Source organism: Mytilus californianus, unplaced genomic scaffold (genome assembly GCF_021869535.1).
Source record: "Mytilus californianus isolate M0D057914Y unplaced genomic scaffold, xbMytCali1.0.p SCAF_11, whole genome shotgun sequence".
Lineage (NCBI taxonomy): Eukaryota > Metazoa > Mollusca > Bivalvia > Mytilida > Mytilidae > Mytilus > Mytilus californianus.
Window position 1 is genome coordinate 33520821 of NW_026262593.1, and position 72089 is coordinate 33592909.

Sequence of the window (72089 nt, forward strand, 5' to 3'; positions counted from 1 at the left end):
ATTCATTCATTTTATGAGAATTGCATATTTTAAAATGAGGCTCAGAAAGAATATTACAGTGTTGCGTTTTTAATGTCGTCATTATATTCAAATGACCTTCCTATCAATGTATCACTCAAATACAAAAGACTTCCAGATAATTCTGTTTAATAATAGCTATTGTTTTGTATTTGATGGAGACATTGTCACTGATGATTGAGCGCTCTCACACATGTGTTAACCATGTTACTTTCTATGTGTACCTAGCCAAGTCAGTATCCTGTAATTCAGTGGTTTCGTTGGTCGGTGTCTTTACATTTTCTTTTAGAGTATGTTTTGTACACAGATCACGTAGATTTCTTGTTTGAATAGTTTCAAATTTTGATATGTCAGGGCCTTTTATAGCTTAGTCTACGTTATGAGTTTAGCTAATGGTTGAACGCAATACGGGGATCTATAGCTGCTGACATCTACTTTATTTGGTCTTTGGTGAATTGAGATACAGGGAATGGGGTCACTATTATTTTGCTAATTACAAAAGCGACACATGATAATGGTACACATTTTGTGATCAATAGAAAAAGCATGCAAGTATGTTGACATAATTATACACTTACGAGAGTGAAACAATAAAAAAAACCATTATTTTCGTGTAATCTAATAGAAAAACTACAGGTATGTCTAACAATTAATGTAACAATGAAAACAACCGGGTTTTTAACTATAAAAATAATAAAACCAATATCAAGCACTGGCACAAACTATTTCCTAACTTCACATGCACATGCTACTTAAACCTTTTCCCACAGCCCTCACAAAACTTTGAACTTGAAAAAATGCGCATGCCACAATCACAGAAACAAGGATAATCAGTTAAAACTTGAGTCGTTGATTGTGTCCTTCTCAAGGACCCTCTGAAAATAAATAAATACATTACAAAGTTATCGTCGTGGTAGAGTGTTATCAGAAACCTTAAACATTTTAAAATATCAGTTTTATTTGACTGGGAAATTAAGGTTTCAGCTGCAACCAAATTGATGACTGTTCTGAATTACCTTTTTTTTTTTAAATCTTTCCTGCGTTATATTACATTTAATTAAATCCACAACGTATATTTCTAATACAAAAGCGGCCTATAAGTAGACATTTTTTTACAAGAACATGATTTTATAACTTGAATTTCTTTTTTATAACATGTTTTCGACATTGCTAAATAAAGAAATTTTTCTGATTTCTTTTTATGTTCTCAAATATTATAATAATAACTGTCATAATATGTACAATTCTTTCAATTTAATCTTAATACAAATGTAATTTAAACTCATGTAGAATCGCACTTGCCACATGTATTTAAGAGCGCCATGGATGCGTCATATTCATTCGAAACTTTCATAAACCTGGTTAATTTGATGGCTTGTTATCTTAATATTTTCAATATCAACATGGGATTAATTCATTGGAAATCTTTAAAACATTTTCATTTCGTAAAAACTAAACATCGCTTTAAACATGTGAGGCTTGTGCAAATATTTATTTTTATTGAAAGTACGTCGCATGTGGAGCAGGATCTGCTCACTCTTCAAAAGCACTTGAGATCGCCTCCGGTTTTTGGCAGGGTTGGTGTTGCTCAGTCTTTAGTTTTCAATGTCGTGAACTATGTTTTTCTTTTCATCGTTTTTCATTTTTTGACATGGCATTGTCAGTTTGTTTTATGAGTTTGCATATCCTTTTGGTATTTTTTTCATCCCTTTTCCAGTTGAAGTTATAATGAAATGTTCTTTTATGTGTATTTTTGTTTAATGTCATTGGTTTGATTTATCAACATTAAAATCAAAACAAGCGTTGGACAACCAAGGACGTATACATGCATAGGAATGTTTATACCAAGAGATACTATAAAGAAAGTCTAAACCTTTCAATTGCATTCACACATTTTGTGAAATTTACGAAATAAATAGTTTTACAGATAAAATCAATGTTTGAAAGTTCTAAATAAGATTGAGAAGGGAAACCGGGAATGTGTTAAAGAGATAACAACCAAACCAAAGACCAGAAAACTTTTGAAGTCCACCAATGGGTCTGCAACACAGCGAGAAAATCCCGCACCCGGAGGCGGGCTTCAGTTGGCCCCTTCAAAATAATGTATACTGTATTCCTGACTTGGGACAGGTGCAAAAATGCAGCGGGGTTAAACATGTTTTGTGAGATCTCAACCTTCCCCCTATACCTCAACATACAATGTAGAATCTACTCAATTGTGTCTTAAATAAAGGCAACAGTAGTATACCGCTATTCGAAATTCATAAATCGATTGAGAAAAAAAAAACAAATTCGGGTTACAAACTAAAACTGAGGGAAACACATCAAATATAAGAGGAGAACAACGACACAACAGAAATAGTTAAATAGAATATTTTGTTTAGATTGTAGTAATAACGTAAATTTTCAAATAAATATCACTGTTTCAGCTTTTCATTGCCAAATTTAAAAAAAAAATAAACGTTAATCGACCGTTGACAATATTTAAGACTATACGTAGATCAAAGTACGATTTGCACATAAATTAGTGCAATTATGACGATAATTTAAATTTTATCTCAAAGGGGCCTGTATCACTCAACTTGTAATGGTGTCCCCTCCCCTCCGAAACACTTTATGATGGAATTCAATTAGACTATCTGTGTTGTCAGCAAAGTGAGTGAGCAAAATATATCTTGTTATTAATTTGTATTACACCAAGTTACTGTACATTCATCAATGTTTAAAAGATGATTAGCAGAAATGAAAATAATGGGAAGCAAATAATGTAAGTAGTCAATTGACAATTTCATTCCCATTGATCAATTGTGAAAGGGGTAGTATATCTATCATGACTTTCTAGACGATATGGTAAAACACTTAAATTGATAGAAAACAAATCATAATCTTTGTTCAGTAACCAATGAAACGTGTCGACTGACAATTTTGGTCACTGTACCTATTTGTCTTATTATTTAGTAGTTTACGGGGGAAAAATAATAATTGCAATACAATGGGTAAATATCGACATCCAAGGATAATAAATATCACAATTACTTATTTATAGATCTAGATCTTGTCTAGCTGATCAATACTTGCAATTTTAAAAAGTTGATATTACATATAGTTTATTATCTTACGTCCTATACATTTCCTGAACGATTGAAATAAATGTAGAAAACTCATTCAAAGCGAACAAGTTGTTATTGTTGGCATTTGGTTTTTTTTATAAGACCAATGGAAGTAAGTTTTTTATATTGGAGACTTGATCACTTTGATAGGCCACTAGTCTAAATGCCACATGTTAAGATAGTCGGTAATATAAATTCGTTACACAGTGTGCTAGTGACCTAATACGACATATATTGGGTCAATAAATTCCATATGGGGTTCGAGCTTCGCTCTATACATATCGTATTAGGTCACTACCACACTATTTAACTAATATTACGCAACGTTAACACTATCGAAGTTTCTGAATTGGGAAAGGAAGATGAATATAAAACAAGGTTGAAATAACTTTAATTGAAATCTCAACTTTCCCCATTAATACTTTTGATCAGTGGTATAAGAAAAGATAATACAAAAATACAAAAACACATAACCCTTTAAAAATGGTACATATCAGTTATGAAAAAAACACAAGCGCAAACAAAACCAATTCTGATAATTATCATATCAAAGATCAGTCGCATTTACTTAACAAGTCCGATTTACTGTTAACATGAAAAAAAGTATTACAAAAATACCAAACTGCACCGCAAATTTTAAAAGTGAAGTCCATAAAACCTGACAAAATCAAACGCTAAGAATCAAACGGAACCAGTGAAAAACAACTGCATATTTTTGACTTGGTACAGGCATTTTCAGAAGAAAAAATTGGGTAAACCTAGGTTTTATAGCTAGCTTAACTTCGCACTTGTGTAACAGTTGTATATAGCCCTGTGTTTTAATTAAGGTAACAGTAGCCGCACTTAACGGTAAATCGTATACAGCAGCGTCGCATATAGTACAGAAAGACATAGAAAAATTCGTGAAAGTAAATATTTGTTAGATAATTAAAACGTAAAATTAATCTGATTTAATAAATATACTGATTATATTGATCAGTATTTTAAAGTGAGTAAAAAAGACACAATACACATTTAAACAAACAATACTTAATTCTCTTATTGTAAACATTTGCTTTTGAATAAAATATTAACAGACTGTTATTATAAAAATAATAAGATGTGGTACGATTGCCAATGAGACATCAACAATGAGTAGAACCCATACCACATAGTCAGCTATCAAAGGCCCCGAAAAGACAAATGGTAAACAATTCAAACGAGAAACGAACGGTCTGATTTATTTACAAAATAATTAACGAAAAACAAACATGATATACAGTAACAAACGACATCCACTGAATTACAGGCTCCTGACTTGGGACAGGCACATACAGAATGTGGCGGGGTCAAGTCTTCATTTTAAAATAGTATTCACGGTTGAAAAAATGCTGCAAATATTTAAGAACAATTAACATTTAATGACAAGGTTATTTTGTGCAAATCAAAGTGTTAGATTTAATCGAATATATAGTTTAAAACATCATGTATTGTATCTTAATTGTAACTTTATCTATCAATGATTTAAGAATTTGTATGAACAGAACGTCCAGATATTGAAACATGTTTATGAATTTATTAAACGGTCTGAGAGATTTCTTGTCATATCATACCGAATAGCGTATTTACAGTATATATATATTTCTTTTCGTTGTTAGACTTTAGGGAATTCCTCTGCGTAAATTTTAGTTAAATATATTCAAAACTGGTTAGAGAAGATGTAAAACGGATTATTGTTATTTTGGATTAAATATATTGGTTGTTTATGCACGTGAATTCCTTGGCGGTTTAATGGGTGGGGTTCCGTTATATTATATAAAGAAATTGTTGAGTTGTCAGTTCATCGAAGAAGGTGCTCACAGTAACTACAACGTACAGTTTACCGTTAATTTATGAATATGGATCATATAAAGTTTAAGTTCATTTACATTATAAGGATTTGTTGGACAATTTTGTTGTGTGCAAATGTCAGTTTGAAGATTGTTATTAAATTACATTAGAGTATAATGTAATTAAACAATGTTTGCAAGAGAAAAGAACAAGTTACTGCGAGCAACCACACCTAGATAAGAGTTTTGTCTTATCTATACGAGGGAATTTAGTAACGAAATGCTTTAAATTTGGACGAGCAGGCGAGGGAGAATTTAAATTCATATAATCATCATTCCCATTGTTCCTGAAAATATTTTTTTGCCATCCTTTGTCACTTAGCTCGAACTAGACTGGTAAAGTATTACATATTTTTGAATACATGCTAATATTAACATTGTATTGTCACATTCTGTAAATCAGAGTGGAATTCATAATCATAATTTATTGGTGTCCTGTCAATTTTACTTTGAGTAAATAAAATACGTTTAATAAGTCGTCTGATGTGTAATTTTACCGATTTTGTCCTATTCGCGATTGTGAAATTGTGACTTATTGTGGACATGCACGGCAAATAATGCATGCATACGCGTACCCTGTCGACGCATCTGGTCTCTCTCCTTTTGAATATCATGCGGTTTATTCAATTTTTATGCGTTAAGTTATTTTTGATCTTCTTAAGCGGTTGATGAGATTTGAATATCGGTTATCAAATACTTATAAAACTTTGATGAAGCAAGATACACACCTATATCAGTCGTCCTTTTATTTATGTGATATTTGCCACTGGGTGTTAAACAACTGGGCATTTAAAGACAAATCTGTACATCCAGTTCTATCATACTCACTAATTTGATCATCGATAAACTACTGTTATCTTAGTCCAGATGGACACAAAACGTTCACATTCCACGTTCCCGGGATTTATGAAACAAAGTAAGACTAAACGTAAAATTAAACTAATGAGATACTTTTACTGACATTACCGATACTGACCTATTTCCTGATTATTACTGGCTTAAACAACAAGATGGTGATAAATTGGGAGCAGCAACTTCATTACCTTCCGGAGCACTAAAAGGTCACCTCCAGGTTTTTATTGGATTCTGTGTTTTTTTCTTAAGCATATAATGTTGCTCGTCTTTTCGTCGTTCTTTGTTTGTTAGTGTTGTTTTTTTTTGCCCCCTTGCTACCTTGCTCTCCTTTTTAAAGACTTTTATACATAATAACAACTTGTCGAATAAAATGTTATACATGTAAAAGTTATAAAAAGAGTTTGAATTTTTAAACATAGAGTTTTATATTTCCTATTGAAATATGAAAACTACTAAAAGAGTTTTACAATTTGAATAAACAGTTAATTATGCTTCTAATGGACATTTCTTGATTAACTTTTACCAGGACCTCTAAGATTGAAAAGTTGGGACAACCAAAAATGAAATATTGAATAATTGGTTATATAACAACTTCTCATGTACTCACGTTCCAGGGATATCATCAGAATAACTAGTTTGTTTTGCCTTTGATTTTTGCACTGAGTCTTTGTTGAAATACTACAATGAAATATTTGTATTGATTATTTTTATGGTATAATTAAGTCAGATATTATAAGAAATACACAAACAAAAAACAACTTTTATAACAATCTTTTTTCCGGCGATCTCCCTGCAATGACAGACTTAAGGACCAACTATAACATCGTCCTTACACCTGCATATAAAGCCAGCGCAGTAGTATATGTGGATAAACCTGCCTATATCAAAGAAAAACATTAAAAGTAAGACGCTTGGCATCAGTTTGTTGTTGAATGATTTTAAAAAAAGAACTCGATTACAATCCTGAAATTAAGCAGAGAAATAAATATTAATTTGGGGAGACGGTTTTCATTAATAATAATTGATGCCAGCAAATCAAAAACCTGTGAAATTTTATCTTTTGTCAATAACCTAGAAAGATGCATTTTTTTCAGCGAATGGTTATTTGACTGAAAATAATTTCTAAATTTGTTGACTTGCTTATTTGAAAATTGTCAACATATTCAAGTTTTATCATCTCATATTTGCAAGACAATACTTATTACTTGTTGAAAGTCACTACAATTGTCTCTATAGATATCAACGCCCTCTTTACGATTATGGAATATTTTTCATGCAAACGGAATGAATGTAGTATCAAAATCTCGACCAGTAATATTTCCATGTACTAAATGTCTCACGTTAACAACTTCATCTTTAATGGAGATCACATCTTACAAACTAATAAAACTGCGATTGATACGAAACCAGTTCCATCATTTAAAAAAGGTTTTATGGACAAAGAAGAAAAATTCTTCTGGAATATAAAAAAAATAACTGCTTTTATATTTAGATTCATAGAGGACGTGAATATGAAATGAAAGACAAAGATTAAGAAACATGTTATCATTCATGGATATAGAATACATCCAATTATACAAATTCCTCATGATGTATCTAAATCTTTAAACAACCGTCTCTAAAGACGCTTCGTCGATACGCGACCGAATTTAAGACTAAGGTCGGAAATTTGAGCAGGTTTCCCGTTATTTTCCACTAGTCGTAGTTGAAGACTATTTAATTGAAACAGGCACAATTAACAGGCTGTTCATTACACGATGGTGGTTTTACTGAATGATGGATTCATACTCGGCTCCTTTGTTGATAAGGTAAAAGTTATTTTATTGTTATCCAACATGAGAAAAATAACCTTAAAAAGCTGTGAAACCAGGTTTAATCCGTCATCTTCTACAAAAGATGAAATGCCTGTATTAAGTCAGGAACATGACAGTTGTTTTCCGTTTGTTTGATGTGTTTGAACTTTTGATTTTACCATTCGATAAAGGACTCTCTGAGTTGAATTTTCTTGGAGTTCGGTAGTTTCGTTATTTTATTTTCACAAGCTTTTTCAACCATCATTTGTAAGACATAGTATGTCCTGTGAAAAGTGTCCGCCTGGACAGTTTTTTTTAACAGATTTTAAGTATTAAACAATGTCCATTGCCATGAAATGTTGTGTCTTGTTGACAGCATTTTACAACAACAGTTATGAAGTAGAGTCTTCTCACAGGACAATAATTCAAAGTAGTTTTTATTGAATTATGTACTCCAAGGGAAGTAATACAAAGTTCATCCAAATGTTTTATCATGCTTAAATTTGAAATAATTAAGAAAGGTGTATTTTTGACATTTTTACCTATTATGTCTGTTTCTTTTGCTCACACCTTGTAGTCAATATAATGGAGTTTTATGCAACTGTCATACAACTGAGAGGTTTAATCCACCATTTTTCACATAAGGAAATGGGCTGTACCAAGTTAGGAATATGACAGTTGTTTTCAATTCGTTTGATGTGTTTAAACTTTTGATTTTGCCATTTGTTAAGGGACTTTTCGTTTGAATTTTCTGCGGAGTTCGGTATTTTGTTATTTTACTTTTTAGAAATATATGAATTTAAACATAACAAAATGGATGGCAGTGAATACCGACAAACTTACAACTATCTGAATTCAAAGAAATACTCATATAAGTTCAATAGAAACGTAAGGCGAAAATATCAAAATTATAAGATCAAAATGGAGGAGTTATATTACATTTATAAGGACAAGAACAACAAAAAATGTAAAGACAAGTTTCAGTTTTTTCACAGATTTAAAGTATATAAAAATGATGTTCATTGCCATGTAATTTTGTCTCTTAAGCGGACAGAATTTTACAGAAATAGTTATGAAATAGTGTCCTTTCAAAGTTTTTGATTAGGTACAGACACATAAGAATGTGATGGAGTTAAACATTATTACATGGGGGATATTATTAAATCCTACATTACCACATGAACTGTTCAAGGACCAAATATCATGGTAAAAAGTGTCCAGTGATAACACAGTAGGTAAAGTGTCCGGTTGGGATCATGTTTTTCAAGTGATTTAATTGGGCTTCTCCAAGTGTGACCACGTTTTTTCGAGTGAATATGATCAAAAATATGAACATACAGATTTCCTTTCTGGTAGGATGCAAAAAAGATGCAAGAATCTTTTATACAAGAACATAGAAGGTAAATTAGTATTTGTGATGAACAGGAACTATTGTAAAGCAAAATCTTGTTCTATGAAATATTGTCCCCAAGACAATATTTGATGGCTTTGTATCATAAAATTGTGTTTCTTATCTATGAAATTATGTCCACGAGAAAAGAAAATTACCATTTGGAATTTGTCCATATACAGACAATATTTCATTGATGAAGAGTATAAAATTTTGTCATGTTGTTAACCTATAATCTTCGATCTATTAGTAGTTGTTTTTTAATGCCTATCCGCAAGACTATTTATTGGTACATATTTATCCATATGTTTCAAATTAATTATAGCTTTAGTTTTGTGAGTTGTTAATATGTGATAAAATTGAGCAAGCCCCTCGCTCTAAATTTCATAGCACATACCTTTTCATAGACTAATCTGATTTATATTTGAATTACAATAATGCATAGGTTATTTGCTGTGATTTAATTCATGACATACCCTTTATTTAATAATCTGATTTCTTTCGACAGACTTTCGTTTTCCTCTTCTTTCTTGGCATACCTATTGTAATTGTATATAAACATGTTAATGTTTTAAAAACCTTTTCACACATGTTTTACCCAAGAAATTAACATTGCAAACGATATGGCAATCTTATTTTAAGAGAGAAAACTATAACGTCGTCCATTTTCTAAAATAATCAGTAATAAAGAGTAAAGTCAATAGCGACCCCGTAGTTTCTGCCAGCAAATTTGATGCACAATAAATAAAGCTGATTGAGAGTTATTGAATTCGCTATCACAAAATCCACGATTCTTGTTAAATATTGTGATATACATGTCAAGAGTAGCTTTACACAAACTTGTTCTGGTAATTCAATGACGACCGACTGTAGAACAAATATAATTCTCTCGGAAATCCTATTGTGTACAAGTTGACAAAACTGTCAATATCTTGGTCAAAAATGACATCTAAAATTATTGTACGTTAATACCAGAAACGTCTAATGGAGAAGAGAATTAGGATGAACGCGTTACAACACCTATTAAACTGAAAACCGTAATGTCATCACTATGTTTTGGCTTCTTGATTACATAAGAAATCTTAAAATGAAATAAGGAGATGTGGTATGATTGCCAATGAGACAACTCGATCCCTAAAAGAGACCAAAGGACACAGACTTTAACAACTATAGGTCACCATACGGCCTAAAACAATGAGCAAAGCCCATATCGCATAGACAGCTATAAAAAGCCCCATAATGACAAATGTAAAACAATTCAAACGGCAAAACTAACGGCATAATTCATGTACAAAATAATGAACGAAAAACAAATATGTTACACAGCAACAAACAACAACCACTGAATTACAGGCTCCTGACTTGGGACAGGCACATACAGAATGTGGCGGGGTTGAACATGTTTGAAGGTGCCAACCCTCCCCCTAATCTAGGACAGTGGTGTAACACTACAACATAAGAACAAACTATAAAATCAGTTGAAAAAGGCTTACCTAATTAGATGGATACACATAGAAATACATATTACAAAAACACAGAGTGGACGTGGCAGGGTACTTATACAACCCAAAAACAAAAAGACACTAAGTACACATCTGAGACAAAAAATCATGCATCTTAAATTTAAATATCAATCAGTACACATCCAACAGCAATGGATTTAGTGTACAGACGTCATTAACAGTCAGGGGCCTCGGTGGCCGAGTGGTCTAAGTAGTTACTACTACTGTAATCACTAGCCAGTCAACACTAAGGTTGTGAGTTCGAACCCCGCTCGTGCGGGTGCACTCGACTCTAATCTTAATTGACTAGGATTGTCAGTTTTCCTATCGAAGGTCGGTGGTTTTCTCCGGGCACTCCGGCTTCCTCCACCAATAAAAACTGGCCGCCACGAAATAGCCCAGAAGCGGTGCTTAAAAGTGGCGTTAAAACACCAAAAATCAAATCAAAATCAAATCATTAACAGTCAGAAAAAGATACAGGTATCGACAGATTGTAGAGCATATGTTTGTTTATTAATAACATCTTGTAAACTCGTTATCAAATATAATTTAAAACATATATTGATAACGATCTTAATATTTTTTAGCATGTTAAAATAGCTTATAACATTATGAAATTATTGATTAATCAATTTTCCTTTGAAGGTAAGATTACCGTGCGTCCGTTGAATATTATGATGTCACTAATACACTACACATCATATAACCAAATAATATTCACCTTTCACTCCCCATACCCCAAAATTCTATGGTCCCCCAGAAAGGTTATTTAAATGAAATGTTCTAGCAGCGCAACATTTGAGTCTTTAACATATACATTGGTTTATAATAAAATTCATAAGATTATCATAAACATTTTCTTCAAAAGATGTTTCTTACTTAAATATTCATAATAAAAGAGGGACGAAAGATACCAGAGGGACAGTCAAACTCATAGATCGAAAACAAACTGACAACGCCATGGCCAAAAATAAAAAGACAAACAGTCAAATAATAGTACATATGACACAACATAGATAAATTCACAAAGATCTTGTTTTATGTACACTCAATCCGTACAAAGCCTACATTGATTATCGACTGCATGTAATAACAACCTGATATAAAATACAGGTAAACATTATTTTTTATCAATATGAACGTAGTTAATTTTAAGCTTAGATACTGAGCACTGTAGTATATAACACCACACCGAGTTAAGGAAAATGTGAACACGTTAGATCACATTATCATCAAAGACCGTTTACGCTGACACAAATTCATGCACATCTAGTCAAATAGCACAATTATCAATTGCAAAATATACTGATATTGAAAATAACATGCCACAAATTGAGAGAATCTGTTTATGTCTTGCAATATAAGATCTTGGTGGTTACATCGAGTTGGTTACTTAGTTGTATTCTTTATATCTTGTCTCCCTTTTAAAGAAAAAAAACTTACTTTATTTCCATATCCTTGAATGAGATCCGCAAACGTTTGACTTCGTTTGATTCAGCCTTAAGTTCAACTGCCTTTTCATCCACGTCTCTAAAACAGTGAAATATTGTAAGTCAAATAAAGTTATGTATAGGTAATACTTCGTATTTAAAAACATGCAATGGATCATTGATCATGTTGATTATTTTTATTTTTCTTGATAATTGTATTTCTTTGCAATTTCACATTACCTTCTATAGATGATCTAACAAAAACGCTAAAACATATATTTTAATTTGCAAGATAATTACCAAAATACGCAAAAAAGGGTAAAATGTTTTATTGAATGGCATCAATGAATATATTAAATATCTAAAGATTTATGACGAAATTCCTTTGAGATTCGATTTGGCTGTTAAAAGTATGTTTGGTTTTATACGGGATGTTGCCTGATGCCATTTTTATTTGAATGTCGAATTCATTGATTCGAGAACTAAGGGTTCTGCTGCATATAATTTCAATTAACCAGTTATACGGTCAACAAATTTTCGTTACATACACGTTACCAAAAGTAATTAATTAACAGGAGACAAGTCCTGAAGTTTACTTGCTTGAGTTAGGTGTCCCTTTATGTGTGGTGGGTGTATAAATAAGGTGCAAAGTTCTGTAGGAATGGACCTCCAAATCAGATGATTCATGTATGAAAAGTGCAACTGTTCTCTTTGTCATTTTAAACAATGAAATATCTTTAAACGTGGTCTGTTGCAAGCTAAAATAAAACCCTATTCAACCAACCCTCATTTTCCAGTTGCAGTTTAAAAATACCCACCCATTTTTTCCCGGTTGATCTTTCTCACAAAACTATAATACTAGTAAATAGTTTGTAACCGTCCAAAATGTGCATGAACTACGTACCACTGGACATTATGAGAGCAAACAATTAAGCAATCACCCCCTCACGACACTGTCCCTGGAGTGAATGTTTATTTTTTAAATGTTGTAACTGTATACTACTTTATTGTACCTTTTGGGTTGTTTATTTTCATTTAAAATCTCAACCAATTTCTCCTCTTTAGTGATACTGTTTCTGCATAGGCTTAAAAATACGATATGAGTATGATTACGTTAAATAGCTGTTCACAAGCTCTTTCAACAATTAAGCAGTTGCTTGAAAATTTGAAATCAAGGAATTTCGTGCTAATAAGTCTTTCAGGTTAGAACAACTTGTTTTGATTAAGCTTGGCAATTGTTTGAACTATTAACTCTGCTTATCAATAATTTAAACTGAGAAAAATTAAGCACATACTTAAAACTTCTCGTCCAATCAAATTGTTCGAATTTGCCTTCAAGTTTTATAAAACATACTCTTTCCGTGTACTAAGTAACTATGTATGGATGACCACAAGGGTAAGATTTCATTGTATCGTGATCAAGATATTAAAACAAAAATTGCCATTGGCTGTTTTGAAAAAATATGCACGTTCCAAATCAAATCAAATAGTTTGTAATGGGGTTTCACATTGATTTTTAAATATCCTGCTATTAAAATCTTTGGATCTAAAATATGTTTTTGACAATTGCAAATTTTTTTCAATTGAATAAAGAATAACAAATATGGTCCTTAATACCTTGATTAGAGTACAACGTTACCTTAAAATTGTGGTAATTTATCATCCATGTGATTACTTTGTACACAAACAATTGTGAAGGAAAATTTATTCAACCTGATGATGGTCTTTTTTTTTTATATTTCTGACGAAAACTTATCTTTTTCATCATGAACTGAAAAAACGTGATAATGTCTGAAGGGAATGTGCCACCTATATAAATGTATATATGTATTCAGATATTCAGATAAATGTTTTAGTTTTTACATTGATGCAAAAAAAAATCAAAACCACTAAATCGTTAATCTTCGTTCTATTAGTAGTTTCTTTTCAATGCCTATCCGCAAGACTATATATTCATTTGTTTGTAAGAATATAATATCTATACTTTTCAAATTAATTATGGCTTTAGTTTTTCTTTGAAATTGAAAAAAAAAATATTCAAAACATGTAAAGCTTCCTCTGTAATTTAATCATATATACCGGCTTTTGGTCAATTTATTTTGTCATCTTACCATGTAAAGAGGTACATGTAGTAAAACAGCGCTTTATTTCAATATACATACTTACACCAGGAACTCCCATCTTTTCATTCGTAATTCAAGTGCCTTTTGAAATCTAATATTTTACTATGATACTAGTAAGTAGATTTACAAAACACAAACTTCGTTAATGAACTCCGTTTTACAAACACATGATACAAGTAGTCAGCCAACATAAACTATGAATACATGAAATAGACAAATTAAATTTAACTTGAGTTGTAAATATGTGCTAAATTGGATAGTCTATGAAAATGTATATACTATGAAATTAAGTGCTCGGGGCAAGCCCCTCGCTCTCAATTTCGTAGAACATAAAATTGAGAATGGAAATGGGGAATGTGTCAAACAGATAACAACCCGACCAAAGAGCAGAAAACAGCCGAAGGCCACCAATGGGTCTTCAACACAGCGAGAAAATCCAGCACCCGGAGGCGGGCTTCAGCTGGCCCCTAAACAAAAATGTGTACTAGTTCAATGGAAATGGACGTCACACTAAACTCCAAAACATATAAATGAACTAAAATTAAAAAAACATACAAAACTTACAAAGGTCAGAGGCTCCTGGCTTGAGACAGGCGCAAAAATGCGGCGGGTTTAAATATGTTTTGTGAGATCTCAACCCTCCCCTATACCTCTAGCCAATGTAGAATAAACAAACACACAGCAATACGCACAGTAATACATTTTTATAGACTAACCGGTACGTAGTCAGCAAAACTAAACTATGAATAGACTAATTAAAATATTACTTGAGTTGTAAATATGTGCTAAAATTGGATAATTTATGAAATTCTGTGCTCTAAAATTTCATAGTACATACCTTTTCATAGACTAACCGATACATATAATCATCATTATGTTCTAGTAAAAATAGTGCATAGGTGAATTGCTGTGTTTTAATTCAAAACATACCTTTCCTTTAATAATTTGATCTCTTTTGACAGGCTTTCGTTTTCCTCTTCTTTCTTGCCATACCTATTGTATTGTATATAAACATGTCACTCAATGTTTTAAAAAACCTTTTCACGCATGTTTTACCCAAGTCATTAACATTGCAAACGATATGGCTATCTTATTCTTAGAGAAGAAACCATAACATCGTCCATTTTCTAAAATAAACTGTAATAAAGTATAAAGTCATCAGCGACCCCCTTATTTCTGACAGAAAATTTGGTTCACAATAAATAAAGCTGATTGAGAATTGTTGAATTCGCTCTCTATTAAAAAGCACTATTCTAGTTGACTATTGTGATACAAATGTCAAGAGTAACCTTACACAAACTTGTCCTGGTGATTCAATGACGACTGTAGAACAAAAATAATTCGCTCAGAAGGCCTATCGTGTTTGTAAAAGATGACAAAACTGTCAATTTCTTAGTCAAAACAGGTATTTTTAATTCTGGTAAATTATTACCTGAAACTTCTAATGGAGAAATACATAGGATGAACACGTTACAACTACTTAACTGAAAACCGTAAAGTCATAACTATGTACTTGCTTCTTGATTACATACGAAATCTTCATGTTTGTTTTATTAATCACATGTTGCAATAATTATCTAAAACACGTTCCTCTACTAATGCCATTACAAATGTTAAGAACCTCGTAATCAAATAATATGACAAAACATATATTGATAACGATCTTAATAGTTTTAGCATGTTGAACTAGCTTATAAAATTATTGATTTATCGATTTTCCTTTGAAGGTAAGATTGGCAATGTGTTCGTTGACAATTATGATGTCTCTAATACACTACACATCATAACACCAAATAACATTCACCTTCACTCCCCATAAATTAAATGGTCCTTTAGAAATGCTACATGTATGTAAACGAGATTTTCTAGCAACAGAGCAACATTTGAGTTTTGGACATATACATTGGTTTGTAATTAAATTCATAAGATTATCATAAACATTTTATTCAAAAGATATTTCTTCCTTAAATATTCATATCAAAATTCACGAAGATCTTGTTTAATGTACACTTAACCCGTACAAGGCCTACATTGACTACCTACTGCATGTAAAAACAACCTGATTTAAAATACATGTAAACATTATTTTTATCAATGGGAATGTAGTTAAACTTAAGCTTAAATACTGAGTACTGTAGTATATAACACCACACCGAATTTAGATAAGTGTGAAATATAGATCACATTATCATCAAAGATCGTCTACGCTGACACAAATTCATGCACATTTAGTCAAAAAGCAAATCTATGATTTGGTCACATTATATACTGATATTGAAAATAACATGCTGACAAAACAGTCAAAATTGAAAGAATATGTTTATGTCTTGCAATATAAGCTCTTGATAGTTTCATCGAGTTGGTTACTTAGTTGTATCCTTTATATCTGGTCTCCTTTTTTAAAGAAAAAGCTTACTTTATTTCCATATCCTTAAATGAGATCAACAAACGTCTGACCTCGTTTGATTCAGCCTTAAGTTCAACTGCTTTCTCATCCACGTCTCTGAAACAGTGAAATATATCAAGTCCAATAACATTATGTAAAGTTAATAATTCGTATTTGAAAACAATGGATCATTGATCATGTTGATTTTTTTTCTATTTTCCTGATAATTTTATTTCTTTGCAATTTCGCTTTACCTTCTATAAATGATCTAACAAAAACGCTAAACTATCTATTTTAATTTGCTAGATTATAGCCAAAAACGTCATAAAAAAAGGTAAAATGTTTTATTTAATTGCATTTATGGATATATTAAATACCTGACTTCTAAAGGAATTCCTGTAAGATTCGATTTAGCTGTTGAAAGTATGTTTATTTTGATACGGCATGTTGCCTGACGTCATATTAATTGAATGTCAAATTAATTGATTGGAAAATTAAGGGTTCTAATGCCGATAGTTCTATTAGGCAGTTATACCGTCAACAAATTTTCGTTTGGTACACGTTACCAAAAGTAATTTATTAACAGGAGACACGTCCTGAAGTTTACTTGATTGAGTTAGGTGTCTCTTTATGTGTGGTTAGTGTATAAATACGGAGCAAAGTTCGGTCGGAATGGACCGTCAAATCAGATGCTTCTTGTAGGAATAGTGCAACTGTTCCCTTTGTCCTTTTAAACAATGAAATATCTTTAAACGTGGTCTGTTGCAAGCCAAAATAATGCCCCTATTCAATAAACTCTCATTTTCCAGTTGCAGTTTTGAAATATCCACCCTGCTTTCCAGGTTGATTTTTCTAACGAAACTATAATAGTTGGTTTGTTACCGTCCAGATAATGCAGGAACGACGTGCCACTGGACATTATGAAAGCAATTTTTTAGCAATCATCCCCCACACGACATTGTTCCTGGCGAGAATGTTTATTTTTGTAAATGTTGTAACTATATACGTTTAATATTTATTGTACCTTTTAAGTTGTTTGTTTTCCTCTAAAATCTCAACCAAATTCTCCTCTTTAGTGAAACAGTTTTTGCATAGGCTAAAAAAATAATATTTACATTAAACATTTGATGAAAACTGTGAGCCCAAACGTAATAAATATTCTTGTCAGGTATTATGAATTACGTGCTGTTATTGATTTTGACCTACGTTTTTATGTCTAACACACAAATCAACATTAATCTTGCACCATTTGTGGTTACATTATTTGTATAGCACATAGTTGAGAACGTGATAGAACAGATTGTTATTCCGAGAAACATTACCAACCGAAAGGAAGCCAAGGCTAACAGTGGTTTTTCGATGGGTAACCATCTGCTCTATTACCCACTCAGCTTTGTGTTATTTAATTTATTATACTAAAAGTTCAATTATTAAATTCTTTTAAAAATCTAAAATGAAAGTCATAAACAATAACGTCGTGGTCATAACAACCATCCATATTACATAAAGAGCACAAATGATAAAACGTCTCTGTGAAGTGTACTTACTAGTATAGGTTCATAATGATTGATATGATTCATAATGACTTATATATTTCATAATGATTTATATTATGTTTCCTAATGATTTAAAGGTTTTAAATTGATATCCAATTCTAGCGAATTGTAAACCTATTTATCTTATGATAACAATTATCTTTGTTTTAAATAGATTTTATATAATCTTTTGCACATGCCAGTATGACAGCATTTGTCCTGTTCCGTCGCAAAATTAGACGTTTTAATACGTTTTGTACGCACTAAAATGTAAAACAATACATCGTTTTGACTCTTGAAAGTCACCAATGACCCAACGAATAGCCAATGGAAATGTTGCAATATCATTTCATTATGCTGGATAAGCCAATCAAATTACTTAATCACTTTTTCTCATCACGTGCAATGTGATACGAAAAGTATAACTTCGTGCAAGAAATAGATAATAGGCAACAGTCATAAGAGAATAGAATGTACGCAATGGGATAGAGGAGAATGTCTCCATCTTATTAGCCAGTCATCATCTGACATTTTAACGTGAAGTATAATGATAGTTATGAAACAAAAACATGAAAGTTATCTTTATTTTTTGTGGCAAAGTTCAATATGTCTGGGGACGCCCAATTCTTCTCAAACCTGTGACAGTGATGTTATAGCACAACATAAGAACAAAATATAAAATCAGTTGAAAAGGGCTTGTATCATATGCACGATATCGATAAAAAGTAAAACAAAGAACTACAAAAAACACTGAGAACGCAAAGTACCGATCTGAGAGTACTCACAGATACAGAACAAATATTTTCAAACCAAAAAAAAAAAAAACAAATAAAGAAATCTTGTATCGAATACAGAATGTATCATTCAGTACACATCCAATAGATTTAGTTTAACACGACACAAACAGTAATGATCGGCAAGGACAGAAAAAGCAATCAATATACAGAACAAGTACAGATAAACATATAGATAGAGGCAATTAAACACAATATGAAATTAATACTACGAGGATCGTTTTGATTTTATTTAAAGAATTTGAAGACATGTTTCCTTTAAAGAATGTAAGTAATGAAATGCATCCTCACGAGGAACAACATATATACACATGTGCGAATTTGTATCACATGTGATTTAAATAGGTCGTTATTGTATCGTTAAGTCACACAGATAAACATTTTTTTTAGATCTCATAAACTTATAATCTCTTACCTAGTGTCAGTTTTCGATTGAATATATTCTAAGATTTCAGTGTAAAGCCTTGTTTTATTAAGAGGAGGCACAAAGGGCAACGTTGATTCCTTTGGAATATCGTCTAAGAAAGAGATATCTTTATCAATAGTTCTGTAGAGTTTGAAAAATGTTATATCATGTTTTTCGCATAAAATATTGTGTAGTGCCATAAACACTTGAACATATTGAACATGAATTTGATCAATGTTCTTCAAGAATAGTTCTATGTTTTGCTGTTCAATGCGTTCATTATCTTCTACTTCGGTTTCTTTGATATCTTTCTTCGACTTAGTGAATGATTCAAGTTCTTCAAACGTTGATGCTATATCAGTGATAACTTCTTGGCTGTCAAAATGTAGTTTTTATAGGTGTGTGCTTTTAACTGTATCTTTCACACTAGAAATGACATCAATTTTAGACTTCAGGTTTTGAAGAGCTGATAGTGCTGCTTCCCATTTTTCTAATACGATCTCGGAAATATCAGAAAAGGAATGACCTTTATGCGATGATATAGCACATTTTCAACATATTATATCACTACATTTTAAACAATAAAACTGATATTCCTTTTCATGTGTAGTACACCTGGTATTATCGCTCTGTACGTTTGAAAGGTCTATTCCATTGATATCCGTTATAGTATGTCCACTTACAGCTGGTATCTTATCATGTCTTTCACGACAAACTGCACATAATGCATGTTGACATTCATAACAAAAGAAAACACTGTATTTGTCTGTACAAATGTAACATTTTTGAGAAGAGGTCTGTGCCATTATCACAGAATTCGAACCCGGACGTTATCATTAAACGCAAAAGTTTCATTGATTTGTTTAATATGAATTCTATAAATAAATTTCGTATCAATAGATACAAGTAACCGTCTTAGTCATAGCTGTATGTTATTCCACGAAAAAAAAGGAGGGTGGAGATAAAAGAATAAGCTTTTTTAAGCAAGCCATTGTCTTTTACATTGTAGTTTTATTCCCTAAAAATAGTTCACCTCATATGTTTATCTATTGTAGTGGAGTAAGAAACCTTGACAAGTGAAAATTTTCATTGGACGTCGACAAATATTTTGAAGGGTTAGATTTCGCATTCTACCAGAAAAAGCCACCATTTTGAATTCCGAATTTTTTTTTGGTATGTAATTTCTCAAAAAAAAACAAAAGTCACATTTTGTGCCTCAAAATCTTCATTTTGTCAATATTTTTTTTTGTACTTACATAAACAACACGATGGGTGCCACATTTAGTGCAGGATCTGTTTACTCTTCCAAAACACATGAGATCAATCTAGGTTTTAAATCGGGTTCGTGTTGCTTAGTCTTCAGTGTTTATGTCATGTATTATAGATAGAAATAAGAAGATGTGGTATGAGTGCCAATGAGACAACACTCCATCCAAGTCACATTGTGTAAAAAGTTAACAATTATAGGTCAAAGTACGGCCTTCAACACGGAGCCTTGGCTCACACCGAACAGCAAGCTATAAAGGTCGAGTTGTTTGTCTTTTGGTCATTTTTCGTTTTTTTTTATTATTGCGTTTTCAGTTTGTCTTCGACTTATGAGTTTGAATATTGTTTTGGTACCTTTCGCAGCTCTATTGTTTACTTGCCAATCATACCACGCCTCCTTATTTCATCGGGTAAGACCAAAGTCCAATTAAAACACATATACATATATATTAGCAAGAGTCTCTTTCCATTAACATTAACGGAAATGGATGTCGAGCGCACTAAATGAGTATTGTTTATATAAATTTTACAACATGATTAGTGAATACATAACGTTTCCTGGTGATAAGATCATTAAAGATTTAATTAGTAGGTTACTGCTGATGACATTTCACTTTTTACATTTGTTGACTTTGACAAAATATATATCATGACATTTTATTCCTTTTAATGTTCAGATGTTTCACCTGTGTATCATTGGCAAATCCATCGATATCATAAATTAACATATAAAATAAAATTATAAAAAAGAAAGAATAAAACTGACGATATGAAAAAGGGAAACAGATATCACAAAGATGGTCATGGTATTATGTGGTGTTTGTCTGAGGCTAATACAAATTGATTTTTGTTTGCTTTATGTTCAGTGGCAAATATTTCAGGCATATGCATATCTAGGACGAATACAAATTAAGTCTAGGAGTACATGATTTATTTTCTTAATTGTCACTAATTTCGTTTATCTGTTTTAACATTAATCATGGCGTTGGTTTTCTCGTTCGCATTGATTCACATTGTGTCATGGCGGGGTCTTTACAGTTTACTATGCAGTATGTGTGATGCAAATAATTGAAGGCCGTGTGGGGATCTACACATTTGTTTACATCATCGTCCTTTTGTTTCTGGTAGATATTTGTCTCGTTGGGGATCAAACCACATCTCATTACCTTACTATTGTATGCCAGAATAAAGTTATAAAACCTCTCCACATTCTGTAGATTAAATACAATGATCAGGTTTAAAAAGTAATGATATTTCGAACATGCAAAGAAGTAAATGAGGATCCTAGTTCATTAATGCTCCCTAACGATTTAAAGTACCTTTTTTGATATGCGTTTGCGGTATCAGGATGAACAAATATTTCGTTTGTGCTTTTGTGGTCGAACTAAAATAAATGCTTAAACACTATTAGAAGCAAACATAGTTGGACTAGTCGATTTTATAGAATTTTTATTGTTTAACAAAAAATCATTATTTAATTCTTTTTTTTAAAGTTATACAATTATTAAGTTTCTTTTAAGATTGGCAAGATAATCAATTATTTTCCCTTATAAGATAATACTACAAACCTAAGAGAAACTGATTGTCCTAGTTTCAAGTCAAATCGTAGTTCTGTTCGAGGATCAATGATGTAAGGGAGATAACAAAAATATGAATCTACGATCATTACCCCTCCCAAGACGAAATACAAAGATGATAGCAAAAATCATTGATATCACCGATTGTTAAGTGTATAACAACTGGAATGAAGTCAACAAATCTGTAGAAAATTTAATAAAAAATTGATAAAAGCCTTTTCATGATCAAAAATAGTATCTATGTCAAAATACTGCAAATCTGTTCCAAAAATTAATTAATAATTAGTGGTAAACAGGTAATAGTATCTTTCACATAAACATAATATTCACGTTTTTAAAATTTGATTATCTTTTCACTTAGCGAAACGTTGAATGTGAAAGTAAGAAAGGAACATTTTGAAGGGGGCTTGCACAGATACGGCATAGTAGATTGTGTTGTTTCTAAAAGGCTCCTTTAATTCTTGTCAGACCCATTCTAAGTAAGTATACGCCTACACTAATCGAAAACAAAATTGATGATTAACTATAAACGGAAAGGGACAGCTGTTTCTGGAAAACCTGTAAACCTAAACGCGCTGTTGATACCTAACATAATTAGTTGTATGCTTATCAGAACTTTGGATTATAAAACACAATTATTTCAGAGCACATTACAGCCACGAAAGCTAAGAGCTTACCCGACACGGCCCTTTCATTTATAAGATTTATAAAGAAGCAATTCAGCTGTTCATTAATAAATGTGTAATATGAAAATAAGAAGGTGTGGTATGATTGCCAATAAGAATAGAACAACTCTCTAGCACAGACCAAATGACGTAGCAGTTAGCCATGGAAAAGTAACGAAGTACGTCAGTCCTTGTTAATTTTGATGTTATGAAAATCCCTGTCATGATATTTGTTTGCCAATGCACTCCTAAATGGCAAGTTACACGCATAACACATGCACACTGTTCTAAATCTTGTTTGATCTGCTCTGAAAAAAAGTAAAAATTGAAGAAAATAAAGTAAATATTGCATCAAAGAGAAACAAAAGTATTTTTAATGGTGTTATTCATTTGGTTTGCGATTACTGTTAAAGTGTTTAATCTGATCAATTTAACGTCTAGTGATTTTGTTATTACTCGACTTTACCGTATATATTTATTTTGCTGTAACGTTTTGAGTGTTTTTCATAGAAACATGATTGGCTTTCAAGGAAACTTTTCTTAATATAACTCCTGCACGAAATGATGGACTTTGAATTTCATGCAAGCAATTAAAGTGGGATAAGGTAATTTTCAGGAAATCATAGAGAATATCACCATCCCAATGCCCGGTTCTATTACAGTGGTATAAAATTACGTATATTTTTCGAACAGAAAATATCTAGCAGTGATAAGGACCATGTCTGAAAGTAGAGTTTGGATTGCTCACCCGATTTTTTTAATATAACAGACCTATAAACAACTGTCATAAAAGTGGGAGGTATAGCAAGCTATAAAACCAGGTTTAATCCCCCATTTTCTTCGAAAAATGCCTGTACCAGGTCCGGAATATGACGGTTGTTATCAATTAGTTTCGTTGGTTGATAAAGTCTCAAGTTTGATTTTGTCAGTTTTTATGGACTTCACCCTTTTTAAATTAAACTTGGCGTTCGGTAGTTGTGTTACACATTTTTACAATTTCGTATGCAGCATCAAAATGAATTATTGGGTAAACGTATAAGTAAAACAGCAAACCAACAACAACAAAATAACTAAAGTTGAAGCGATGAAAAACACTGCAAATATTCACTGAAACAAATGCAATTTTTGTGATAATTATTTTACTATCGGAAGAAAGGCGTTGATTTTCTTATATCTGTGTACATGTATATGATAACGCGTTTTCAGAAAAGGGACTTTAATGATTAAGATGAAGTAACTTCAACGTTCTCCCAAAGAACAAGACCCTTGTAATTACAATTTGAGGGGTCTATAATTAAACTGTTACACAGTAAAGCTGATATTCCTACCAACCAGTGTACCACTTATTTAAAACGCAATATGAACTTAATGTCTTTCACCACTGCTAACCTGATTTATTGGTAAACTTGTTTTCGTTCTGAATATGTATGAATTTTCTTTGGAAACCTGAAATATAAATATTCAAATGCTTGCATATCAAATGTACACTTCCCCTGGTCAAAGAAAATAATAATCAAATGTCAACATTCGCTTTATTAGAATTTATTCTTATTTTTTTTTTATTTCAGTGATCAAAATAGTATTTGTCTGATATATTTTAGACATGCCTAAAAGTCTTTTTTAAATTATCTTTATTGACTTTGATTAAAAAAAGTGTCATTTGTGAAGTTAAATTATTATGAATTATGATAATAAAGTATGATACGTTTAAATCAGTACAGCAATAATTGATATACTACTTTAAAAGCTCATTGAAATGTGTCTTTTATCTCAATTTATTTTGATTTTGTTTGCAGTTACTGAGTGGGTACAAATAGCTTACAAGTTCAAAGCAATGGATTGTAAAAATAGAATAGCACATTTGTCTCACCTCTACAAGTTTTTTTGAAGCTCTTTGTTCGTTTTTCTAAGTTGTTCAATGATCTTGTGTGTTCCAACACATTCAGAACAGGAGCTACAATATTGAAATGGATACAATGTTTTAGAAATGCATACTTCACAAACTTCCTACAGTTATATATATTAATGAACCGGAACTATAGAGTAAATATAGGCTAATGGCATTTTTGTTTTTGATACTGACTTTTTAGCAAGAATATCGTTAGTGATATTTATTTTACGATCGCAAGAAAGGCTAAAGATGGAATACCTTTAACGTTCTCCTTAAGAAAAAGACCCTTGTAATTACAATTTTTAAAAGAGGTCTATAATTAAACTATTACACGGCAAACTGATATTCTTACCAAACAGTGTACTACTTTTTCAAGACGCAATATGAGCTTAATGTCTTTCACCACTGTTAACCTGATTTCTGGGTAAACTTGTTTTCGTTCTGAATATGTATGACGTATTTGCCATTGGATGCTTAAAAGACAACAAGTAATCATTTAATTATAAGTCTAATAATCTATAAGCGATAATTTCTTTTTGAGCCTCTAGTGCCGCAATGATTACAATATGTATCTCCAACGGTCATCGTGGTTATCTTTGATATAATGTTCTATGTCTCTAAACATCAATCTACGATCAAAATGTTGTACTTGTGCATAATATGGTTCCTCTGGAAGATATTCAAGTTTTCCAATCTCATCTTTTATTGCGTTATAAGTCAAGTAAAAGGTTAATTCATGTTTTTCCATCAAAACGTTTTCTATGCTAAAGCACAGTTGTGTACACTTTCTATATATTGAATCAGTTTTGAAAAGGTACATTTAATTTTTTCATTTTCAATCTTCTTATTATCCTCTAGTTCGGTTGTTTTTATCTTCCTCTTCGATTCGAGAAATTTAGTTAAATGATTAAAAGCTGACTGTATTTCGCCAAAAGCCTTTTGAGTTTCAGCATGGAAACTTTCCAAATGATTCCATTTTATCTTTTCTTTTTCATTAATTATATACTCAAGTGACCGTGTTAGTTCTGTCATTGATTCAATAGACTTAAAGCTCTCCTTTCTAACAACTTCATCGATTTCTGTTAATGAATGGTCCTTATGAGTAGATGCAATACATTTCACACAAATTAGAACATTGACATTTCGTACAATAGCATAGAAATTCTTTTTCATGTGTTAAACAGAGGGTTTTACTATTGAATGTAGAATGGTTAACACTGTGTATATCTGTAATCGTATGTTCCTTTATTGCCGGGATTTTGTCATGTCGACCACGACATATTCCACATAACGCTGGTTTACATTCATAACAGTAGAATGTACCGGTATTTTCATTGCACAAATTACATTTTTGACTGACGACTCGTGCCATTTTCTACAAAAATACTCGTACCATTAAACTACGTAGTTTACAAAAGGAATTTAAAATTCCGGTTAAATAAACAGATCATAAACAAACGCTATAAAATGTGTATTTTGTAAATCTATAATGATCGTTCTTAATCTTAAATTCATTTAATAAGATAGTCGCAGATATGATTTTCTATTTTCTATTTTAACAGTAGTCGACATCTGCAGGTACAAATAAAAGTATATGTGGTGTTGATTTAAAAGATAAAAATAACCAAAATATATAATTATATATATAAAGAGGGTAGAATTTGAAAGTTGCCTCCTTTCTGCTATCATTATAGTTACATGTTTTTAATAGATATATAAATGAGGATATGTGGTTTCTTCCAATATTACATCTATCCATTGTGAGTGCTCAAACCCTCTTATATGGGGCAGTGGTGCAATACAAGTATATACATAAGTAAAATGTGTTAATATGTTAATATAATAAATCTAACATAATATAAGACCAGCGTTCCTATATATCTTTAGAGAAATGCATTATTTTATGTATTATTATGTTATTTTACGTATGTATTTCTCTTTCCAAGGGGCATAACTGCTGTAAAATAGTTTGTCGGAAGACCTTGATGATATCAGCTTTGGATATAAACCTCATTAAAATTCGACAAGACATGTATGTGTGAGGGTGTTTACTATTAATGCAATGTGCAACATGAATTATATTTCAAAGAGACATAATTTCTTTTCTTAGCAATAAAAATAATTTTCGAATTTTTCCGAGATATTGCAAAAAGAAACATTTGAAATAGATTTCATAAATATCGGGCAAGAATTATACACTTGCGTACTCAGCAATTTAATATTGAATTTACATTCTAATGGAAATAATTTCTGTAAAAATAATTGATTTGCGTTGATTTTCGATGTCGTCCGATACATTGCTGATAATAACCTTTGATATAAATGTCATAAATATCTAGCAAGAATTGTACACTTGAGTGAACGTACAATGCAATTTTATATATAATTCATATTTTAAGAGAGATGCGGCAACTCCTGAAAAAATTATTTAATATCAGAATATGAGTGGTGATGTTCGAACTCGTCCCAGTCATGTCTGATATAAACATCGACATAAATTTCATTACAATCCTGCAGGAAATAAGTGGGAGTTGCTTACTTTCACGTCAAGTGGCCTCTGGTGGATAGTTATCTCATTTGCAATAATACCACATCTTCTTATTTCTGTAGTGACAGCGCTTACAGTGTAATTTTTTATATAATTAATTTTTCCATGAGACATTTTTCCTTTAAAAACTGTTGTTTAGAACTAATTTAAAATTTGTTCCAACACATTGATAATACAAATCTCATAATCATCTGACAAGAACTGTACACGTTTAAGAGCTTACAAGACCGGATAAACGGAGAGACTAACTGACGGGCGAACGCTTTCTATTTATATTCCCCGCATAAACACCAACTTCTCTAACAGTAAACATGAAGTCAGAGACATGACAGGCCAATAAATATTGGGTGTTTTTGAACTACGTTTAAGGGTATCAACCTTTTTCGTTAAAACTCAATCGGTGGACTCATGAAAGAAAATAAAGGTAAACACAAAAAATATCAATAGAAAATTAGCACGCTACCCCTAAAACAATGGTATAAGAGATAGAAAAGATCACAATGTCAAGTATAAGACAATAAGCAATATGAATTCGTATCAAAGAACGTTCGAAGCATACTGAAATTATGCTAGGCATATGGAATACCATGTAGATGATTAATTTGTTGGTATTTAAGGTTTTTAGTTTGTTACTCGAAATTAAATAGCAAAAACATAATTCTTACATTCTTACAATTATTTAGAATCCGTAATTATTATTACACAGAAGTACTAAATATGTAATAACAAATTGTCTACAATCTGGCATTGCCCATGCTAACAAGTGTAAACTCCGCTACATTCTTTAAGGCCGTTGTTTCTTGTTTTAATTGTTTCACGTTTTTATTTATGTTGAAGCCTTCTATAGCTGACTATACGATAAGAGTGATTATCATGGTCAAATACCTAACTGTGACCTATATATATATATATTACTTGAATTATGACGGATAGTTATATCATTGGCAATCATACATTATACCACACCTCCTCATTTTTATAAGGCCAGTACAATTTTCTTCCTAAAAAACAACGGTAAATTGAGGATTTGAAATCAAAACATAATCCATCTGGATAGATTTATTTCTAGTGATGTTTGTTAAATAAGTTGTTTCTGTTCGCACCGAATGTTTGTTTCTGTTGGATTTTTTTAAATCTGGCATTGGCAATTGTTTAATGGTTTATTTGAGATTGGACGACAGTAAATGAGTCGTTTTCCTTATCACTTGGTACCATTGCCCTCAGTCTATATCAGATTGTGACAGAGCTTCCGACACAAAGGACTGAAAGTCCTGTACAATGATGACCAGTTTCCTTAATATAAATTATGAGATAGATGTTTCACAGGTTTACCTTGATTGAAAACCAGCGTCACTCTCTGGAGGGAGACGTAGAACTTTATTTTTGATTTATTAATGAAAAAAATAGCAGGCTGTGTAGTCATATTATCGGGAAAATCATACCTTATTCACCAAATTGTATTATGTGTTCCATTGGAAAGATTTTAATTGCGTTTTTTTTTGTGATTTATAATTTATTCATATTCTGAGTATGATGGATGGATGGATGGATGGATGGATGGATGGATGTTTAACGTCCAGTAGCAAAATAAATGCATACTCAGGACCAGAACATTAAAGCAATTTTAATATGAACCCTGCTGTGTAATAGGCAGACGCGTTGAACCGGATTTTCATGTGCTAGTTCACATGGTAACAGTCCGCAGGAAGACATGTCATATCATCCGGACACCTTATTCTGACTCAGAACCGACCAGTCTCTATATTTGATTATTTGTATCTCTAGCGAGTAGGATGCTATGCAAAATTATCACAAAAAAAGATTAAAGGAAAAATACACCAAATGGCGATAAACAATTATATCTATGATTTTATCTAGATTTAATTCAAAATGATATATAGATATTAGCTATAAGACGAATTTGATATCGTGTTTATTTTAAGACATTTGGGTTTCAATTATTGTACATCAAAAATGGAAAATATATCAGATTGACTGGAAAACAGAAGTTTGACATAAATCCGACTAGTATGACGGGAATGACATGCATAAATCATTTTCTTAATCTAAACTGTACCCTTAAATATACACATTCGCATACTAGTTTTTACGTGTACTCCCACAGCATTCACAAAACTTTGTCTCAAAAATATTGCGAAAGTTACAATCAGGACATAACAGATTCTTATCCAGAGACGTTTTCTGTGTCGTCGATTCTTTCCTTTCTCCCCTAGAAGTAAAAAATAAAATAAATTATAAATGTATGGCCTTAATTTCATAAGAAAAACTTCTGAAATATCAGTTGTATTTGACTGGGAAATTACGGTATTACATTCAAACCAAACTGATGACAGTTTTTAGTTTTAATAAAGACTGTGGCATCTATCCTTGAATAGTAACCAGAACTTGTCTTTCTAAGACCAAGGCGGTTAATTTATGGCAGAATGTGAACAAACATTTGATAATCATCCTTGAAAAAGTTATGTTTTATTTATAACATGTTTATGTATTGTTCCTTTGTTGAAGTATATATTTCTGCTTTCTTTCGTGTTCTTAAAAATATTAATAGCAAAAGGTACGGTCATACATGTATGTGTACAATAAGTTTAGTTTATATTACACGAATAACATGTCATTAAAACGCAAGTAGAACTGAATTTCAGAACTATAAATTTATTTTACTGTTGAATCTATTCTAAATGGCTTACAGGGTAAATAAGCTCCTTATCTAGATCACAATAAGAAAAGTGCTCTAATTTACGTTGTTTAGAACTGTTTTAGCATGAACAGATTCTGACAGTTATATCCACGAATAGATTCTGGCAGTTCTACATAAGAACAGATTTGGACAAAACTCAAGCCCATGGTACGTAAAATAGGTAGAAATAATAACTACTAATAGACAAAGTTTATTCAACCATACATAGAAAACCAACGATAAAGTAAAACGAACCCTTCCAAAATCAGGTGATCTAATAAGTGGCACCCAACGTGTTGTCCGTGACAAGTACAAATTCGGTGATATCATTAAGTATAATTAAATTGAGAATGGAAACGAGGAATGTGTTAAAGAGAAAACAACCCGACCAAAGAGCAAAAAACAGGCCAAGGCCACCAATAGATTTACATTTATATTGCCTGTGTGTTTTTCTCTAGTAACAGGGAATGGTAAACTTTTGTTTAAGACATTCATTTTGATCATACCTTCGCATGAACAACATGTAACATATAATACAATAAACGTGGATTACATGTAAATGAAACAGAATACAATAACATCAACATGTAAATAAAACACCTAAGTGGTCTACACATTCGTTAACATTTGTCCATATGTCCATATGACAGTTCAGTTCTAAAACTACTATGAATCTTAAAAGGTTCTGAATCAATAAACACAAAGATCTACAATCAACAACAGTTTCTGTAATAAAGAGGAGAACAAAAACAATAAGGTATGATATCGTTGCTGGGCTTGAAAAATGTGGTATATGATTTGTTTGCTAGAACTACTTTATCACATAAACCGGCATGGCGGGAGGAAATCTCTGATATTCCTAAATATCATACATTTAGACCAATCAAAACAGTTGAAATAAGACATGCTACAAAATTGCCAATTTTAATTGGTTTTAAAGTTTATTCCCAACATTTTTTTTAAGAATTGACTGCTTCTTTTTTAACATTTTATTGGGATGTAAAATCGTTGACTGAAGATTATTTTGTATGAAGCGCGGAAACGCTTCATTCTAAAATGTGCGCACGGTCAATTCTTTGAAAACCCTATAAAATGACTAAAAGGGGCATTCAATACATGTTTTTGCTAAGATCATGAAAACACGTTTTTTATCAAGTTTTACTTCTTTATTTTACCTGTGCACTTTATTGTGGAGGCTCGTGTCATCATTAATATTACATTTCATTTTGAAATGAAGGATTAACTTCAGAATGACACGAGATTGCTGTTAGCCAATCAAAATAACGTATTATAATGTAAAATACATGTAATGTAATTATGTAACATTGGAAATTGTTGTATAATGGCTTTGGGAATCAAAACCGTTTACATTTCATTCTTTCTTTCTGTGAAAATAAGATAAGTTTTTGTGTTATCCAGAAATGTCCAATTTTTTTTTCTCGCACAAATCACATACGATAGTTGGACGTTTCAACCAATTTTTTAAAGCCTGTTTGTGAAAATTGTTTTTGTTGAAAAAAATAGTAATTTACTACATTTTGGAAGCCCAGCGACGATAAACGACAACCACTGATGACGTTTAAATTAACATTCTTTTTTAAGTTTCATTAACATCTAAATCTTTAAATATGAATTTGTCATGTACTGAAAACACTATATCCATCCTTAAGTTTGAAATTCGTTTGACAAAAACATGTTGGAATACCTATGTGCAAATCAAAATGATCATAGTTGTTACTCAAAGATTTAGTTTTATAGTTACCGATTTATTTTACTTATAGACCCTCATTCCTAAATAAAACAATGATCAGATACACTAATATCGAAACATAAAAGCAGTTGGAGAGGAGTTATTGCTTTAACCATCTATATCTTAGATTGAAAGAGAGGCGAAAGAAACCAAAAAAAAAGTTAAGGGACATCCAAACTCATAAGTCGAAACTAAGCTGACAACGCCATGGCTGAAACAGACAAAGACCAACCGACAAACAAAAGTACACAAAAGAGGGACTAAAGATACCATAGGGACAGTCAAACTCATAGATCGAAAACAAACTGACAACGTCATGGCCAAAAATAAAAAGACAAACAGACAAATAATAGTACAGATGACACAACATAGAAAACTAAAGACTAAGCAACACGAACCCCACCAAATCTGGGGGTGATCTCAGGTGCTCCGGAATGGTAAGCAGATCCTGCTCCACATGTAGCACCCGTCGTGTTGCTTATGTTATTACAAATCCGGTAAATAGTCTAGTTCGGTAGGTCACATTCGTGAAAAGGGAAGGGTATTGTAGTTACGACATAAGGAACATATCCGATATCATCTGTGAAACGGTTATTCCATAACGGTCAACCAACTCGTGATGGCGTCTGTAAAATTTACGAAGGGATGATTTCAACTTCACCATTTGGAACTCTTGGTTTAATAGCTTCCTTGTGAGCAGCAATCCTCTATCAAATACAACATAGAAAACTAAAGACTGAACAACACGAATCCACCAAAAACTGGGGGTGATCTCAGGTGCTCCGAAAGGGTAAGCAGATCCTGCTCCTCATGTGGCACCCGTTGTATTGATCATGTTAGAACAAACCCGGTAATAAGTCTAATTTATTAGGTCACATTCGGGAAAAGGGGCGGGATTTTAGTTACGACATAAAGGTGCACATAAACTCACCGATATTGCATATTGTTCCCAGATCGATCTGTCCATGGTTTGAAATTTTTCTGATTACTCTTAAGAATACTGCAATGAAAATAATTTTCATCATTTGATATTACAAATAGTTCTTGAACTGACAAAGTATTAAATTCTATAATAATACAAGTATTTAAGTAGAGCATTGGATGAAGCGGCCTTCTACTGTCCAAGCATAGCTTATAATCTAAAATTGAAAACAAAATGGTTACTTATTCTTTTAACCTTACAATACCTGAAAAGTCCACTCATTTGTTAAGTTACTGATTATGTACTTCTTATTTATGACATTATTGCCTGAGTTTTAATATGGAAGGAGTGGGCTGCTTGCTAACCAAGATGTTTTACTGTGTCGACGCAACCATTTATATCTCTTCGTTGTGAAGTCAACTGTTACTTGAAGTGGTTTTCTCTGGATTTGTACTAATAGATATTGAACATAGACAAACTACTGCTTATTATTTGGAACCTCTATTTCAATAATATTAATTTACTTTTAAATGACAAATTTCTGTCAAGAAAATAATAATTAATAACGATATCTATTGAAGATAAATACTCCATTCATGTAATTAGTGCTAGAAAATGTAGAATGCTTCTACATATAAATGTTCACAATAGCAAAATTGAGATTATCCTTCTTTATGCAAAGCTCATTTCACAATCAATCCTTTAGATGTAGGTAAATATATACGGCAGATCTTACTGTATCTGAACTGGTCTGATCTAGTAACGGTCAACATAAGTCACCCAACTTTGAACTACATGTTATTATTAAAGGACATCATCTATATAGCGGAACGTGAAGTTAAGGAATATATATACTGATACAACAAGAAGATATGGTTTGTGTTTGCTAATGAAACAACTTTCCACATGAGAACAAATGACGTAGGAACTGTCAACAAGAGGGCCGTTAACAATGAAATCACCCAGACAGCATATTAAGCTATACATGATCCGACATGAAAAATGTTAAACAATTCAAAGCAGAAAACTAACTTATGTTAAAAAAAAATAAAGGAAAAAAACAAAGCTGATAGAAAGCAAACAAGACGACTGGTCGACGACGGAAGCCAACGACAAAATGTCAGGTGAGGAATTTTAACAATCAACATCTAAATAACATCAGTTTAAAGAATTGTTATGTGAATCATAGTGTTTAACTATGACCAGTTCCTGACTAACATTATCTAAATTGGCCGTTGTTAAATCAAGCAATTTTGACGAAACTAAGTTTAAATCTACCTCAAAACCAAAAGTTGGCTTTATATTGATTTAGCTATTCTTTATATGTCTCATTTTGGTCATAAACTCCTCAAATATTAAGGTAGTTGTACACCCAATGATAAATTGTTCCTTGTTAAAAAAATCACTATGATTGAAACAAAATATTCTCTGAAACTGATACTATCAAGATGCTTTTAGTACTGGCGTAAATCAGATGTGCATACTAGTATATTCAATCTTTCATTTGCAATAGTAGAAACAAATTTGAATTTTCTATTTCCCCATTCCAAACTAAATGAAAAATGGAGAAAAAAATGGCCCTACTTTGTTTCATAAAATCAAAAAGTTTAGATACAAATATCTTGTTTTATGGAGGGATAAATTGTTCCTTGAAAAAAAATCACTATGATTGAAACAAAATATTCTAATTAAAGTAATTATAATCATATAGTTGGCGGGAGGAGTGTATTACGTAATGTAGACACAATGAATAAGAGTTGATTCTTGAAAAAGAAACCATGAGCCCGGAGAATCCACGGTAAATGAATAGGCTGACGTCACGACAATGGTTTAAAACTAAATTCATATCTTTCAATTTAAATACTATATTAACATACCTATCCCTTAGAGAATGGATTTCCTTTTTCAGGTTTTTGTTTTCCTCCTGTTTCTTGGCATACCTTTTATATTGTGAAATAAAGCAATATTGATTATTGTTTTTTGTTTTTCGATAATTATTCGCACATGCATTTCAGAATACCTTGACATTTTCCAATAGCAATAGGTAAATATTGTGTGAAGAAAAGACCATTATATCATCATTTATAAAATTACCGTTAAAGTTGTAAAGTCGTGATCGACAATCCAAAATGCAAATCTTGATGTTGAATGATGATTGGCTTATTCTCTTAAAACATAGATATGGTTGTTTTTTTGCATTTACATGAAAAGTAACTTTATGTTGAATTTTTCTACGAAAACAATATTTACTGATAAACAATCTAAGTTCAGCAAGCAAATCAACAAACAAAGATGTAGTTGCTGGGAGAGGTAATAATATGGCAGATTACAGTCAAAATTAGTTTACCAATGAAGTTACAATATTTTAAATCAATCTTTTAAATTTATTCCAAAAAATTCAAATAAAAATGAAACCTGAGGTTATCAAATGAACTGTTATAAGAGCAATACTGAGCGGTGGATACATTGAATGTCGCTTGAATATTTAGACCTATTCTGCTATGCATGCATCACCCGTCATTCGAATAAGTGATATAACAAATAATTTAAAATTCTCCTAGAGATTAAAGGAAGGATTACCATCTGTCAACAATTACTAATTCGGTGCTTTTTTTGGACATTAGGTGATACAGATCGTCTCAAAATATACACTTATATGGCGTTTTAAACCGCAGATGTCGGCGTCTTGTAATTTTTTTGACAACTATTTTGCTTTTTCTGACTTATCTATTATGAGCTAAAAACTGGTTATCAAATAGTGTTTCAAAGCCTGTAAGCCTGTAAATAATGATATAAACGTGTAAAACAATTTTAACATGTTTAGTGTTTATTTGGAGGCCCGGTTACCTCCGTTGAGTGAAATGATTTCTTTTGTCTAATTTTCCTCTTTCATTTAGACTTTTCAGTTAAAGTCATTGTTATCTCATTTTACGATAAATGTTTTACAAAAAAAAAAAGAAGAAATAATGAAAAGACGTCCGTAATGTTTTGCTTGATAGTATGTATGTTTGTTTTGGAGATTTAATAACTAAACTTCATGAGACAAGAAATAAGTTTCATAATTTGATAGGTATTGACCCGAGAACACAGTTATTGCGTAGTGCATTTCATTTAGACAAAAAAAAAAACGCAAATTCAAAAAATCGCACCTGCTCAATCCAAGTGTAGTGTACTTCTTTTGGAACAAATTATATCAAAATTATAGAAAAGTCTATCGATTTTAACTCAAAATATGGAAAATTCTATGGATTGGGGGTCTGTAATTTAGATTGACAGCTTCAGACATAATACTAATTTTTGACCTTTTCAAATGGGACCAAATCACTACTTTACCTAAAAATTCATGCCCCAATTTTTTTTAATATGTTAATATAACGCCCTAATTACTATTTTATGCATAAAATATAAAGAAATGAATTTAGAAGGTGTATGAAAAAAAATTGAAAGTTATACACTTTTCACACTAGGGACAATTTTTGTTAACAACGGAAATCAAAAGACGATAACTGTGTCCCCGGACCTATTGTCTACATATATTAACATGACATTTGTTCTGCAAACAAGACTTTGTGTTGATCTCCATATGTCTTATGGTAATTTAGTCGTTGGGTTCTTGCCATACAACCATAATTAAAAAACACTGTTTCATTTTGAGACATTTATATTTATTGTCCTTCTCTGTCATTGTATTTCAGATTTGAGTTTGTTTATCCTTCTCATATAAATGTAATATTCTGACGAAGGTTTTTAATGCTACTGTAAATCTAATGTCAACAAATGAAAATTTTTAGGCCTTTAACATTAAACATAATAAACTATAAAACAGTGACATATACACAGGTAGATGTAGTTTTATGATAAGAAACCCACAGTTATATTTTTATTTGTATAGATTAAAGAATAATTCGGAGATAGATTTTGTTTCCAAAATCCAATGTTTATAGTACAGAAGTCCTATTACAGCATCCCTATTACTGAGTACTCATTCCATTTAGGCTGGGTATTCATTACCAAATGTTTTTTTATGTATGAAAATTATAAACCATTTACTATGAGTAGTACTAAACAGTTAAAAGTGAAAGTAAACTAGAAAGAATATATAAACTGGTGGACGAATGGATGCAATAATGGAGGCATATAAGACCACGTATCACATTTATGTAAAATAAATCAATTTACCCAAAGATTTTTTCAAGTAAGGAAAGTTTACAGCGAGATATTAAGATCTAATTCAAACTACAGCTTTAGAACCTGGTGAAATAATAAAGGACAACTGTAAGGTGTTTACGTGAGATAACATTGAGTGACCAAAGACACAGTTTTAGTCAGTGAAAATATGATAAACTAACACCACCAACCATGAGTCCAAAACAAAATCGATTGCTTGTTAATGGTCAACATGGTCTAGTGACCAGCATTGGTAGAATTTGTCATATTTGGAATTGGCAAAGGTAAAATGTCTTATGTACATTAGATGATTAAGAAAATTATCCAAAACAAATGGCTGAAAAAATGAAAATAATATTCTATAAATGTCTTCCGAAGTGATTTTCTGCTTTTACCTACAACAGGAATGCTTATACTCCAAACTTTGAACGCTAACGGTGTATTAGTATTTGAATACATGAAGAGCTATATTATAAAATGGGTCGTAAAAAATTGGCAAAAGCAATCTTAGAACACCTTTGCCTTATGTAGTTGAAAACTTTGATAATTTCTTAATTCATCAATTAGCACCAAGGATGTAGTCAGTTCAGGAATAGGATTTTTTGTTAGATTTTCGGACTCCTTGGGTTTTTCAACGATACAGAGTAAAATATTTACCCAAATCACCCACTTTTATTTTCTTAAAAGGTCATCACCAAATTTTAAACAAATTCTAAATTTCTTATTTACAATTTGAGACTCAAATATTGCAGCCTCTTCCCGCCATTTAAAACAAAAAAAATTAAAATCTCGAAAAGGAGTTCTATAAATAAAGGCAACAGTAGTATACCGCTGTTCAAAACTCATAAATCGAAAGAGATATAACCTATCAATATTTTTAGCTCATTTTGTTCCTCAACTAGTGCTCTTCTAATTTATAGTATCAATTTTAAATTTCAGATTTGTTTAATTTCACCACACAACATCCTTAAGAAGGGTAAACATGACAGTATCGAAGCACTGACTACTGATTTGATGCTTCCAACAGTTTCTAGTAGTCCACTAGCATCGATATATCTTGCTTCTCAATGAAAACTAGAAATGTAATTTAAACTGCATCTAGTGCAGTAAAATTGTTATCATTAATAATCATACAGCCACTGGGTTGACGCCTCTACTGATGGATTGTCAGTACTGGCATGAAAATATGGATATTGTTTAATTGAAATTTGCTGATATAAAATCTGGAAATCGGTTTAAATTGAAGAAGAACTTTGTTCATTCAAGGATCAGATTTCTTGTCCGGATTTGGCATCGGGCATCATTTAATGACATTTATTGTCTAAATGCACATCTTGTGCAGATTAAATGTAATATTAGTACTGTTAATGTAATTGAAATGAAACAACATTGTCAGTCAATAAACTGCTTTTTGTAATATTAATCCTGAGGGCTAAATAAAGGCAACATAAGTATACTGCAGTTCAATAGTCATAAATCGATTAAGCGAAAGCAAATTCAGGTCACAAACCAAAACCAATACCCTCATCTTGAATATATAGCTAATTACTTACTCAGTTTTCATATCTTTATTGGAAATCAGCAAACTTTCGACTTCGGTTGATACAGTTATTAGTTCAGCTGTTTTTTCATCCAAATTTCTAAAACCAGAAACTTATGTGAAGTCATATTACATCACGTCAGCAAAAACATTAGTAGAATTATTAAATCTGTTCTAATCAATTACTGTTTGAAATATTCTTTAACGTTATCCGGGATATAGACTTTGAACCTAGCTACCATTCTAATATACAACAATTCAAGTGTCCGTTCTAATTTTGAGGGTCCCATTAATGTTGTCAAATGGTTTGTTAAGTTAGTGTTTCTTGGGTTCCCCCAGGAACTTACAATCTATGTTTTGTTTTTGTTTTATATTTTTCACTTTTTGTGTCAATGTATGAGTGTTCTCAAAAAAGGATCTGGATAATAACCCGACTTGTTTGTAATTCTCGCGAATATTTTTACTCGAACAAATCATATCTTTTTTCTATTTTTTTTAATGCAGTTGTTAACATACATATATAACCAATCAGATTTAAAGGCGTTGACAGGTTTCATTAAATCTATCAGCAATTTTTTTTCTTAGAACTAACAAAACTAAATGTCTTTATTTGATCCTTTTTTAATCAAAATTTATAACTAATACATAAACACATAGTCGATATCCTACAACATATATGCCAGGTAGTTTTGTAAAAAACAATTTAATATAGTCGAGTACAATGGAAATACATGTAATATACCATACAACATGACGTTAGTTGTATTTCATATACAACTCATTTCTAACTGAAGAAATCCTCCAATTCATTATTGAACAATTGTATCAGGTTCAAGGATTTTTTTTCGTAAATACAACCCCTATACATGAATTTAAAAAAACCAGCTGCACTTCATAAATTGCACATATCGTTAATAGCTTATTCGTGCAGGCTAAAAATATATAGACGTTTGGGCACATTAAAAAAAAAGAAACAGTAAAAAGAGAAACCCCAGTGCATATACCACGCGAGCGAGGTAATATATTTGAAATCATCATATAAAAGAAGATAAACCAGGATTACACTACCTAGTAACCAATCAAAATCCAGGAATACTAATTAAAAAAAGGCGTACTTACCCTTAAAAAAATTATTTTAACAAATGAAATTATATCATCGCTTGTATACCTTTGAAGTTTCTTGTTTTCTTCGAATTTCTCAACCAAATTCTCCTCTTGATTTATATAGTCTTTGCAAATGCTAAAATATATGTTTTCAATAATGATGAAATGAAACTAGGACATAAGTGAGACAAATACACTGTCAGCTATTATGAATTATCTTATGTAATTGATTGTTAACCCGTATTTTATGTTTACATTGATATCAGTCTACACTTTCTCGTTTGTAACAACTGCAAAATCTAATTAATTTGGTTAAGATTGTTTTCAAATATCAGGTTAATGGATTTCTGTAATAAACATGCCCCATGAACATTTAATATGAATTTTTATAAAGATAATAGTTTCATTACTATCGAAAAGCATATCATAAAATAAAACGGATTTTCTTTTATCTATTATTTTACCCGCTTTTATAATTTCAGTTCCAAGTTACAAAATATGCAATGTCAAAGGAGTCTTCTTTCAACAATGTTTACTTCTATACTCTAAAAACATACTAGAAGTTTCTTGTCGCGATTCCGTTAAACTGAAAATCAAGGAAGTTTTTATATAAAATTTCATAGACCTATTGCCTGTAAAAAGAGAAATCTTTTATTCGGTGTGTTATTGGTAACATTTAGACTAGTTGTCAGAATTCAATTAACACGTAACTTTTTCTATTTATTTCATTATCAAAAGGCCTGCTCTTTATCAGGATTCTAAGTATATAACCAAATGTTAAACTTTTTCAGAAACTTAGTCAGAAATATTATCTGCACGGTCATGCTACATAGTAAAATGTTGGTGTATAAATCATCATAGATCCCATAGTAAATGAAGTTGTCCTAAAATTTTCGCATGGCCATATTTAATCGTATTTTATCAGGAAACTAGTCTCTTTGGTTACAATTCATGCAACACTCGTTGATATTTGATAATAATCATTTCCCTGTAATAAAATTATGAATATTTATAAATGGCCGATAATTCAACGGATGAAATTCATGAACGTTTGTAATATTAAATGCAGACGTTTCCTACAACAATCTTAGTTTTACCATCGAAGGTTCTCATTTTCTTTTAATATTTCATCCAATTTGTCCTCTTGATAAGTACAGTTTTTGCAAAGGCTGAAAAATATAATTTTCATAATTGGTAGATGTGTATATTGAGACTGCGCCAAACTCTGCAAGGTATTATGCATCATCTTATATTATTGATTTAAACCTTTACCTTCTGCTTTTTGACAACTGATATCGTATCATGTCTGGTATTTTTGGTTGTATTTGGTAAAGTTAAAACATTTTATAAAAAAACTGCACATTGATATTAACTCTCCATAATCATTTAAATCTTATACTTGACAAACAACAAATAAAACAATCTTTTTTTTTATAATTTAATTACTCCAATACGACGAAAAAGAAAAATAACAAAAGTACCTAACTCAATGGAAAACTCAGTACTTTATCAAATGGCAATTCAAAAGCTCAAAAACATCAAACGACGCGAAAACAACTGATATATTCCTGACTTGATACAGGCATTTCCTTATGTAGTCAATGGTGGATTAAACCTGGTTTTGTTGCTTGCTAAACCTCTTACTTGTTTGACAGTCGCATAAAATTCCATTATATTGACAATAATAATATGTGAACAAAACAAACAGACATAATAGGTAAATATATCAAAATATGGGTTACAGCAGTCAACATTGTGTTATAATCTTAATCACTATAAAAATAGCATATAGACAAAGCACATAAGCAAAACTGAAAGACAAGAAGTAAAAAAGAACCATAGCACAATAACACAATGACAGAATGTATGAATACCGAGTCATTAATAAATTAATTATTTGAGAAGTTGATATGGAATATTTATCAACAAGGTCTTGCTATCTTCCGACGAATCTTTTTTTTTAAGAAAAAGGACGATACGTTCATTGACAAAACTCTGGTTCCTCAATAGATAAAGATACGGTCAACAGTCACCAATTATAATAGGAGAATCACCAGTGTTTGACTTTTGTTATATTTTAATATGAATATGATATGAGATGTGGGATATATGTATACGAAGCAGCACACTAAGGACATGCTTTTCATTTGTTGAATTTGGTGTTGATGACATAATGCAATGCCATTTCCTCATCAACAATTTGTCTGCGGAACGAACTCGAGATTCGAGACATGGCTGTTACCTTAAGGGTCGTCTGAAACAAATCTAGAACCATCATAAGCACCAGCATAGAGGAAGTTTTAAAATGTTCATGCAGAGTTTTAACCGCTTATATGGTTTTAAAAGATACACCTTCACCTGTGTAGTTGCTGACCTGTGATAATACACCTGAGGTATTATTTACAGATTGGAAGACATAAATTTGAACAACTAGGGCCACCACCAACTACGTGTACAAAGTTGTTGTCAAAGTGAGAAAAAAAAAACAACATCGTGAAGCATATAATAACATTTAGCAGTACGTATATCTAGGATAGTTTTTTGTCATTTCAGCATAGGCTTTACATGAGTGCACCAATTAAATCTTAATCAGATGTTTGAAAAGACCAATCGATAACATAGAATAATTCTGTTTAATAAGAGATTACGAAAGAGTGGTATAGAGAGTTTTTACAATCAACCCATCTGATGATTTTAAATACGCAACTTATCTTAAACTTTGTTTGCATTCCAGAATAGTTAATTCCAATAATATTTTAAACGGTTTTTTTGTACATATCAATAATTCATTCATAGAAATAAAAACAAAACCTAGTTGAAAGGACAAAGTTTAAGATGTAGAACCTGGGATAAATTCATATAATTCAGAAGTGGATGGAGTGACTATCTCTTATTAGACACCTATGCATGTTTCTTTCATGTCATGTTTGGGGGGGGGGGGGGGGGGGTGATCAACTCAAGGAAGTAGATAAATCTACGGATGATTTTATTTTGGAAATAATTCATTTTCCTGTAATTATCAAAACTATAATAATGAAAATACTAAATAGATGACACAAATAATTTCTGTGTATTCAGGTTTGTTTTGATAACACAATAATACTGATGATCAGTAGTTTCGTTATACTCATTCTGCATATTTCTTTGGGGCCATTATGTCCTTTTGTCTCCACATTTTTGCACTGCATTGAATAAGTATTTCAAATATCGTCTTATGTCTAAAAGTCAAATGGTTACTGAAAAATCTAATACGTAGATTTAATTATAATTCTTGATTCTTTACCCAGAAATCTCAAATAAAAGCGATTTTCTACAAAATACATCCCAAAAAGTATATGCGAGAAATGGCCACTCATACTTAAATATTATTGTACTTTATATCTGTATCTTTTAAAGAGTAAAATAAAAAGTTGTTGTCATTTTTATCCTTGTAGTTGTATTCATTACAAAGAAGCTATATTTTATCTCAAAACTTCATCAATGTGAATCGTTCATCACAAAGAGAATATGAGAAGGTTATTTATCTCCAATCATGCATTTTTTCCTAAATCCTAATGCAACGACTTACGATGACTTTTCGGTATTTTTCTTCATTCTAGGATTTCAGATTCATTAAAGTACATATGTAAAAAGGAATTTTTGGTTTGTTTTTAAAAATAATTCGTTTCTAACTATCATGTATTTTTTTTAAATTTTTAGTGTGCTTGTACTTGTCACTTACCTAATGACAGTCTTCGATTGCATGTGCTCTAAAATTTCACTGTAAAACATTGTTTTGTCAAAAGGAGGCACACAAGGTAACATCGGTTCCTCTGGCATATCGTCTAAGTGAGTGATATCTTTATCAACAGATTCGTACAGTTTGTAAAACGTCAGATCATGTTTCTCGCATAGAATATTTTGTAGTGCCGTAAAAACTTGAATATATCGATCGTGAATTAGATCAGTGCTTCTCAAGTAGACTTCTATGCCTTGGCATTCAATGCTTTCATAATCTTCTACTGCTGTTGTCATCGTATCTTTCTTTGACTGGATGTAAGTTATAAGGTCTTCACATGTTGATATTATAGCATTAATGTGACTGTGGCTATCAATGTGAAGTTTGTCGAGGTGTTTGAGGCGTACTTTATCTTTCATACTAGAAATGATATTTATTTCAATTTTCTGTTTTTGCAGTACAGATTGTGCCGCTTCCCTCTTTTCGGCCACGATCTCGGAAATTTCCGAAAAGGAATGTCCTTTATGTGATGATGTAACACATTTTCCACATATAAGATCATTACATTTCACGCAATAAAATAAAAATTCCTTATCATGTGTAATACACCTGGGCTTATCTCTTTTTACGTTTGAAATGTCGATGATATTAACATCCGTTATAGTATGTCCACTCACGGCTGGAATTTTATCATGTCGTTCACGACAAATAACACATAATACATGCTGACATTCATAGCAATAGAAAGTACTGTATTTTTCCGTGCATATATTACATTTTTGAGCAAATGCTTGCGCCATTGTAACAGGTATGGAAACAGGAAGTTAAAACCAAAACTTTTTGAGATATATTAACCTAATGTTTTAAATGCAGGTGCATAACACAGTCGGTAAATATTTTCACAGTGGGGGTTACTATTCCCGCCATAACATGAATTAGTATGGTATTAACTAAAATTTAAAGTGTAGGTAAAAATTTAGAGACTTAAGATCGGTATATTTGCGAAGAGAGGTTGTTATAAAAGATCCGCGTAAATTCGTTCATATTTGCTTTCATATTTCAAGACTCATGCCACAATTTGGTAAATATGAAAAGGGAGTACGATTTATCTATTGGTAATAAAACTTATTATCTGAAAATACGATTCTCGAATACAGTCAAAACCGACCTTAGAAAAATAAAAACCAGTTGAATATTGTACATTACTCTGTTCATGTGTAATAAGTACAGAAAGGCATATCATAACAGGACATAACATTTCCATATTTTGTCACTTTATCCTTTTGAGAACCGATACTAATTATTCAGACCACACGAAATAAATATGTTATACGTCGGAATCTACGCTTCAAAATGTATAATGTTTTTTATGATTTTTATTTGTGTACGACATATTTCTGTGATGTAAGTGTTACCTGAACGTTTCCGGAACGTATTTAATAAAAATTTTGATGAGTTATACGCTCGGTTTGAGTAAGCTACAGTGATGAGGCCAAACATTATATTTAGTATGGAGATTACTGATAATTTTGTATTATGAACGACGAATCATTGCTGAATGTTGAGGGTCAATGTTCAGTGTGAAATGAGAAATCATATCAATATTAACGATATTTGAGTTGAATTAATACCGTCTGATTTATTATCCAAATCAGTTTTATTTAACAAATTTCTGCTCTGCTACTAAAAACAGAAATTTCCAAATTTCTCTATAAGCTATCAGTTTTATAGATTATAGATTATAGTAGAGCTTTCGACAGTGTATTACATTTTTAATTGTGGCAAACATTAATAAGATATGGTAGTACAGGGAAGTTATTTAATGTAATTAAATCAATGTATATGAATTTTAAATCATGTGTTAAGATGAATGGTAAAGTATCTGAATTTTTTTTTTGCACTGTTGGCCTTATGCAAGGGGAAATTTTATCTCCTCTTTTGTCTTCTTTATATGTAAATGTCAAGAGATGGAGTTGATAAATCAAAATTGTAAAGCTTGTAATGAGCTTGTAATGAGCTTGAAATGTTAATTTTATATCTTCTGATAGATGCAGATGATATGGTATTATTCAGTGAAATACAAGATTTACAGCAAATGATTGATAGTGTCAATACTTACTCAAATGAAAACAATTTGTTTATTAATTTTACAAAAACAAAGATGGTAATTTTCAGAAATAGGGGTAAGGCTTAACAGGAAGAAGCATTGTTTTGCAATGGGAATACTATTGATATTTGTAATGAGTTTATGTATTTAGGTTTACTTTTTATTACACTGGTAATTTTGTTAATACACAAAAGAGATTGTCAGAAATAGGAAAAAAGCAGTATATAGTATGTTTAATAAAATACACAAAGACTTGTGTAACCATGAAACATTATTGACTCTATTTGAAACTTTAGTTGCGAGTATTATGAACTATAGCTGTGAAATTTGGGGGTATCATTAGGCACCAGATATTGAAAGGGTTCATATGTATTTTTTTAAACGTATACTGAAAGTAAAAAAGAGTTCTGTTTATAACATGGTATATTGTGAACTGGGTAGAATACCAATGTGTGTAGAGAAAGAATATAGAATGGTGAAATATTGGATAAAATTGGTATGTACTGATAATTGCATATTAAAAAATTGTTATGGTGAAATGTTTAATAACTGTAATAAAAAACCAAATGATAAGCATAACTGGTGCTGTAAGATTAAAAAGATGGCTTCAACTATATATGGTTAAGTCAAAAGGTAGATAATGTAGATTTTTTTCTGAGACAATTGAAAGAGAGAATGGTTGATACAATCATATGCGAGGAAAATGCTTTCTTTGAAGTCTCGAATAAATTTCAATTATATCAATATATTTTTTGTACACATACTTTACAATTTTACCTAGACAAACAAGTGAATTATATTTATAAACCTTATATTTGTAAATACTGTATTTGTGCACATAATTTGAATACAGAGACAGGACGATATTATAATATTGACAGGAAAGATGGATTATGTACTTATTGTAATACAAGTTCCAATGAAGACGAATTTCATTTTTTATTGGAATGTAATAGATATAATGACATAAATGAAAAATATATCAAACATTATTAATGGTGTCACCCCTCTACTTATAAATGGATACAATTGTTATCTGCACAAAATATTAAAGAACTAAACAATCTTGGTAGATACTTAAAATTAGCTGAGACACTACGCTCCTAACAATTTTATGAATGTCATACTCTGCGTTATATTTAATATTGTACTATGTATGAGAGTGATTTAAGGTATCTAAATGTAGTTAAAATTTTATTATATATCTGTTTATGTGATATGGTGCATGTATAATTAATTTGTCAAGCATTGTTTATACCCTATAAGCTGTACTTGCTTTTCGAAAGAAGAATTACATTTTGTTTCATTGCAAATATTTATATAAACGAAAGAAAATTATCATAAATTGAATATATGTTCATTATAAACTCCTACCACAATGTTATTTTGTCATATTTAACGAACAAATTTAAAAGATGGATCTCGATATTTTAATGTTGAATATACTTTTTAAACATTTAACCAAGTAAATAAAAACAAACCATTTATCCTTCATCGCCATCCCTATCCGGTTCTTGTGCTTGGGCCACATATGACCACAACATAACAACAACCAAAACAACTATAATAGCATTTTGCCAAATTGCATTCATTATACAGCTGCAATATTTAATTGTTTGTAACTTAAGGTATTGCTGCTTTTAAATGAATTTATCTTTGACGCATTTTTTTTTAACAAGACATGTAACAGTTTGAAGGATTGTGTTAAAACATCTGTTTTCTGTAATTAACATGTATTACTGTACAAGAATCTGAATAATGAACGATAAAGGAAATGTGTAATTTTCAAATTTAGATTAGACATATATTCGAACATTTATCTGCATGTAGTAACACATAAAATTCAACAACAAGTGGAATAATGACTAAAGTATTTTTAGTATGTGTTTTTCTGTAATACTTATTTAAAATATTATTGTTTGTGGTTTTGATTTTGCCATTTGATAAGGGACTTTCCAATTTGAATTTTCCTTATTTTTGTTATTTTACTTTTTCCTCTATGAAATAAAAATTTTCTTTCAAAAGGCTGCGGTTTAATCTGTTTATAATATCCAAAAGGAACATGACATGGACTGTGTGAAATCTGTCCTCTAGCTATTGAAAAAATATGGCAATTTATAATTTTGTGTCCGAAATGCTTTTCTGGATCTATCTTCATCAGGTACGCACAAACCTAAAATCAGTCAATGTCAAAAATGAGGAAGTTGGTACCGTTAGTTTCCAAATACTTTATCAACGGTGATGTTAACTGTTTGAATGCCATGTTAAAATATTTGGAATAGATATTTAGTTTGGTTAAATACTACTATCGAAGTAAGGTAAACACAACGTCTAGTGTACATCAATTTATCTTTTATGTAAACAAACAAACATAATGAAGAGAAATTAGAAAAAAACAACCGACAACAAAACCCCTTCCAAAATAGCATAGAAACCTAAACGAAAAAGTAAAATAACAAAAATACCGAACTTCGAGGAAATTATAAACGGAAAGTCCCTAAGCAAATGGCTAAAATCAAAAGCTCAACCACGTTAAACGAATGGATAACAACTGTCAAATAGGTAAACGAAAGGTACATGCATCAATTATTTTAATTCAACTATTTTTTCAAATATTTTCAAAATGCAGATACAGTTATGTGAAAGCTATTACAACAAAATCAATACGAAAAATGTGGTACCATCGTATATAATAAAAACTATTAAAAAAAATCAAAGGAATAAAATGCAAGAGTCTTTATATCTTTTTGGCCATGGCTGTGCCATTTCGACTTGTTAGTTTGAATGTCCTTTTGGTATCTTTAACCTCTCTTTTAGAACCGTTGAATTGAATTTGAATACCGAATTGATGTAGCTTTTATACTTCCAAGGATACAATTCGTAAAAAATGTTAATAAATGTATAGAATGTACTAGTATGTACACAATGTCGGAAATTCTTTTTAATTATAAACTGCGATTTCACTTTTGATTTGATTTATTTAAAGATTTTGTCATCTCACAAAGTCTGGCAATTTCAATTGAATTTTATGATGTGACTTTATGCAAACTAGACGGAGTGTAGTTTTTGGTTTTTGTTTTGTACTGGCTTGCTTCAAGTAGTAGCGAGCATTTTCTGACCCTGCATTCAAAATTATAAACGTTTGTTTGTGTCTGGACTGTGCAGGTGTTTTAAAGCGTGTTTTGATTTGTCGACATGACATAACAACTAGATAGACAAGGTTTGGTGGCACGTAAATCTAATTAGATATTGTGATCATCCAAAATCAAGCCATTTGGAAAATGTGGATTTGAAGTAGTGTGTCTTTGTTTGTTAGTTTGTATTTAGACAGCTTTGGTGTTTGCAATTGGTGGTACGTTGTTCTGTCTAATACTTTTGGTAATTCCTTTTATATTTTTTAAGTATAATACCTACTACCGAAAATAAAAATCATTAACAAAAATTGAAAAAACTTAAGGAAAAACTGAAAGCCAACTTAAACATTTTAAAATATGAGAAGATTTATTGGCATTTACAATAGTTTGAAGCTACCAGATGTATATTGTAAAAGAAAAGATAAAATTGTTTTAAAGGAAACAAATTGGAGGTAATTGCTGTTCCAATGTTTGAGTTCCGTACAATTGTAACTCACAAATTAAGTTATTAGTCCTTTAAGTCCTGACCGAGTGAAAAAATAAATAGACTTTATTTGATTCATAATTAAAAAAAAACGATGTGGTATGTTTTGCAAATGAGACAACTCTTCAACAGAGACAAACTGACGTTGAAGCTAATAATTGTATGTCATCGTATGGCCTTCAAGGATGAGCAAGTCTCATACCGCATAGTGCTCTTAAAGCAAACCCGAAATGATAAATGTAAAACTATTCAAACGAGAATACAAACGGACTGATGTATATACAAAATGGTCAACTAAAAACTAATATGATAGACGGCAACATATGACAACCACTGCTATGGGACAGACGTACAACGAATGTTGCCTGGTTAAACATGTTAGCGGGCGACCGATTACCCGCTAACATGACGCAGCTCAACCCATATTTTTGTAAAAAATAAACAAAAACAAATATGATAAACAGCAACATACAACAACCTCTCATTTACAAGGTCTTGACTTGAGACAGGCTCATATAAAATGTGGGTGTTTAATATGTTTTCTGGTGACAAACCCCCTCCTTTCCCCCATACCCTTAGACAGTTGTGGTCCAACACAACATAAGAACAAAATAAACTATTAAGACCAGTTGTAAACGGCTTAGCTCATCAGATCGATTCAAAGCACATAAACAAATAAAAACACAAAAAACACGACGTTCTTAGTAGGGGGTACCCGCAGTTAATCACAGAACAACTAATAAACATCATGTAGCAAAGAATACTGCTCTTTTTTTGTTGCTTCAAATGCGTTTTCTTTACTAGTACATGCATTAGTAAAGGCCGTTAAGGAAAAGATTTTTCTTGTTTGATAAAAGGATATGGGTTTATGTTTACGATACAAAAACGATAACATATAAGCAAACAACAAGAAACCATCAAACAATGAAAAAACAAATCAGACATGAACAATATCAAACTATAAAAAAATGAAACTGACGAAAGTTTCTTAAATGAGATTGTGAAATATCTTGGTGTTAACCGTTACCGTCTTGAATATAAGTTAGAGTATGATACGGACAAAAAGCATTAGTGACAATGGTGTCACAGTACAACATAGACAAACGATTAAAATCAGTTTGAAATGACTTGACTCATCTGATTTGCACGAAGCAAAAACATATATACCAAAAAGACAAAAGACACAAAGTAATGAGTCTTAGATTACTGACACAACTTGTTACAATATTTATATTTATCAAAAATTAGAAGACATTCCTTTGCATATAGGTTTTTTAAATGTTTGTCATATTGATGATTTGACTTGATGTTGTACTGAATCGGGTTGCCTTATAGCGGCTTTTTTTCCACAAAGCAATCAAAATCATCAACTTAGAGAGATGAACGTGTTTTTTTCCTAGAGTTTCGAATCATTTCAATCTATTTGAATTTTAAAATTTTACCATAGTTTTAACAAGTAAACCAATCAGAGAACTTCGTTTATAAATATAGATATATAATTTCTATCAAAAATAATGTACAAATTTTCAATCCGATTAATCTATCTTCAGAAATAGCTTTCATCAATTGTCAGGTTCAGTTCTTCCTGTTCTTTACATTGATAGAAAACTTTGTTAATATCTAAAAAGATAAAAAGTATCATTCTTTAGATATCTAAAGTTGCAACAACAATAATATACGTGTCGTTCTTTTTGATTGACTGAGCTCATTTAGGTTTATATTAGTTTGTTGATTTTTGAAAAGTTTGGTTTAGCAATATTGAAGGTACGTATTTTTTGAAATGCAAATCTGATGAGTGAAACTGATCTTTCATTAATGACATGACTCTTAAATTGTGTCTATTTTGCTAAATGTGATTTTGTTATGTTTGGAAACACACATTAGCTGTACATCGAACAATATATCTTTTAAAAAATAATAAGACATTATATTGACATATACATTCCTTTGCTTTTTGTTTGACTTTCGTAAACATATTTCCTCGATTTTTTTGTACAATCGAACAATAACCCACTCAATTAACGCCCTAAAATCTTGATAATATGTTACTAACAAACACGAAAATCGGTTGACAGAGGATAATCCTTGAAGTTAAACTCTTGTCGTGATGTCATTTACCGTGGATCCTTTCTCTTTACATCCCAACTCTTTTGTTCTAACAGGGTTGATCTATGTCGGATCACTCCTACCAGAACACCCTAGTCGGATCACCCTTCCTTGAGTTTCTTTGTTCTGCATGCTATCTTTTGTTCTTTAGCATTTTGGCGGGAATGTCGAACACACAATAAAACTTAGATATATTTATGCGGAATAAAGACTAACTTTCAAAATTTATGTAAAAAATATCAACTACATTTCCAGTGTCCATGCCGGGAATCGACACCAAGACCTTAAACATATGAAGCCACGATTCATACCCCTACACTAGCACGACTGGATACAAACTCACTGTTAATTTAACATATTTAAACATTGTATCCGGGGTTCATAAAGGATATATACTATATAGTAATGTATAAAGTATATTATGATTATTGTATGACATTCTGAACTAGATGCTTTGAAGTGTAAATGTTTTTTTTCATATAGTCAAGAGCTGGGATGTAAAATAGTTATCCTACTTGGACTTGGTGTGTCAGTGTAAGATTACCCTCCGGCCTCCGGCCGTCGGGGTGATCTTACACTGACACACCGCGTCCTCATGGGAAAACTATTACAGAATCAACGCTTCCTAAATCTGTCGCTGAAATGGACTCACCAAATTACATTCAATTGCTTCCTTTGTGTAATTTCATTACGTTAGAATTGGCTAATTTACTGATTTCTGTTCACTAATGGAATTAATTTTAAAACTTACTTTACATTTTTGTGATTTTTATATGCCTTTACTGGGAATCGAACCCCACCTTGCAATCTGTTATGTTTGTCTGACACCAACACATCGACGAAACATTCAATGAATAATTTCCAATAGATCCTAACTTAATATAAGCATGAGTCATAAAGTTTCACCAAAGTTGCATAAAAGATTGATTAACGTGTAATGTGTCAATGATACAGCAAACAACACAACAAAAATGGGATATTACTTCATAATTATAAACGATAGATCAAAGGCGTTATTTTACATGTGTAAAATATCTCAAAGGATAAATTTTTTTTTTCGAAAGAAGAATTACATTTTGTTTCATTGCAAATATTTATATAAACGAAAGAAAATTATCATAAATTGAATATATGTTCATTATAAACTCCTACCACAATGTTATTTTGTCATATTTAACGAACAAATTTAAAAGATGGATCTCGATATTTTAATGTTGAATATACTTTTTAAACATTTAACCAAATAAATAAAAACAAACCATTTATCCTTCATCGCCATCCCTATCCGGTTCTTGTGCTTGGGCCACATATGACCACAACATAACAACAACCAAAACAACTATAATAGCATTTTGCCAAATTGCATTCATTATACAGCTGCAATATTTAATTGTTTGTAACTTTAGGTATTGCTGTTTTTAAATGAATTTATCTTTGACGCATTTTTTTTTAACAAGACATGTAACAGTTTGAAGGATTGTGTTAAAACATCTGTTTTCTGTAATTAACATGTATTACTGTACAAGAATCTGAATAATGAACGATAAAGGAAATGTGTAATTTTCAAATTTAGATTAGACATATATTCGAACATTTATCTGCATGTAGTAACACATAAAATTCAACAACAAGTGGAATAATGACTTAAACGCTGAGATGGTGTCATCAGCATTCAAACCCAATAAGGATGTTTGTTTAATACAATAATAACGATAATACGTCAAAGCAAACATGACTGTATCATGGTATCATAGGAATTCGTGATGTATAGACGAACGAGAGTAAAACTTATTGTTGGATTCATCGTTTTGAACGGCGGAGGCATAACAAAATATGTGTTTAGGGTTTCATATTAATAAAAATTGGGATGGGATAAGTAGGCAATGTTTTCTATCTTAATGATTTTTGTTAACTAGCCGGATATCAACATGATCAAGGGAATTCATCAATGTATGAAATCCATAATAGTATAACGTTTTGAATATGCCAATTTATAATTGATATCAACCGTAACAGCAACAACCAATGGAAAAAGCACTATATCAGAATTGTTGGTATTTCTTATAAACCAAATGGTAAAATAAACAAGCTACAAATACATATTTTATTTATATTAAATGCTTAACAAATATAATACAAAAAATCAACAAAACACATTCACTTGACTTCAGGTTCCTGTCGTTTCATTGTGGGTTAAACATTTTTATTTTATCGGTCAATCATCTCTTCGCCCGAAAATGTTGTAATATACAAAAATAAACGAAGCAAACATATAGAGGTGGATATCATTGCGGTACTTAGGAAAACATAATCGACTCAGTAAAATCAAAGATATACAAATAATAGAAATAAGAAACATGAACCATGAACCATGTAATAACAAGGGTTGACTCAGGTACACAATACAAACATTATAAAAATAATATTTGCTTTCTGCATATTTACTTGTAATTGTTGTAAAGCTCTTCCAATGTACAACACAGACTCGTGTTTGAAAAGCTGCGACCGCATGCACACCATTTAGAGTCATCAAAAGATGTGTCTTTTGTCTTCCATTCTGACCTTTTCCCACAGCAAAATTAAAAAAAGATATACTAAAAGATAAATGCATGAATAACTGATGTTGGTAGAGGGGTTATCGTTGTTTACTGATTCAATCAGATTACAATTCATGAAAAACAAGGCATTAGTTAAAATTGAGAATGGAAATGGGAAATGTGTCAATGAGACAACAACCCTACCAAAGAGCAGAAAACAGCCAAAAGCCACCAATGGGTCTTCAACACAGCGAGAAAATCCCGCACCCGGAGGGAGGCTTCAGCTGGCCCCTAAACAAAAATGTGTACTAGTTCACTGTTACTAATACTATGAAACATTCATTATTTGTTTTATTAATAGCAATCCTGACATGACGTTTAAACCCGCTGCAATTGTTTGCACCTGTCCTAAGTCAGGAACCTGATGTTCAGTAGTTGTCGTTTGTTGATGTGGTTCATAAGTGTTTCTCGTTTCTCGTTTTTTATATAGATTAGACCGTTGGTTTTCCCGTTAGAATGGTTTTACACTAGTAATTTTTGGGGCCCTTTATAATTTGCTGTTCGGTGTGATCCAAGGCTTTGACCTATAATGGTTTACTTTTATAAACTTTGACTTGGATGGAGAGTTGTCTCTTTGGAACTCATACCACATCTTCTTATATCTATGACGAGCTAACAATACTGCATGGTTTTCTTTTCGTTGTGAATTTCTGATCAAGCAGAAAATGTCTACCACAGGTATTTTCCAGTGTTGGTCCTTTGCACAATTCAGTTCGACTAGACCTGTTCTGCAACAGTCCTCAATGCAGATATATGTTTCTATTAGGAGTAAAATTATCTTGATAGATTGACAGATTTTCTGAAGTTAGAACTGATACAAAATGACTACTAAAAGTGAACTTTGTACATGTTGCGACCCTATCCATTTGTATCAACGGAACAGTGTTTTAAAACTATTCTAAAAACGAATCATAAATATTATAACAGCATCTATTTAAGCAGTACATATAAACTAGCTCTAGATTTTTGTGTAGCTATCAGAGGACTAAAAATCTCCATAGGCAAAACCTATCTTTTCAAGTGAGTGCAATACAGTAAGTAACCTTTTTGATTTCAGCTTTGGCTATATGTTTTTGCTTTATAAGTTTTATAAGCTCTTCATCTTTTTAATTAGATTTAAATTTTCAAATACTTTGACCTCGACCATCACTGAAGGGACATTTATATTCGAAATGTGCATCTGGTGTAGAAAATTGGTACAGTAAAGGTAATAACTACCACTGGGTCAATACCTCTCGTGGTGCGAGGGTGTCACCAGCCAAGTAGCCAGTACTTCGGTATTGACATGAAGATACGGATTTTATGTTATTAAAATTTGCTGTTACAAACTTTTGGATATTATTTTAAATCAAGAAATATATTCAAAGCTTTGATTTCTTGCTCGGCTTATGCTATATTTTATTTTTGGTTTATAATCTCTTCATCTTTTTAATAAGTTTAAGCCTCGAGCATCACTGAAGAGACATCTATTGTCGAAATGCGCATCTGGTGAAGAAAAATTGGTACCGTTAATGTTATAATGTTGAACATGTTAAATAAATAGTTTTTGGAAGTTGGCAGTTGATAATTTGGGTTTTCCTTATGACAGCACCAACAACAATTACATTTTTCTTTCCAAAATATGGCGACTCTAGAAGTAGTAAAAGAAACAAAGAAAAAAAAACAATACCTAATTACACCATTAATGCACAAAACTTTAACAAGGGTCGTGAATAGGAGGTTCCATAAAATGTGGAGTTCAGTGTTCTATACAGATTAAACAAAAATTATTGTAGACTTGTACCTGTATACCATCTTGCAAGATATATAGAGAAAATCGAAATTGAGTACAAAAAACGTGAAATATGACTGGCACATATATAAATTATTTAATCTAGAAATTAACCCTTTTCCATCATCACAAAATAAAATAGACTAGAACTTACTATACGGTATGGATTTTCCTCATTGTTGAAGATAGTACATTGCCTTATTGTGCTGTTTGAATCCTCGTCCTTTGGTGACTGTTGGATAGTTGTCTCACTGGCAAGAATATCACATCGCCTTATCTTTATATTAGTAAGAAAAATGAAAATCTAAATTGAGGAACAAAGCTTTGATCAGATAGGATTTTTGTTTCTTTTTTTTGGGGGGGAAACGCTGGTGGACACTCTGCGTTTTTCGTGAATTTAATGAAAGAAACTGATATAAGAAACCATATTTTTTAAATGAGACTAAAGAAATTAAGAAGGACAACAAATTTGTCCAAATTTATAAAACGAAATGTGTACCTGACATTTAATTTGACCTGATATTGTAATATATAATTTAAATCCATATAATTTTTTTTTAAATGAAAAATTAGAATAAGAAAAATTTGAAATCGCTATTATAGGAATACAATTTTTTTAAGCTTTAATGATATGTTGAAGGGGAAATAAATTTCATCATCATGTAAGTCGGCGGTGTTTCGGAATATAGGTGCAATTCTATGAGTTGCAAGTGAATACAAAAATTCATACATCTAATAATTATCAGACAAAATTGTCCTTATATGGATTTGGTTATTATTTTTAGGTCCCTTTTATGTTGCCTCGGTTTTATACACCCTTGGCTTTCAAATATTCGGTTTATAGTGTTCTTGATGACGGTTTATCCATAAAAACACTTCGAACGTATTAAATCTATAAATTTCTTATAGCACTGGGTCGATACCACTGCTGGTGAACTATCCGTTCCCGAGGGTATCATCAGCTTAGTAGTCAGTACTTTGGTACTGACATGATTAATAACAACTTTCTAAAATGGTCTGTTTATAAATTTATACATTTTAAAGAAAATAAGGTTTCAAATTTGTCATGCAATGTTGACCGTTTACATGGTATATCAAGATTTGTTTATATTTTATGTCCCTTTTTGGTCATATATAAAGCTCCTTGTCTGTTTCGGTTTTTATACATCCTTTGCTTTCAGATATTCGTTTGTCGGCTCTACTCATAAAGGTAAATCCCGAAAAGCGCTTTGGACGGATTTAATCTATAAAGAGTTATCTTTATTTTTAAATATTTTTTACATAACAGCTGTAAATACTAGTAGCTACAATATTAAAGTAACTTTATTTTTCGTTCTAACCGATCGTCTGATTGTAAAGTAAAGTGATTTACATGAAATTGACATTGTACAAAATATCATTGTTTTACTACTAGTAGGAAACAAAGACAGTAGGAAGTGTTCCAGTTGCTACATACACGAAAAGATACCCTTTTAAACGTTCATAATACATTGTGTAACTATGTCGATCTATTTAAAAGTTAAGCATGTATAAAATTACGATTTATACGGAAACACGTAAAGATAAGTTTATTATTTTCAGTGAAATATTCATTCGCTTTTGCAAAATATAGATAGACAATTTCGAGCGGCGGAAATATACTTGTTTGGACACGTAAAGGTAATCAGACACACCTGTGGGTGGTACACAATTTTTGGACAAGGATATGTCTACATGTGTTCGCTTGACTCCTTTCAAACATTTTCTGACTGAAGCTGTTCTATCATAGAACGGTATTCAGCAGGTCTACCGTAGAATACTTTTTGGGCAATTTTACTCCTAGAACCTTTTTGTGGCAGTTCTACTCTACTCTAAAACTTATGCAAACCAATGGAGACATTCAACATGAGAAATTATTGTATTGCTTTATATAATTCCTTTGCTCATGTCATTTGTTCATTTTTGTTCTTTTCTTCGTAATCATTGTTTCTCATCTGGCTTTTTAATTGATGTTTGACAGCATTAGATTGCCTATATCGGTTTTATGTTAGCAAAGAAATGAAGAGCTGGCAATATGGCACACAGTGTAAGAGATGTAAGTGTGCATTATCTTCCTTAATGAAGATCTTTTTTGTTTTTATTGAATTTGAACATTTCATCATAGTATACAAGTAAACAAATGCCGTTCTGTATTTTATTTGCTGTTATGTACAGCGAACTTCGTTTATACAACTGATATAAAATTTTTATTTTCATAAAGTCCATCCGATTATTTATCTATATTATTTGATGAACGCCATATTGGTTTTCCTTATGTCAGTTCTTCCTTTTATTTAGACAGCTTTGTTTGAATCTAAAAAGATAAAAAGAACAAATAAAGAAAAATATTCATTGTTACAAAAGCCAACGACAGTTTACTGTTGTTCCTTTTCGGTGAAATCAGCTTATTAACGTTTGTATTGGTGTTTACATATTATGGTTCTAACATCCCTGACCAGACATGAATTGCCGAAAGGTATATCTGGTGCCATAGAATTGATACCGTTGAATATTATCACTGTCTTTAATGAGATTTATACCCAAATCTATACTTACCATGGGCAACATGGCGAGTACCACATATGGAATAGGATCCCAGTTACGGGATACTAGAACAGTACACTACGAATAAAGTCCTTTAATAAATCTACCATCTTCTAAATGGGATATTGTACCGAGATGAAAATTATGTAAAAATGCTGAGATTTGTAGTAAAGTCAAAGGGTTTTCATGAAATTTTCAATTTCTGTGAAATCTTATGTGATCCTGAAATGTATAGGGTACATAATTGTTTGAGTAAATGGTTCAAAATCTATTTTCGATTTTAATCAGCAATGGAATAGAATGATATCATTAATTCTCAAAATAGTATTGCTCTCATTAATGCCGGTGATGACCCCTAAAGAATTCTCAGAGAAACCATGAAGAGGGCTACTAGTATGAGAAAGTAATTGGAATTCGGCAATCAAATATAGGGAATAAAAGTTAAAAAAACTGTCCTTCAATTATGATAACATTGCATTGAAGAAATGGGGGAAATAATTGGGTCGCCGTTCCATATAAAGGAGATTCTTCTTGTCCTTTCGGGGCACACGAGATATGTTTGTCAAAGGGGTCCGTGTTGCTGTTGTTGATTTAGTTTTCAATGTTGTTCTTTAATTTCTTCATTTTCAATATATGCATTGTTTCTAGTGGTAACATTTATTTTATTTGTCCTGAAAAATTACTCATTCGGTCAAGTTTAAAGGTGAAGGGAGATTAAAAATAGGTAAGTTACCCCACTCTTTTTGGAAATTATTGGTCATGTAAATATTCTAACCGTTAAACTTTACCGAAAGAGACATTTTGTGAAGTATTTAACCATTTTAATTGTATCTTACGCTTTTTGAATATGTTTCCGAAGATCCTTTTTCAATATATGCAACAGTTCAAATATTCACTACTGACTTAAAATGATTTGAGTATAGTAATAAACTATTTTCATAATACGGCAGACCAACAACACAACACAAAACTAGAAATGACATCAAGATCAATACAGGCAATGCGTATTGTTTTTATTTCTGTGATTAATTGAAATAATAAAATAAATAAAATACTGAAAATGAAAATAAGACTTTATTAATTTGGTGCGTCTGCAATGGTTTTCATAAAGCTCAAGCTAAAACATTTGAATGCAAAGGAAGTATCTATACCTGAATACGGAAGGAGAAAGATGTAGATAACCAAAAAGGACATAAAAAAGCCAATTCCATCTAAAGTCAACTTTGTGAAAAAATGAAGATTTGATACTATTGCTAATGAGACAACTATCCACCAGAGTATAAGCAAGTATAGGTCACGTACGTACGGCCTTCAAAATGAGGGGAAACACATACTGTATAGCCGGCTATTAAAGGCGCCGACATGACAAATGTGAAACAATTCGAACAAGAAAACTACCGATCTATTTATAACAAAACAATGTACGAAAAACAAATATGACTGTCATGAACCAACGACAACCATTGAACGACATGCTTCTAACTTGGTACTGGCATATAAAGAATGTGGTGGGGTAAACATGTTTGTAAGCGCTCAACCCTCCCCCTAATCTGGGACAGTGGTGTAACACTCACCAAAAGAAAAAGAACTGTCAAAACCAGTTGCTAACGGCTTATCTCAGAAGATCGGTACGAAGCACAAAACCAACTAACATAATCGACAAAAACAATTATATAAGAGTACTCGCAGCTATTGAAAGCTAGTTTAAAGCCAATAACAACTAATGTATAAAGCATGTTCCCTTATACTAAAGTATCAATCAGTAAACATTGTCTGTCGGAGTTGGAACCATAATTTCTAAATTATTTTCATTATCAATTTTATCAACGGAAACTTGATTTATTAATTTAGAATAGAAAAATTGAATCTTGATATTCCTCTTTTCCCAGTGCAGTCATAGAGCCATATTCATGTCGTGCTTTAGGAACCCGTAGTTATTTGTGTCCGTTCGAACTAAAATGTTTAAAGAAATAAAAAAAATTTCGAAACAAATTTTGCAAATTTTAGAAATAATAATGATGGATAATTATGAAACGTATCTAACGAAAACAAATAGAATTTGTTGCGCGGTTTGTGACCCGGATTTGTGTCAGTTAAATCGGTTTATGACTATTGAACAGCGGTATACTACTGTTGCCTTCATTTATCGGTGTTCCTACTGCCTGTATCACTCTAGTCAATTCTTCATAAAATTGCATATCACGGCTTTGTGATATGTGTGACGTCTAACACAGTAATCCGGCCTAAATGATTTTGATCCGCACACATCACCGACTTCATAATAAATGAACCGACGTTGATAAGTTTGACCCGAACTTATCAAGTCATCTTTTGGATGCTGGTGAAACAAAGAAAACACTTGTTTCTATCATGTAAAATACACAAATTTAATCCGATAAATCGATTATCAGATTTTAATCATATTTATATTGTAAAATATCAGCTGCTCGACACAATATGAAGACTTTTTGAACTCATTCCCTGCGCTCATAGGAACAAAAACCGTCATATTGTCACTCGCAGCTGATATTTACAAATATCTATATGCAGATAACTTGATCATCGGTACATATATAAGCATGTCGAAAAACGACCAATCAAAGATAACAAGAGACATCATGGCAAGTTTAACTTAATAAATCAAAACAAACCATTTATCCTTCATCGCCATCTCCATCCCTTTCTTGCGCTTGAACAACATATGTCCACAACATTACCACAACCAAAACAACTATAATAGCATTATGCAAAAATTCATTCATCCTGCAGTCTGCAATAACGAACTGTCTTCGAATTTCGGTGGTTCTGTTTATAAATGGACTTATCGACGACGCAATTTATTTGAACATGAACGTATAACATGTTACAGTATGAAGGATGGTGTAATAACATCTTTTTTAAGTAACTAACATGTTTATTTTTTATAGCAAAATTCGACATCATAAATGATACATGAAATTCGTAACTTTTATAATCATTTTGACATTTATAACTGCATGTTCTCAAAACTCGACATGAATACGGTGTCATGACTTACAACGAGATTAACAATGTAAAGATACCAATTTCACGTAGTTTTCTTATTTTGAACAAAGCACTCTTTTTTTAAATTCAATATAAATATGTGAACAAAAGTATTAATGCATTCGTTTACATGATTAACCTGAGCAAAGCAATGGCAATAGGTAATTAATTAAAATAGGAGATGTGATATGATTGCCAATGAGACCACTTTCCACCAAAATTTAAATGAATTGGATGTAAGCAATTATAGGCAACCGTACGCCCGTCAACAATGAGAAAAACCAATACCTTACAGTCGGCTCAAAAGGCCCCAAAATGAAAAATATGAAACAATTGAGTTGACAAAACTAACGGTTTAATTTATAAATAAACAATTTGCGAAAACCAAGTACAGACATAAACAGAACAGGAGCTCCTTTTGTGCAGATAAGAAAACCTTATCTACTCTTAACCTGTTTCTGTTTCTTAGCCACTTTAATGCAACTTTTTTAAAAAAATGATAGAATGTTTCAAATAATCTAAGAAATTTGTGCCGATGTGCAGGTCCAAAAAATCAGATTTATCTTCTTTCGTGATGTAAGGTGTTATTGGTTGGTGTCGTCGGTCTAACTGTCCAATGATTTTGATAATCCCTATATCATTTTTTGTGGTTTTTTTTATGTTGATAACATTGTTAATTTTTGGTCCAAACACTTAAACTAGGCTTATGAAAAATAAAAAGAACATAAATAAAATTTAACAATCCTTTAATAACGATTGCGTTCTTGTAGTTTTTGGTAGACGAAAACGATACAAGGAATATCACTCTAAATTGTCACTACATAGGATTATGCAAATTTTTCGTTTCAGATCATTTCGGCCAAGGAATCTTAAGTAGTCGGTGTATCGTATTTGGGACTTCATCTATAACAATTCCATTTTAGAATATGATAAAGATACAATTATGTATCATATTCAATAAAATGCAGCTTATCATTTCGAATGGCACTATCGATCTTTCGTACTCTGCTGCCGTGTATAAACGCATCATAGATACCAGGATTGAAATAATTGGAGTTAAAGTGTGTATCATTAGTTACACAGTGTGCGAGTGATATCGAATTCATCTTACCGACTATATATCTTAACATGGGGAACTTAGACGTAGTTGTAAACCTTAATATCACAATTTTAACATCAAACAGAACATTCAATAATTTACACTGAGAAGTCAGCGTCTCTAAGACATCTTTTTGTCTAAAAGCATAAACAAATTATAAATAAATATGTTTACAATGTGTGTTAATTTGAGACAACACTGTTAAAGGAACATACATATTTTACTAACTGTGTATTTAAGGTAAGCCACACCCATTGACCGTGTATTCAAAATATAAAAAAAAACGCCCACTGACCTAATATCAAATATACTTGGTTCCAACGTGTTCGCTTTTAACCATTGATATTCATAGAAATGTATAGGTAAGATAATATAAACAAGTCTAAATTGAAAACAACGTTCAAACCTATGATTGCGTTGGATAAAAACCGCAATTTTATACGTGTGCATGCAAAACAAATTTCTTGTTAGAGGGGTCTAAATACAGCACAAACAACATTTTTCAAAAGACCAAAAAAGTGAAAAAGTATATTTTAACAAAACGCATTTGACTAACAGGTCGAACAACAAATGTTCTAAAACCCTGCTGACTGCCATTGGCGATTGCCAAATAAACGGATCACCGATCGGATGTAATAAATGGATCTTAATTTTAAATTTAATACTAAACAGAAAACAATAAACTTGCAGAAAAGATGATATACCGCAAACAAAAGGTGCAAAGGTTTTTGTACACCATATCTGGATTTCGACAATTAATGTCTCTTCAGTGATCTTAGGAATCGAAACAGTATTTGGAAAGCCATACAATTTACCTCAATTTAGGAAAGACTCTTGAATTTTGAAGAGTCAAAATAGAATGAACGGATCATATAAACCCGAAGGCAAATATAATACAAGCCCAAACGAAAAAATATAAACAAGTCTAAATTGAAAACAACGTTCAAACCTATGATTGCGTTGGATAAAAACCGCAAAATTTATACGTGTGCATGCGAAACAAATTTCTTGTTAGAGGGGTCTAAATACAGCACAAACAACATTTTCCAAAAGACCAAAAAAGTGAAAAGAAAAAGTATATTTTAACAAAACGCATTTGACTAACAGGTCGAACAACAAATGTTCTTAAACCCTGCTGACTGCCATTGGCGATTGCCAAATAAACGGATCACCGATGTAATAAATGGATCTTAGTTTTAAATTTAATACTAAACAGAAAACAATAAACTTGCGGAAAAGATGATATACCGCAAACAAAAGGTGCAAAGGTTTTTGTACACCACATCCGGATTTCGACAATTAATGTCTCTTCAGTGATGTTAGGAATCGTAAGATAATATAGATATTTACATGTTTATATCTAAGGAAAACCCTCTTTCAAAAATAAAACCTGCTTGACAATATTCTGCTCTCATTAAACTGGTTTAATAAAAACACTCATCAAAGAAACCAGGATAAAGAAGTATTTAAAATACTTACTGAGGAATCAAATAATTACCAGCAATCATTATTTAGATTAGGATATAGCGAACTTTTAAATGAAGTCATATTTCCCCGTTCAGCGCTAAAATTTAATTACTACATGACCGGTATTGAAAATATTTTAATACAAAATGGAGTACACATACAACTGGTCATAAAATTGAGAATGGAAATGGGGAATATTGTCAAAGAGACAACAACCCGGCCAAAGAGCAGATAACAGCCGAAGGCCACCAATGGGTCTTCGACGCAGCGGGAAAATCCCGCACCCGAAGGTGGTCCTCAGCTGGCCCCTTAATAAAAATGTGTACTAGTTCAGTGAAAATGGACGTCATACTAAACTCCAAAACATATAAATGAACTAAAATTAAAAAACATACAAGCCTAACAAAGGCCAGAGGCTCCTGACTTAGGACAGGCACAAAAATGCGGCGGGGTTAAACATGTTTTGTGAGATCTCAACCCTCCCCCTATACCTCCAGCCAATGTAGAATAAAGAAACACACAGCGATACGCACAGTAAAACTCAGTTTTAAAGAATTCCGAGTCCGATGTCAGAATAGGTAACAAAAGAAACTAAGCAAAATGACAATGATTCATAAATTAACAAAGAACTACTAGCAGTTACTGACATGCCAGCTCCAGACCTCAATTAAACTGATTGAAAAATTATGTCTTCATCATACGAAAATCAAGTACAATCCCTCCCGTTAGGTCATAGAATATATAAAAAAGTAGAAACTAAAAGAACAAATACAATATATGTGAACTTTACTCTCAGAACATTGAAAATGCATTGGAAAGAACTTTTGAAACAGAATGTAAAGCAAGGCTAGTTGTAAATAGATAGCAGGTGGCTCGACATATTTGTCATTTTGGAAACGTGATGCTGCACTTTATCATCTTAAATATTAAGGACAAGAAGCACAATCATAGCAATATTCATTGCCATTTCGGCTAGCTGTAGAATAACTTTTAAACCATATTACCACATTCAAAACGAGATGATATGTGCAATTCGTTTGTTTATTGCTTTTGTTCGTTTCTCTCTTTTCTCCATACACACTGGTTGTGATATTGCACGCTTAAAGTACTTGATTTGGTATAGAATAAAGTTTACATTTACAATCTCGCCCCCTGTTGACTCTGGTGATCACTTGTCTCATTAGCAATCATACCACATCTTCTTGTTTTCATATTGAATCAGTTTTACGTCACAGCATGAAATATGAAACCAACTGTGAAAGATGTAAATGATTACTTTTATTCTGTAGTTTCAATTCCTTTTGATTTTTTTATATCGAACATTTCACCATACTTTTACCAGAAAAAAGTTTGTATTTCATTCGCTGTTTGCATACAGAGAACTCCGTCTATAAATAATAACAAACAGTTTCTATTTTTATTAACATAATGTTTGTAAACTGCATCTGATAATTTATCTTTACAAATAGCATATTGATTGTCCTTATGTCAGTTCTTCCTTCAGATCACTATACAACTATGTTTGAATCTAGAAAAATAAAAATAAATACTAGTATTCATTGGTAATCAATCTTTTAAAAATATTCAAAGTTTCAACAACAATAATGATATACTTTTTGTCATTTGTTGATAAGTCACAAGATTAACGTTCGTATTAGGTTTTTGATTTTAAAATTTTCTGGTTTCTTACATCACTTAATAGACATTAGATGTCTTTATGCGCATTTGGTGCAGTAAAATTTGTACCGTTGAATATTTGTACTTTCGTGAACATGTATGCCGTAAGTCTAAGGCTGTCATTTACCGAATGTTTTTTTGGTGATTTTTTAAACACAACAATGAGTAAGATACAACGATAAACTTTTATAGTTGACCTTCAGGAATATGTTTCTTCAATAAATGTTTTCTAACATTACTGACTCATATATCGCTCTAAAATCTTAATTGATATAACTAACGGGCACGAACTACGACTAACAGTTGCTTTTCTTGGAAATTGATGAGAAAGCCATCAACCTGGTTATAATAGAACAAATCGAAAATTACACGGTTGAAGGAAGTCACATGTAGTACTGACAATATTGAGAGCAGTCAATATATAGACCTAAGCGCAGGCATCAGAATAGATTTTAGGCCACCAAACGTCTAGTTTAAGTTAACGTCTATTAAGTTATTGTATCATTTATATCCAATCATTCATACGTTGATGCAAGGGAAAAGAGACTCACTACGCGGTAAAAAGAAAATCGCCATCTAAAAGCATTAAATAAACGTGTTATTGTATTTTACGATCATTGAATAAGTTCCCAAATTTCATAAACCAATTATAAAGATATAATAGTCAAATTCATGTCCAGTCTAAAAACTTTATTGCGTCTTTATTTTTTTCTCAAATATGTGTCCTTCTTTAAAACAAGTCATGTCCTGTCAAAATATAGCTTCAAAAACGTTTAAAATGTGTGTCCATAATTACCCCAACTATATTTTTTATTGATTATATTACGCTCTAGTTTTTTAGTTTATTTGGCATTTAGTATTTGGTATTGACTATTTACCTGTCTCAACATAGGCCTTATGCTAGGTCGCTTGTGACATACAAGCAGACTTTGACATTACTATCGTATATAGACTATTTTGTTGGGGAAAAATGATATACATATATATTTATATAGATGATTATTGTTTCTACGTATTTATACATCCCTGGCTGTGTTATTTTCATGTAGTTAATTACATGGCCTATAATGATAAGTAAAGTAACCGATACGATTAAGTAAAATGTAAATGACCCACTGAAAGTAGGAGAACCAAACAATGATCTCAATAAACTAGTTAAGTGAGATATCAGTACAGTCATTACGCTTTTTTGTGTTCGTTAAATATGTAACAAAAAGACGCGAATATACCAAAGGGACATTCAAACTCATAAGCTGAAAATAAACTGACAATGTCACGGCAAAAAAAATAAATCAAAAGACAAACAGCAGTACACAAAACACAACATAGAAAACTAAAGACTGAGCAACACGAACCCATCAAAAACGCGGGTGATCTCAGGTGCTTCAGAAGAGTAAGCAGATCCTGGTTCACATGTGGCACCCGTTGTGTTGTTCGTGCAAGTACAAACCCGGTGATAAGTCTTATTCGGTATTTCACATTCAAGATTAAGAGGATGTGATTGGGTTCACGACAATATGAACAAAACCGTTGTCATCTGTAAAACTGATATTCTAGAACGTTTAACCAACTCGTGATGGCGTCCACAAATTTTTTAAAAGCCTTGATCGCCAAATGGTAAAACATATTTGACTTTCGTGACGTCGTATTAAAAGTCTACCTTTGAATAAACAAAGAGTAACAGATTTAGGTCAAATGACGTCAGGGGACACACATTTGATGCTAGACATAAATTTGACTCTTATAGGCAAGAGTTCTGAATTTTCTCTAAATACATTGTATGAAAAAGGAATGGTTGAGGTATAGTATGTCAATGATTAAGCAGACCAACAGCCCTACACAAAATCAAAAATGACATCAGAAACGATTCAGGAAGAGCTAAATTCTATAATTGGGAATAGTTTAACTACATGTGCAATACTCCTCAAAGAATTTTTTTTTTTGTATTTCGAAAGAAGAATAAAATTTAATGTTGTTTTTTTCTCATTGCAAACATGTGTATCAATAAATGCCAGACAAATGATGTTGATTAATAAATAAAAAAAAAGACACTAAACTCATATTTCGAGAGATTAAAACTGATAAGATTCGATCAAAAAAAATTTAGTCATCTCCTACGATGAAATGGATGAATGATCTGTACAACCATGTTAAATATATTTTGCAAATTGAATAGAATAAATAAAAACAAACAAACCATTTATCCTTCATCGCCATCCCAATCCGGTTCCTGTGCTTGGACAACATACGTCCACAACATTGCCACAACCAACATGACTATAAGAGCATTTTGCAAAATGTCATTCATTCTGCAGTCTGCTTTTTAAGAACTGTGTTCAACTTTAGAAATTACTGTTTATAAATGAAATTATCTATGACACATTTTATTAGAACATAAAAATATGACATATAACAGTTTGAAGGGTCGTGTTAAAACATCTGTTTTCTGAAACTAACATATTTTTTTTGGACAAAAGTCTGGATCATAAACGAAAAAGGAAATGCGTAATTTTTTTATTTTTTATCTGACATTTATCTGCATTTAGTAACTCATAAAACTCAACAAGAAGTAGGAATTATATAAATACAAATTTGATAGTTATAATTGATGATTTAAGGTCAATAATGTTGTCATGGTTAACCTGGAAGTGAGAAATATTGTTCCATATACACATACATGTGTCAGCTTAATTTAATTGGACAAGGTACATGTTCACTCTATAACTATAGTTCTGATTTTGTAAATTAAAGAAATAAACTTGACAAAGAAAGCACTGTTTTAATTCAGTGATTTTAAATTTACATCAATGCAGACTTACTCTGATTAATTCCAACCCATTGCAGTTGGAATTAAATAGAAAATCGTTTCAAAATAGGATATAGCGTTATTATTTTCTTTATTCGGTACTTTGTCCCACTACTGTAACAGCTAATACAGCTAATACAGCTAATACCTGAGTCAATACTGGTACAGCAAGTTTAAGAACAACTTTATTCAATGATTCTTAGTCTTTAAGTTAATTAAAAAATATCATGTTACAGTCTGCAAAACACCACATACACAACTATAGACTACGCAACATACACCTAACCAAACACCATTCTTATTTTTAAAGCCTGCATTATTTCCGTCTTTGGTCGGCGGAAATGAGACAATAATATCTATCTGAAATTTCATACCAAACGATTGTGCAATTGTCTCGTTCAAAATCGTAACAAGTTAATATGGGGTAATTCTTCATGATTTTTTTGCCTCTGTTTGCTTTGAAAAGTTAACTATCTAAGTGGTCCCCTAAAGACGTAGAAGATGCCAAAGGGATATTTAAACTTAAGTTACCTAGTATTATACTGAAAAAGCAAACTTTACTAAAACATGATTGTTTAAAGTGACAGTATTGATTTGGCTAGAGTGAACGTTGGATGGAGATTATCCTTCGGTATTTTTTTCAAGCCTCAATTCCTACCCTTAAGTTGTTTCAAGCTCTCAAGAGAGAAAACATGTCGGATTCTATTGGGAGCACATTTTATTAACTAATAATGGTCTATAAGCAGTAGTATTATTACATGCTTGAATCGGTGCATTGTTTTTAAATTCAATTTGATTTTAAGAAAGAAAACCAATGTAACAGATAAAAATAAGTGAGACAGAGGGCAATGCACATTATCGGTATTTGTCCGCCATAGGCATTATTTGTCCGCCATAGGCATTATTTGTCCGCCATAGGCATTATTTGTCCGCCATAGGCATTATTTGTCCGGTATAATGCTTGTATAATGCAGTATTATATTTGTCGATTTAACCGTACTAGTAGGGTTGATTTATCATTAAATTTAATCCAGGTCAACTCTAAATCTTATTCTTTGCTTCGACATTTTAGCATTAATAATAATACCTCGAAATAAGAAAAAGCAAGAGAGGGAACGGTGTCAGTACTTATCCTATGGAACTTGCAAAAGCAGTTATTTTAAGTCAGATAAAGGTATATCGTGACTTTATATTACGTATCTAATCATCATGTTCGGACAAAAAAATGAAAATCTTTTATATAACTGAATGGTTAATATGTTTTATAAAACACGTGTACATAGACTCGTTAAAAAATAAAAATCCCTTATGTCACCCTTTTAAACTTCGTTCATAATTCAGCTGTGCCTTAAAATTGAGTAGATTTTTTTTTTTACTTTACTCCTACACCATTGTCGCGATCAACCACATTATCTTTTTCATTCATTCAACCTATCCGTTATTGATATTACCTCTTCTTTATCATGTCCTATTCATCCAAACGTTAAAACACACAAAACTAATTTCCTCTTGTTTAGGACTATATTCAAAATTGAATTAAAAACCTTAACCCTAACATCAACTTATATATGTATACAAAAAAATTAAGTAATTTCACAACAAATCAATGGTTACTAAAAATGTTTTTTATTTTCTAAATAAGATAAAAAAAAATCTAGTCCACTAAGGCTACCAATGTTCACCATATTCCATTACATCTCATAGACTTTGTCTTTACACCAATTTCAAATCTGTAATAGAAAATTATTCAGTAAATAAGTGAGTAGAAATAGGTGAAACAAACTGAAGAATGGATATAGTCACTCATTCAAGTAGTTTACTGCATCTATGCTATAATTGTAGGAATAAAAGCATAATGTATTTGCAGGCTTAAAACGTGGAAAAATAAATGAGTAGAACAAAATATCATAACATCTTTTGAAACTGAAATCTTAGTTTCTGTACAAATTACACAATGCTTTGATTGAATTTTCGTACAAAAACTATCATTCTTTGGTAAAGCAATAATTCCAATTGGATGATAGTAATCGTTGAACAACATTCCAAAAGCAATGAAAAATATCCCACAGCTGGATATTTGAAAGTCAAAAAAACACTTTAAAACTATATCGGTACAATCAAAGGTGTGCCCTTGTATTCTGAAATATAGTTGTCTTCGTGTTAACTCTGTAGAAAGCACTTTGATACTCACAAGAATACAGTCAGGATAAGCATTGCGCTTTATTTCATGATAATTTCATGTTAATTTTATCTATTTATTTTGTTTTGTATATTTAAGTCATTTATAGTGGGTATTCTTCTTTGGTGACAAAAGCTGATTTATTTACCAAAGGTAACATATATAATAAAGAATTATGTTATCATAGGATTTTACCAAAAGTAAGACAATGGGCGGAGCAGGAACAACATTATTTTTACTATTTATTGTGCACTAGCACCTAGGTTCAAACCGGTGTTTAATTGCTCAATCATTTGTGCATCTTTTGCTGATTATTTCTATGTATTGTCGTCCTTTGTTGATTCTGTCGGAATTTTTTCTCTACGATGTATGATTTTTTGCATGCTCCTTGTATCTTCCTATTTATATTTCCTGCATCATATTATTCATCTATCCAATTATTTCGAAAACTCCCATGTTTATTACAATATAGTATAATAACGCTTGTTAGTTAATTTTGCATTAAATAAAAGGAATGCATTTGATACATGTACATTTGTATATACATCCATGAGACAGTTATCAAATTGTAAATTTATAAGAAAAACTAAAGAAAATATAAAGGGACACCAGATACTGAAGAGCACAAAAGTCCATTAAAACATCAGACAAATTTCAACTTATCAAAGAAAACCAACTTTTGTAGTTAGTTTAACTTAAAACAAGGAGTAATATATTTTTATATAGATAAAGTGCTTTGTATGCAATAACATAACTATCCGTCATTATTTGAATGTAACCCGTATTGATCTATATTAGTACTTTGTAATGAAAACAAAACAACAACAAAAAAGAAGGTTATTGTAACAGTATTCTTAACTGCGATACCCGCCCCGATTAAGATCACAGTTTAAACGCCTTTTGTTAACATTAGGCATAATCAATTCGCATGAAAATGCATGCTCTACTTTTTAATTTGATATTTTTACATGTAAGTTTATTTCTTTGTCTATTGCCTGTATACATTTTCTAAACTACGTTCTAATTATCAATATGAACCATGATACAATAATTTCGAGATTAAATACTAGTACTTACTTTTCAATTGTTTAAGTTTCATAACCTTCTTTCTCTCCAGGTTCGACGTATCTGGCCTGTACTAAGCTGGCCACTAATACCGCAGCCATGTATACGACAACAACAACTTTTTGACAGAACACATTCATGGTATAAGTTTATCTCTTTGGGTATCGCTTGATATGCAATTGCAAGTATAGATGTGTATAGCTCTTTTAATACACGTATATTTATACTCTTTACGTGTGCATATTTTTTTGTGTCAAACATTGGGCTAGGCGTCAAAAAATTGTTTTCCTGCATTGTACAAATTGTTGGTGTTTGAAAACAACAGGAAACACGAAAATGTTTGCATACACTTGCATGTAAGGTTGATTAACAAGGGCATGTTATTTTGCATAATAAGAAAATCAATTTAATATAACATTGTAAATTTGCAACTAACAAATAAGATCCTCAATTAATTTGTCAGAGGTCTTCAGGCTTTGAGATTCAAAGCAATTTATCATGACCTTTAATAATTATTTACAAAGTAAGTAATATCTTTCTTTTTTTTTTATATTCTTGTGAACGACTATCATCTTTAAAAACTAGAATCTTTAAGGAGCATGTATCGTTCACCTGTAATCTAAACATGATACTGACTTCCCAGTTATGACTTTGACTGTAAAATGATAAGTAATACATGGTGCTTTTGTATCAAACTGTGTCTTAAAATCCAGAACATCGCCTTTGAATCTTCTTGAATAAAAGGAGACAGTTATCAAATTGTAATATTGTTATAAGAACCAAAGAAAACTTAAGGTACACCAAATACTAAAGAACTAAAGAAAATTGATATTGATAAGAAATGACCCATGGTTAATCGCCATTTATGTGCCATTTGTGTTATATTACTCTTCCATTTGTTTGTTTTGAGCACCACTCATTTTCTATTCTTTTGAGGTCGCTTTTGGTGATATAT

At 31.5% G+C, this 72089-nt stretch overlaps 1 long non-coding RNA gene across 1 annotated transcript; it reads right to left on the reverse strand.

The window, feature by feature from the left end:
- Positions 1 to 29115: 29115 nt before the first annotated feature.
- On the reverse strand, positions 29116 to 34529 carry LOC127720974 (uncharacterized). The gene is made up of 3 exons (XR_007991011.1): positions 34405 to 34529; positions 32537 to 32605; positions 29116 to 29387 (listed from the first exon to the last, which is right to left on the reverse strand). It is a non-coding gene; the product is annotated as an uncharacterized LOC127720974 (long non-coding RNA).
- Positions 34530 to 72089: the final 37560 nt, after the last annotated feature.